Below are 72,089 nucleotides of genomic sequence, written 5' to 3'. Positions count from 1 at the left end.
AGGTATGTGTTTCTTCAGGTAATGCTCACACGAACTTACCATGGCTTCGTGATTACTTTCCCTACTTAACAGGTGATAAGAAAAAAGTAGATTTCAACCTATGTGTGCCTGATTCAGGTAGGCGTGCTGCCTCTTTATGTCATAAAAACAAACCAGATGAGTGGCTGAGCAAGTTGTGGTCTATATACACAATGGAATACTACTCAGCTCTAAAAAATGGTGACTTCACCGTTTTCAGCCGATCTTGGATGGACCTTGAAAAAATCATGTTGAGTGAAGTAAGTCAGAAACAGAAGGATGAATATGGGATGATCTCACTCTCAGGCAGAAGTTGAAAAACAAGATCAGAAAAGAAAACACAAGTAGAACCTGAAATGGAATTGGCGTATTGCACCAAAGTAAAAGACTCTGGGGTGGGTGGGTGGGGAGAATTCCGATCCATGATGGATGATAAATGACATAGTGGGGGTTGTATTGTTAAATGGGAAACTGGGGAATGTTATGCATGTACCAACTATTGTATTTACTGTTGAATGTAAAACATTAATTCCCCAACAAATAAATAAATTAAAAAAAAAAACAAAACAAGAAGCGTACATTTCAGTGCTTTATGACTATGTCCTTCAGAAATGTTAATTATTAAAAAAAAAAACAGAGTAGAGAGCTTAAGCTTTTTTTTTAAGTTCTTCAAATAAGAAAGATATGAAGTACAAATGTATATGTTGATGGAGCCAGGCTATGGTGCACCTGGTAGAGAGCACAATGATAGTGTCCCCAAACCGGGGTGCAAGTCCCTGGCCCCCACCTGCAAGAGGGAAAGATTCAAGAGAGGTGAAAGAGTACTGCAGATATCTGTCTCCTTCTCTATCTCCTCCTTCCCCTTTCATTGTCACTATGTCTGTATCCTAAATAAATAAATAAATAAATACAAAAGCAAATTAAAAGATACACTGAGATATCAAAACTTAGCACAACAATAAAATGAACATTTTTTTTTAACATATCCTTTTTGGAATTTCAGGAAAAAACAACAATTTGCTAGGCTGCTTTCAGAGTAGAAAACCTTTTTGTGGGATGTCATTTTTGCCAGGCTGGCTTCGCAGGCGGGAGACAGAGACAACCAGAGACTCATGGCTGAGCTGAGAATGCAGTTCAATCTTTATTCACAAGCGGGGATGTGGTTCAACAAACTAATCTAATCTAATCACAACCCAATTCTGTCTTGCATCTCTCTCCTCCAGTGGAAGTCAGGAACAAGGGAAAGAGTCAGGAACAAGGGAAATACGTAAGATAGGGGGTGGGGAGAAGGAAGAAGCGCAAACCAATGATGACTAAACCAAATGTCCCAGAGGTGGGGTGGTGGGGAGACCAAACCAGTGTCCCGGAAGCAGAGGGGTGCCCAGCCAACAGTGGACCTGCAAACAGAACACATAGCAAGCAACACAAGTGAACCCAATGTGATGATAAAAACAGAAGGCTTCACAAGCAGAATCCAGAAGCATACCAATAGTGGGACTTCAGAATTGTGAAGGCAAATCTGCTTCTAGTCATTCCTTCCTTCACCCCTAAAGTCCAACAGCTTTTTGAGTGCTTCCAAGCTTAGTTCACTGTGTCACCAAAATTGTCTGCCTAACCAAACTGAAAACTTTCTGGGAATGCTGAGAAAAAGAACGGATCTGTTGGCAATAAGGATGTTTAATGTGGCCTATTGGGCATGTGGTGAAAAACAAAGAAACACAAACACTATGATAGCATCCCCACTGCCCAGACTCACCTCTCTGCTGGGACATGGGCTTTCCAGTTCCGCCTTTCTGTGTTGACTGAGTTCTCCCCCAGATTGTCCTCTCCATGGTACCTTGGGCAAAGGAGTATTGCACTTAAATCTTACATTTCTTAGTTAACTTCACCAGTTCCTTATTTATATAATATTTTTTATATAGGACAATATAGGAATTATTTCTATAAAATAGTAAAAAAAAAAAAAAACCAACCAATAAAGATATAATAGACATATATTGGGCTGTGGGAAAAGCCATAACATATTTTCTATGCAAAAATATGTCATGACTTTTCCAACACCCTGATATCATCTATCATCAGAAATGCCAGCTGCCCAATTCTTTCACATTGGTCCCCATTTCTAGGATTTTATCACTTTCTACAACAGCAGATTTGTTCTTATAAACTGGTGTCAAACATTGTCAAATCCCCTCAGTTAGTTTAAAGGAGTCTAATCTAATTAATATGAACTTTGTCCCTCTTGTACGAGCAGATTCTTTTGCCAAAATGATGTGTTCATTTGGAATTAACTGATCGAATTCTTCCCAACAAATAACAAAAAATTACTTCTTTTTAAAAAATTTTTTTTTTCCTTTGCCTCCAGGGTTATTGCTGGGCTGGGTGCCTGTACCACGAATCTACTGCTCCTGGAGGCCATTATTTTCCCTTTTGTAGCCCTTGTTTTTTTTATCGTTGTTGTGGTTATTATTGTTGTTATTATTGCTATCGTTGTCGTTGGATAGGACAGAGAGAAATGGAGCTAGGAGGGGAAGGCAGAGAGGGGGAGAGAAAGACACCTGCAGACCTGCCTCACTGCTAGTAAAACACCCCCCCTCCCCCGCAGGTGGAGAACCCGGGGCTAAAAGCGGGATCCATATGCTGGTCCTTGAGCTTTGCACCTTGTGAACTTAGAGCTTAACCCGCTGCGCCACTGCCCGGCCCCCTAAATCTTATTTTTAATGGGGTGGGGGGCAGAGAGAGGAGAAAAAAGAGATCAGAGCATGGCACAGCTCTGGTTTATGGTGATGTTGGGGACTGAACTAGGGTCTCAAGCAGGTAAATCTGGTACACTAATAGATGTATTATTTCCCCAGACTCAGACATTTCTTTTTATTACTCAAACATTAGATCGAATTTGATGGAATGTGTGAAATAATTTAATTAAGAAAATATGTCTGTCATAGAATTGAAAGTATTGTCATTTGAAATCCACTTTTTACTAATACTTTGGGCATATTAGGCAGCATTACAGTAAAATTTTGTATATTCCACCTAGTAGTGAATACCTCCTCAAAATTCTGCCACTTGGTTTTGCTCATTGAAAATGTTATGCCAGCTAAAAACAGTTTAAAATCTTGACTAAAACTCATTGAAAGGCAGCTGTTTCCAGTCTAATTGTCAATGACATTAGGATCTGGGCACAATGACCTTGACATTCCTCATTTAGATACATGTAGTGCCCACTAAGATACTAAAAAACATAAATTCTTGAAGATTTGAAGCGTTTTTTACTAAGCAAGTTCAGAACATTTCTAGTGCACTGAAATGCTTCTGTTCTCAAAGCATGCAGCTTCTAGGATTCCTTCTCATGTGAAAACTTGATATTTGATTGAGGATGATTAGGATCCATTCAAGGACAGGAATCAGATCAGAAAGGTGACCTTTGGGGTCCCCAACTTTTGGAAAAATGTGTTTCCTTTCCTCTTAGATAGATGACTTTGGTTGTATTACATGTGGTGTTATGTGAGTCCCACTCTATGGAGTTTTGTAGGAACTTATGTGACAATTTGCAATTCACAATCTTTCAGATACACTTGGTCACCTGCAAATTTTACCTTCATGGCCCTTAATCCGGGGCCTACTGGCTCTTAGTCCTAGGGCTCACCCAACCCAGATGGGCTAAAATCTGTGGAATGTTCTGAAAGCTATCAGTTCCCAGGCACACAACACTGGTAAGACTTAAGCAAAAGGGGCCAGGTGGTGGTGTACCTGGTTGAGAGCGCATGTTACAGAGCACAAGGACCCAGGTTTGAGCCCCCAGTCCCCACCTGCAGGGGGAAAGCTTTGTGAGTGATGAAGCAGGATTGCAGGTGTCTTTCTCCCTCTCTATCTCCCTCTCTATCTTTATTTATCAAATAAGTAAAGATAATTTTTAAAAAAGTGTTTAAAAAAAGACTTAAGCAAAAGACTGATGTTTCAACTACTACACTAAAATTATCTAATTAAATGTTAAGAAACTTGTGTGTTTCCTGTTTTTTTTCCCCATCTGAAAATTGCCATCAACTTCCTGCTTTCATTGACAGAGGGTGGTATTCTGAAGATTCTCTTTCCTTGAAGCTCTAGAAAATGGAAGCTATTTTTATTCTACCCTCCTCAAACCACAAGCCCTAGAGGTGCAGTTGTTGTCCCTGGTCCCCTTGCTGACTTCCTCATTCCTTCTTCAAAATCTTATTTGAAATACAAACCACTGGCCTGCACCCCCATTGTTCATTCTTTTTTTTCAACCTACTTGCCTCTCAGTTCATCTCAGTTATTCAAACATCACTCTGACACCTTTCTCATTAACTCCCTTTACTACTGTTATCATCATCATTCATAATGACTTTGTCCTCCATAATGGTGATGCAGCTAAAATCCTGGTCTCTTAGGGTTTTTATTTCTCTCTCTTCAAAGACGATTTCTTCTCAGAATCAGCTACACACACACACACACACACACACACACACACACACACACTTTCATGGTCATAATCTAGACCTTTTCATTAGCAACTGTATGACATAGACCACCATTCCAACCCTTCCTACTAATGTTTGATCATCCCCCTCCAATGAAACATGATAGGAGTGTGACAGTATCATGCTTGACAGCCCACTAATCCCCCTCCACTTTTATTTTATTTTTTTTATTATCTTTTTATTTATTTATTGGATAGAGATAGCTAGAAATCGAGAGGGAAGGGGAGCTAGAGAGGAAGAGAGACAGAGAGATGCCTGCAACACTGCTTCACCGCTCGTGAAGTTTTCCCCTGCAGGTGGAGACTGGGGGACTTGAACCTGAGTCCTTTTGCATTGTAACATGTGCGCTCAACCAGGTGCACCACCACCTGCCCCCCCTCCACTTTTTAACTAGTCATCATCACCACCCACCCACCTGCATATGCATATGTATTCTCACTTCCTTTCTTAGCTTAGATACTTGGCCTAGCAATACAAACACTCCTTTACAAATGGCCCTAACAATAGTGTCTCTTTCTTCTGTAATTAGATATGCTTATTAAAATCCCAACTCATTCAACCCACTTATCAAGCTGTTCTTTGCTGAAACTCAAGAATTATAGGTGCTAAACTAAAATCACTTCATCCTTTTGAAATGGAAGTAAACTGACTTTTTTTTTTTTACCAGAGCACTGCTCAGCTCTGGTTTATGGTGGTGCGGGGGATTGAACCTGGGGCTCTGGAGCCTCAGGCACAAGAGTCTCTTTGCATAACCATTACACTATCTACCCTCTGCCCATAAACTGACTTCTTTCAATAATGAATTCCTCCATGTATTATCACTTGAATCTAATCTCTTGAGTCTACTCAAGGACTTTGCCTCTGCAATTATTTCCTCTCTTTCTTCCTTCACTTCAATCTTTTTCTCACATTTATCTCCATCATAAAACAAACAATAGTCAATAGCATTCATGGTTTTGTTTTTTTTAAGTTTTCTGACAACTTTTCATATTCTAAGTTCAGTCTCACTTCTGTGCTTCCCTAAATAGGAAGCTCTTTGAAATAATTGTTATGACTCACTCACTGTTCCATGCCCTCACCTCCCAACCTCTCCTCAAATCTGTCCAATCAAACATTTGTCCCCTCCATTGTACTGGAATGACTTTGATCAAGATTATCAGTGCCAAATTAACTGTCTGTCCTCATCTTTCTAAATGTCTCAGCAGCATCTGGAATGCAAATGCTTTCTCTATATAGAAATACATTCTCCCTGGGCTTCTAGAATACCACATTAGCCTGCTTGTTCTCCTACCATTTGGGCTCTGATGGTTCCCCCTCTCCAAGTCTAAGTGTTGGGGAATCTCTAGCCCAACCGTGGTCTCCCCTTTCTATTGATAGTGTATGGCATTACTGTTTACTCAATTTCTCTGTCTAAAAACTTGGAGTCATTACTGACTATTCTTCTGTCATGCTCAACATTGAACTCACAAGTCAGTCCATTGATGCTACTTCTAAAAAAAAACCCCAAGCCATTTCAGCTGTTACAATCTCAGTCCAAAGAACCATTATCTTTCCTGTGAACTGTTTTCTTGTCTCCCTGTCTGTCCCATCTTGTCCATCTGATACAAGGCAAATAGAATATTTTTATTAGTGATATAATGTTGATTTACAAAACCATGAGGTAACAGGGGATTCCTATCATCAGAATTCTGTGTCCCCATTCCCTCCTTTGGAAACTGCACTAGTTCTCCCAAGGCCACAGATGTGGGTTGACTATTATTTCCATGACTATTTGTCTATATTTATATCTATTTGCCCGTTTTTTCTATGTTCATGTCTTCTCCCTTTTTTGGTCTTTATTGGGGGGATTAATGATTTACAGTCAACAGTAATGCAGTACTTTGTACATTTCTCAGCTTTCCACATAACACTCTAACCCCCCCCAACACACACTCATCAAACCCCACTTCCAGGGCCTCCTCTGCTATCATGTTCGAGGGCCTGAACACTCCTCCCTCCCCAACCTTAGAGTCTTTCTCTTTGGTGCAATACACCACCAACAAGTTCTTCTTTGTGTTTTCCCTTCTGTTGTTATTTTTCAACTTCTTTTTTTTTTAATTTAAGAAAGGATTAATTAACAAAACCATAAGTTAGGAGGGGTACAACTCCACACAATTCACACCACCCAATCTCCATAACCCAGCCCCTGCCCTGATAGCTTTCCCATTCTCTATCCCTCTGGGAGCATGGACCCAGGGTCATTGAGGGTTGCAGAAGGTAGAAGGTCTGGCTTCTGTAATTGCTTCCCCACTGAACATGTGCATTGACTGGTGAATCCATACTCCCAGCATGCCTCTCTCTTTCCCTAGTAGGGTGTGTCTCTGGGGAAGCTGAGCTCCAGGACACATTGGTGGGGTCTTCAATCTAGGGAAGCCTGGCCTGCATCCTGGTGGTATCTGGAACCTGGTGATTGAAAAGAGAGTTAACATACAAAGCCAAACAAATTGTTGAGCAATCATGGACCCAAAGCTTGGAATAGTGGAGAGGAAGTGTTAGGGGGGTACTCACTGCAAACTCTAGTGTACTTCTGCTTTCAGGTATATATTTTGCAGTAGTTTATGGATATGTGTGAACATAAGCTGTCTCTCACAGAAACTGGTGTATATCTAGGTTATGGGACTTTGTTAGAAAGTGAACCACCTGAGATGAAATTAGAGTGTACTATAAAAGGAAAGGTCTCACCCGAGTAATGAAGCTGAAGGGTTGTTATTCCACTCGTGAAGTCTCTGGACACAGTCTGAGGTGAAGCATGTTGAGGTGGCAATCTTTGTGTTGGTTAGGTTGTGATGGGCGGATGCAATATTATTTGGTTTGGATTGGGAGATGCATACGGGAAAGTGGGCCCTATCCAAGGGTTCCAGGACTGGGGGAAGTAGGGGCTCTATAGTGGAGATGTGAGGTTCCTGCTGTCTTAGGGTTCAAAAAGACAATCGATAGTTAATGTTATCACCACATTATTTGTTAATTGGGTTAACTTTGAAAAGTCCTTTTGTTATGGTTTGCTGTACAGTATCCAGTATCTTGTATATAGCTGTGCTATTGGATGCTTCTAATCTACTTGGTCTAGGCTTTTGAGAGAGTCTGCATATCAAATACACAGCCTATATATTGAAAAGATTCAGTTTGTGTTTTGAAAAACTTTGAGACATACAATTGATTTCCCCCTCTCATATTAATCAACTGCTGATTTATATGTCTACATTTTGCTAGGAGTGTACATAAACATCATTCCCACCACCAAAAGACTGTGACCCATCCCTCCCACCCACTCCCACCCTCCACTGTCCCAGGAAGCTGCATGTATACCCCTCACCACTGGGTTTTTACTTTGGTGCCCTACTTACAATTTGATCAGGTCCTGCTTTTAGTTTCCCTTTCAGATCTTCTTACTCAACTTCTGTTGAAGAGTGGGATCATCCCATACTCATCTTTATCTTTCTGACTTAGCTCACTTAACATAATTCCTTCTAGCTCTGTCCAAGATGGGTCAGAGAAGGTGGGTTCATTGTTCTTGATAGCTGCATAGTATTCCATTGTGTATATATACCACAGCTTTCTCAGCCACTCATCTGTTGTTGGGCACCTGGGTTGCTTCCAGGTTTTAGCTATTATGAATTGTGCTGCTATGAACATAGGAGTACACACCTCTTTTTGGTTGGGTGTTATAGAGTCCTTGGGGTATAACCCCAGGAGAGGAATTACTGGATCATATGGAAGGTCCATGTCTAGCCTTCTGAGAGTTTCCCAGACTGTTCTCCACAGAGGCTGGACCAATTTACATTCCCACCAGCAATGTAGAAGGGTTCCTCTGTCCCCACAACCTCTCCAGCATTTGTTGCTGCTGTCCTTTTTGATGTATGCCATTCTTACAGGAGTGAGGTGGTATCTTAGTGTTGTCTTAATTGGCATTTCTCTGACAATCAGTGACCTAGACCAGTTTTTCATATGTTTGTTAGCCTTTTGGATCTCCTCTGTAGTGAATGTTTTGTTCATATCCTCTGCCCATTTTTGGATGGGGTCATTTGCTTTTTTGGTGCTAAGTTTGCTGAGCTCTTTATATATTTTGGTGATTAGTTTCTTGTCTGATGTCTGGCATGTGAAAATCTTCTCCCATTCTGTGAGGGGTCTCTCTGTTTGTTTAATAGTTTCTTTGGATGTGCAGAAGCTTTTCAATTTGATGTAGTCTCATTGGTTTGTTTCTGCTTTAGGTCCTTGCAATTGGGTTTGATTCATCAAAGATGTCCTTGAGGTGTAGGTGGGAAAGTGTTTTACCATTGTTTTCCTCTAAGTATTTGATTGTTTCTGGTCTGAAATCTAGGTATTTGATCCATTTGGAGTTGATTTTTGTTTCTGGTGCGATAAAGTGGTTCAATTTCATTCTTCTGCATGTTACAACCCAGTTTTTCCAGCACCATTTATTGAAGAGAGCCTCCTTTTTCCATTTAATCCTTTGGGACCCCGTATCAAAAATTAGATGCCCATAGGTGTTGGAATTTATTTCTGGGCTTTCAATTCTGTTCCACTGGTCTGTGTGCCTATTTTTGTTCCAGTACCATGCTGTTTTGATGATGATGGCTTTATAATATAGTTTAAGGTCTGGGAGTGTGATGCCTCGATTTCTGTTTCTTTTCCTCAAGATGGTTTTGGCAATTCTAGGTGTTTTCAGGTTCCAGATAAATGATTGTAGTGTTTGTTCTATTCTCTTAAAGAAGCTTGGTGGAACTTTGATGGGTATTGCATTAAATTTGTATATGGCTCTGTGGAGAATATTCATTTTGATGATATTTATTCTTCCAATCCATGAGCATGGGATTTCTTTCCATTTCTTGGTATCAGTTTCTATTTCCTTGAGTAGCGACTCATAGTTTTCAGCATACAAGTCTTTCACTTTGGTCAACTTTATTCCTAGGTATTTGATTGATTTTGCTGAAACAGTAAATGGGAGTGATGTCTGGATGTCTTTTTCTTCAGATTTAGTGTTTGCATAAAGAAATGCCACTGATTTTTGTACATAGATTTTGTAGCCTGATACCTTGCTATATTGCCTAATAATTCCAGTAATTTTCTGCTGGATTCTTTAGGTCTTTCTATGTATACTATTATATCATCTGCAAATAGTGAGAGCTTGACTTCCTCCCTTCCAATCTGTATTCCTTTGATTTCTTTCTCTTGCCTGATTGCTATGGCAAGAACTTCCAATACTATGTTGAAGAGTAACGGTGACAGTGGACAGCCCTGTCTAGTCCCCGATCTGAGGGGGAATGCTTTCAGCTTCTGTCCATTGAGTATGATGTTGGCTGTAGGTTTGCTATATATAGACTCCACTATCTTGAGGAATTTCCCATCTATTCCCATTTTTTGTAGAGTTTTGAGCATGAATGGGTGTTGGATTTTGTCAAAGGCTTTCTCTGAATCTATTGAGATAATCATGTGGTTTTTGGCTTTGCTTTTATTGATGTGGTGAATGACATTGATTGATTTACGGATGTTGAACCAACCTTGCATTCCTGGGATGAATCCCACTTGGTCATGATGAACAATCTTTTTGATATGTTGCTGTATCCGGTTGGCCAAGATCTTGTTTAATATTTTGGCATCTATGTTCATCAGAGATATTGGTCTGTAGTTTTCCTTTTTTGTTCTGTCCCTATCAGCTTTTGGTATCAGGGTGATGTTGGCTTCATAGAAGGTAGAAGGGAGTATTCCTGTTTCTTCACTCTTATGGAAAAGCTTAAGAAGTATGGGTACTAACTGTTTCCTGAAAGTTTTGTAGAATTCGTTTGTGAAGCCATCTGGTCCAGGACTTTTGTTGTTGGGAAGATTCTTAATAACTGTTTCAATTTCTTTGTCTGTGATTGGTGCATTTAGATTTTGTAGTTCTTCTTGGTTCAGTTTTTGAAGGGCATATGTTTCTAGGAATTGTTCCATTTCTTCCAGATTCTCTAGCTTGGTGGCATATAGTTCTTTATAGAAGTTTCACAAGATTCTCTGGATTTCTGTGGTGTCAGTTGTGATATCTCCTCCATCGTTTACAATTCTATTAATTTGAGTCTTCTCTCTTTTTTGTTTGGTGAGTCTGGCTAGGGGTTTGTCAATTTTGTTTAATCTTTCAAAGAACCAACATTTGGCTTCATTGATCTTTTGTATGGTTCTTTTATTTTCAATGTTGTTAATTTCTGCTCTAACTTTAGTTGATTTCTGTCCTTCTGGTTGCTTTAGGGTTCCTTTGTTCCTCTTCATCTAAGTTCTTGAGGTGTGCAGTAAGGTCATTCATTTGAGCTTCTTCTTGGTGTTTAATATGTGATTGTATGGCTATAAGTTTCCCTCTCAGTACTACTTTAGCTGTGTCCCAAATATTTTGATAGGTTGTGTCTTCATTTTCATTAGTTTCCAGGAACATTTGAATTTCCTGCTTGAGTGAGTCTCTGACCCAGTGGTTTTTAAGGAGCATGTTGTTTAGTTTCCAAATTCTGTGTCTTTTAATAATTTTCTTTGTTGTTAAATGTTAGTTTTACTCCACTGTGGTCTGTTTATTATTGTTTGCATACTTTTCTTATCTATGGTTACTTCTGGCTGATTTGTAGTTTCTTCTGGGCTCTTGTCCATTCATTGGAGTAGCAGTTTTATTTGTTTTTGATCTACCCATTTTTTTGATTTATGTGTTTCGTGTTTTTTTTTATGCTCTGTTGTTCCTCAGTTGTTGTGTCTTGAGTACAAGTAACACTATACTAAATACCTTTATGACAATTTCACTCACCAACCTCAGGAATTACAGTAGCAACTGAAGCAAGTATTGAAGTAGTTTAATCATTACCAGTTAGCCAAACAATTTCTCCAATCTGTGAAAAAATAGTAACCAAATCCCAGTGAAGAAAGAGAAAAGAAAGAAAGGATAGCAAGAATAGATGGTTATGCAAATCTACTATCCACTGTATATTCTAGGGGTAACAAGAAGGGAAAGGGAACTAGAGCAGAGACACACACATAGAGAGTCCGCTCTGAGTCAGATTTCTTCCCCAAAATAATTCAAAGATTCAGAAAGGCAAAGAAGAAGGAAGAAGTGTATGACAAGATTAAAAAAAAAAAGAGAGAGAGAGACGAGAGAGAGAAAAGGGAAAAGATAAGAAAAAGAGCTGTAATTAAAGAGCAGTGAAAGAAAATTCCCAAATGTATATCAGTGAATTCAAAAAAGCACACTGTGGTGTGGGTGCTGGGGGCTATGACTTTGGAAGCTGTAGGATTAAGGAAGAAGGGATGACAAGAATGAGAAAAAAAAAAGAAAGAGAGAGAAAAAAAGAAAAAGATAAGAAAAAGAACAGTCATAAAAGGACAGTGAAAGGAAAGGGGTTTTTTGTATTTATTTTTAATTATTTAATTAGCTATGCGGGGTGAGGTGGGGGGGTTGGCTACTTAGAAAGAAAAATGCCAGAGGTTTCAGAAAGGTATAGACTTAGAATTAATGATACTCCCTGGTGGGGCAGGAATTTGGTAAAGGAAAGGAGCTCCCCTCCCCTGCTAGGAGCTGGTCCCTAGGGACAGGTTATGGGGGGGGGGGGGCTGGGAAGGAGGTATGCTTGAAAATTAAAAGGAAGAAAAAAAAATTTTCCCCTTTTTTCCCTACTCTAATTCTTAACCCAAATTAAGTTATAGTCACCTCCTTGGTGTCACCGCTAGGACCCCTTATTGGCTGGCCTGCTAAAGGCAGAAAATCCTACCGTTTCCAGGAGATGTGGTCAGAGCTCAGCCACTAGCAGCTTCTCAGTCCACCATCTTCCGGGAAACCATTTTTCAACTTCTGTCTATGAGTGAGATCATCCCATATTTCTCTTTCTTTCTAAGTCACACCTATACCTATTACTACTTTTGGATGTTCTTCTTTTTTTTTTCTTTTCCCAATGGGGTAGAAATGATAGGGGGAAGATAACCAGAGGGCTCTGAACCCCAGTTCCCATCATGAAGAGAGAGAGGAGGGAAAAAAAGGGGGTCTCATTTGACATAAGACCTCCCTCCAAAAGGTCAACATATACAGATATAGACAGATGATGGTAGAAATAATGGTAGACCCATATCTGAAACATTGGGAGAACATCAGTAGCTTACAATGGAGGGTGGAGCATCCTGAACTTGGATGGTGGGAACAGTGCAGAGTTGTAGCCCTATTATCTTGTAATTTTGTAAACCAACATTAAATCACTAATTAAAAAATAAATTGATTTTAAAAATGTAAAAGTAAACACACACAACTTCCCAGTGGTCACTATGAACTATATCCTGCCATGTCCTCTCTTGAGCCATTCTTCCTATGCCCCTCCTGCCTGTTCTTTCAGTCACATATGTTTCCATCTCACAGCTAGTCCACTGTCTCTACAGTACTCTACGCCTTGTGGTTGTGTGCTGGTCTCCCCATTCCATGGGTCTCAGTCCCTATGACATGCCCCCTATCCACCCCAAAGTGTACTACCTCCTTGATCTCCAAGAAGTCTCTCTCATAATGACTGATTTTATGTCAGGGATTTGAGAAAAAAACTGAAATGATCTTATTTGCTTGTTTCCTGTCTTCAATTAAAATACAAGATGATAATGATGTCCGATACACTAGAAGCTGAGATTATGTTTCTTCTCATCTTCTACAAAAAAAAAAGATGTTAGAAGGTTTAATAAAATCAGTGTACTTTTTTCAATGTGATTGTACTGATCAGCAATTCTCACACTAATGAAAATGTCAAAAACCACCCAGCGTACTACAATACAGTGCTCATGGTGAGATATGAATAGCTCATAGGCATATATTTAAGCATGTTTAATGGATACCTTTTGTATTTCATGATGATTAATGAGTTAAGAGCAGGTGTTTGGAAAGCAGCAACCACCCTTTGACAAGCTTTTATAAGGTCTACAAGTTAGCACAGAATCCATTCTGTGAAAATACTTAAAACTATATGACTACAAGGGAGAAATCCTTGTCAATTATTCTGTGAGTGGTTTGATTACTTTCCCAAGTGTAGCCTAACTTAAACAGAAGATATCATAGAAAACCTCTGAAGTTTTCACTGTCATTCAGATTGCTCCAGGCTTGTTCATTCTAGGAAGTGGAGGCAAGGACTAGAGGGAGCATGAGTTCAGATGATGATGCTTCCTTAAGCATGAAACAATCCTTATCCACCTTATCCAGTGGAGTGTAATTCAAGTGCTGGGTGGCTAATCCTCAGGGACTACTGCCCCAAGAGGCTGGCTTGGATAATGCCCAAAACTATGAAGATGGTGTCACATGCTAGAAACACCTTCAGCAAGGCCTGAGAATATTAAGCAGTACAAACTAGAGACAAAGTGGTAATGGCAGAGGCATTCAAAGAATCCCTTTGCACTGGGAGTACACACAGGAGGAAATCCTATGGGGGGGGGGAGTGAATAGGGGGTAGGAAGTGAGTCAGAGCTTGCTTACAACCCTGGAGAAAGAGGACAATCACATTTCAGAAGTAGATTTAAGAGTTTATGTCTTTGGATTAAAAAAAAAAAATTCTCTGACTTTTTGTGTTCTGCTGTTGGATTCTAGAAGAAAAAAAAAAGTCACCAGAAGGGCCTTGAAGGAGCAGTCATCTGTGGATGGGGAGGGGGAAGGAGGAACAGGCCTGGGGCCAGAGACTGAAGGACAGCAGCTCTGGGTGGGGCCCCTTGGAGGCATTTCCTGCATACCCAGGACATTTCTGGGGGAATTGGCAGAAGTTCAAGAACTATGCCTTCTCCTGTCTTGATAGGATATAGAAGTAAAGCTGGTTACTGCACATTTGGGGAAGTGAGCTGCAGTTTGCATCTTGCATCGTACTTAAAATTCCTGAAGCCACCTACAGTAAATCTTGAAATAAATTGTGGGAAACAGTCTTGAATAATCTTGCAAATAACCCTCTCTTGCTTAGACAAAGGCCACCTAGAGAGGACGGCAGGCTGCCAGGAACCTTGCAGAGTTTACCTGAGAAGCCTTGGGGACCAGTGTGAGGAACACAGAGGGAGGACTCTCCCATATGGGCTCTAAGCAGATAAGTAACCTCTATTTATTCTAGCATTTTCCAAGAACATTGTATCCAACCTCATCTCAAACTCACTCTCTGAAACTGAGCTAGAACACTTCTTTTTTCAAAGAGTGACCAATTAATACACCTCCACAAACAGTGTGGAATTCTATTTAAGAGACAAATGGAATATTCCATTTCCTCCTCATCAGGAGGTTCTTGTGACTAATTCTGCCATTTATATGAAATTCTCATGTGAAACATTGACGGTCACAGAAGAGAGAAAGATCCTGATGCCACCATTTCTTGGACAGAGAAATGACAGACCAGCTATAAAAATTAGCAAACAAACCATTATGTGCCTAGGCACATAGCTCCTGGGGATGAGAGGCAATAAAGGACCCACTGCCTTCTGTTAAGAATTTCAGATGTCCCTCATACTGATGGACATCGGTATGGGTCCACACTCATGGACATCAATATGGGCTCACTGATGGGTTCAGACTCAATAGATATTACCATCTTGAATGATACTTTTCCCCCCTTTATTGGGGGGGGGGTTAATGGTTTACAGTGAATAGTAAAATACAGTAGTTGGTACATGTGTAATATTTTTCAGTTTTCCACATAACACTCTAACTCCCCACCTAGATCTTCCATCACCCTCATGTTCCAGGACCCAAACACCCCTCCCCCAACCTAGAGTCATTTACTTTGGTGCAATACACCAACTCCAGTCCAAGTCCTGCTTTGTGTTTTCCCTTCTGTTCTTATTTTTCAACTTCTGTCTATGAGTGGTATTATCCCATGTTCATGCTTCTCTTTCTGACTTATCTCACTTAGCATGATTCCTTCTTGAAATCTTATTTCAAGTGTGACTTAACTGTATTTATTTACTATGTATTTAACAACCACATGCCCATTTTCTATGGATCATCTTTGGAATCTAGTCTAAAGAAAGACAAGATATAATTGCTGTTCTCAGTGGTCAGTGACAAACAAACCAACAAATCAACAATCATTAACCAACTCAATGATTTTTTTCCTCTTGGTCAATGTTGGGCCAAAATACAAAACAAGGTAGGAATAGGTAAGAAAGAAAAAAAGAAAGAATGAAAGGAAGAAAGAAAGAAGGAAAGAAAGGCATTTACTTTCAACAAGTAATGGAAACAAGGGAATAAGTGTTTCAAAGTACCCTTGCCCCAACTTGCAGATTGAAGATGATTTATGGACTTTGGGGTTTCAAGTACTCTGGAATAGTTTACTGCTGGAAAGTATTTGTTCTGGGTAGCATTTGCTCTGTGATTGCATGAGGGTTTGACCATGCAGCCACATGTTTAGAAAACATCCATGTCCACAAGCTCCTCCTTGTCACCAAGGTCATGGGATCTGCATGGATTCTGTGGATGCAACAGATGTGGAGCTTGGACTATATACTGAAACATCTGACCATGAACTGCTAATTCTAGTTCTGGTTCTAGAAGAAAGTTTGAGGAAGCTCTAAAACAAGACTAGCTGAGCATACCCATTATTCTACAATCACAAGGGTAGTGTTACAATGGCAGGCCCAAGACTCAAGAGGGGGTAAAGACTGTACTTTGCTGACACAATGACATCGGAGGACATTGATGACTGTCAGATATGAAGACTCTTTCATGTAGGGCCACATCAGACTGAAGGTATGAGGTATGAGTTTAACTTTTCAAGCAGAAATAGAAGCTAGCCAAGAGAAGAGGAAAAGAAAAGATTTCCCCAGCCCAGGAAGATGTTGGACTAAGATGTGTGAATGAACAAGGTCCTTTCATAGATCAAGCTGAAGGGCAGAGTAAGGGTGGGCAACAGAAAATGGGAAAGTGAAAGAAGGCAGGGGCAAGGTAATATTGATCTTTCTTGGCTATGTTAGGGATACTGACATTTACTCTGAAGGTTATGGAGAACCTGGCATGATCAAGCTAATATTTCAGAAAATCTGAAAATAGCAGGAGGAAAGGATCAGGGTGTAGGATTACAGGTACTTCATCAAGGAAATTGATCAGAATCATTGACTCACTGTATGAAGAGAAGAAAAAGACTTGGATCTCATGCCCAGGTTTCTGATTTAAGCAAACCCACTTTTTGTTGATAAATATAACCCTTGAAGAGAGAACTTTTTTAAAAGGTGGCAAAATTTCAAAAGTCTCCAAAGTAAACATTTTTAAATTTCCAAGGCAAATTCAAATATCTTAAGTCAACAAGCTTCTTCTAGGTTACATTTTGACTCTGAATCAAGAGGCAGAAAGCTTTAAGCACCCAACAGGAATCTGGATTGTGGAGCTGAGTTATGATGCTTTGACGTTCTCAGGGTATATTATAATTCCCACGTCAATGTGGTGTGACCTTGAATGCAAAAAGGATAAGGATCTCAAGCATAGAGATTCTGCTGCCATGCAAACAAGATATATTAATATGAGTGTCAAGCCACTCCAATGCATGAAAGACTTTGGAAAATGCCTGAGAGTTCCACAGCACACTGGGCCTCACAGAAGCACAATGAAATGATAATGAAGACAACCAGTAGTGGGGACCACCCACCAGCGGTTTTATTGCTGTAACTAGGAATGAAGGGTCTCCCTGGAACTATTGACACTGGATGGCATTGTCATTTTTAGCACATGCTAGAGCTGTGATTGTGAAAGGAACTGTGTCTGTCAGGCGGGAGCCAGACTATTTATGCACAGCCCTGCTCCCACCACATTCTTCTGCCATGGCCATAGGTGAGGAAAAATGGAAAAATGGCTATTTGTTGCCACACATTTTCCCATAAACCCCCTGTCTATGCTTAATTAAGTGAAGAAGAAACATGTCTCAGAAACTTTTTTTTTTTAGAGGACTTTATCTCAAGTTGGACACAGGCCCCTATCTTCCTCTTGGGTATTTTGCTTTCAGTTCCTGCTGGCCCACCCACAATGCTAAAGGTCAAAGGGGGACCTTTAACCTTGATTTAATTTTCTCTCCCCAATGCTAAGAAGAGACAACATCATTTGCTTTAGTAGATGGGGTGTAAATATCCAATAGTACTTTCTTCATTATCCCAGATTTAGAAGGATTCACCCAAGGGTGTGAGCACACACACACAAGTTACACTCTAGGCAATAAACACAGGAGGGAAAATTTTTGTGTTGTTTTGTGGTTTCATGGTTAAGAACGCTGAATGCATGGAGTGTGATGATACTTTAATGGTTTTCAAGTCCTTCCACTAGTTTCCCCAAAATGCAAATAGGTAGACAGCAAGGAGGATTATTGAGTAGTAAGAGTTAAGTGGTCAGATTTTCTTTCAGAACAGACTTGGGGGGAAGGCCAAGGCAAAGGACTTTGGGGTCAAGTAAGCTTATGAGTTTTCTTCTCCTCTAAGAAGTATGGCTTCTCTCATTTCAAGTGCTCCAGACAGTTACATGTTCATCCCACTTCCCCCCACTACCCCAGCAACTTCTAGAACCAAAATGATGGGTGGAGGTACACCCAGTAGACTGTACACATGATTATGTATGAAGACATGGGTTCAAGCTCCTGGTCTCCACCTGCAGGGGAGAAGTTTCACAAGTAATGGAGCATGATGCAGGTGTCTCCCTTTCTATCTCTATCAAGAAAAGAAAGAAAATAACATGGCCACCAGGAATGGTAGAGTCATGATACAGACACCAAGCCCTAGTGATAACCCTGGTCACACACACAAAAAGAATAATTTTTGTGCTAGGCATGGTAGTGAGTGCTGGGTGACACATTCCCAGAGTGTAAAATCCTTTCCTAGCACCTGGAGTTCTGTACAAAGCAGAAATTCTGACACACGAAGTACTGTAAAATAGTCTCTAGAACACCATAGCTCATTAGTGGCAGTGATGAGTACCTCACTATGCAGAGTCAAAGTCAGAGCATGGGTCAGCCCCAAATCTGGGCAGAGTAGAGTGTCATCTTCTGTTTCTGAATTCTGACCAGACTTGTGACTTCAAAATTAGACACAACTTCACAATAAGATGTTTGCCTTTGACCACCCTCCCTACTCCCCACTCTCACTACTGGAAGTCCACCTCACAAGAAGATGTCAGACCATTGTCACTTTCAGTGAGAAAATCTGTAATGTTTGTCTTCAGTTTCCTAAACTAAGAGTAAATGGTAGATACCTTAGACCACGCACTATCCTTATTTCACCATGTTCAGTGGCACACATTTTGCTGCATTCCGCCAATAATTACATAACTTGCTAAGAAAATGCTTTATTTTGCTGTTAAGGGGAACTTTTCTTTGATTGGAATCCAACAAAAAAAACTGCTAGATTATGGTTTTAAATTTGAGTGAGTTTCAGATATGTCTGTTTCTCTTGGACAAGGTGAGTTGCCAGTAGGTAAGAAAGTCCCTATGACACATGTAGCTTCCTACTTGCTAGGAATGCATAATGAAAGAAGGAAGAAGAAATATGGAATGTGGAACATGGAGTGGAGAGGGAGAAGGAGGTAGGAAAAGAAAGAGATAAGAGTTGGACAAAATTACCCATGTATTCACTACAGGTAGAATCTGAACATGACTTTAGAGAAGAAGGTTCCTGAATTGAGAAATATATACCCTTGCTAGCTAAGGAGTGCAATGGGAAGAGTAATGATTTGTATAGGTATATCTGGCTATTGTTGACACCTGTAATTTTATTTTATTTTTTAATTTCTTTATTGGGTGATTAATGTATTACAGTTGGCAACAAATTCCAATAGTTTGTACATGCAAACATTTCCCAGTTTTCCATATAACAATACAACCCCCACTAAGTCCTCCTCTGCCGTCAAGTTTCAGGATCTGAACCCTCTCCTCCACCTCAAGAGTCTTTTACTTTGGTGTAATACACCAACTTTAGTCCAAGTTCTGATTAGTGTTTTCCCTTCTGGTCTTGTTTTTCAACTTCAGTCTATGGGTGAGATCATCCCATATTCGTCCTTTTGTTTCTGACTTATCTCACTTAACATGATTTCTTCAAGCTTGACACCTATAATATTTATATTTATTCACTTTTTTTTGTCATTGTTTCATAGCTCTGGGTTAGATTTGAGAGAGAGAGAGAAATTCCAAAACTTTCTCCAGTGCAGTGGAGGCTGGGCTCGAATGTGGGTCACATGAATGACAAAGCAGTCATGTGTTTCAGGTGAGCTGTCTCATCAGCTCTAAAACTGTATTTTCTTTTTAATTTTTTTATATTTATTTTCCCTTTTGTTGCCCTTGTTGTTTTTTATTGTTGTTATAGCTATTGTTGTTGTTGTTATTGATGCCATTGTTGTTAGGACAGAGAGAAATGGAGAGAGGAGGGGAAGACAGAGAGGGGGAGAGAAAAGCAGACACCTGCAGACCTGCTTCACCGCCTGTGAAATAACTCCCCTGCAGGTGGGGAGCCAGGGGCTCCAACCGGGATCCTTAAGTTGGTCCTTGCACTTTGTGCCACCTGTGCTACCTGCTGTGCTACCGTGCTACTCCCTAAAACTGTATTTTCTAAAGATGAATGTGTATCTTATACCCGATGTACCATAAAACCTATCACAGAATGAAAAATTGAGAATACAATATGACATCATAATTCCATAATTACCCTTTATCGTATAAAACACCCTGAGCTGATATGTAGTATCCAGATAATATTTGTTACAATATCAGGTGCATCTAAAAGCTGTGGCATTGTGAAATCTTAAATAATAATTCTAGGTCCAAATTCTATGATCTTCTCTGATTTTCTTTACTGTCTTTTAAAATGTAAGTTTGTATAGACAGAAGTTAATATACACTTGCTTACACCCAAAAACAATGAATAATTTTGAGTAAGGCTAAACATATCCCAGAAAATCCTCAGTATCCTAAGCAGACTTTTTTTTTAAAATCTATCTCCTGTTAGCTCAAAATTTTTTATCCTCGAAAAAAGCAGCCAGATACAGCATCATTCTTCAAGATAGCCAAAAGTTGAAAGCAACCAAAGATAAATAAAAGGTGTCATGTGCACATACCTGGGACCATTATATGATCATAAGAAGAGATGAAATGCTGAAACATGTTATGATATGGATGAAACTTGAAAACATTACACTTGACGAAATAAGCAAATTGCTTAGACAATATTGAGTAATTTCACTTATGAGGTATCTAGAACAATCTGATTCATAGAGACAGAGATTCATAGAAAATAGAAATTACTACAGATGGGGTAGGGGAGAAATTATTATTCAGTGGTAATACAATTTCTGTTTCAAGTGATAAAAAAATTTCTAGATACAGATATTAGTGGCTGAGTAAAAAGGCTGGAAGATGGGAGGAGTGTTTAAAAAACAGAAAAAAGAAAAAGTAGAGATTTTAAAGTGAACAGGGAAGCAGTGAGAAACACAGCAACTAAAAACAGGACTAAGGAACCTAGTGGAGGAATAATGTTAGAAGCTCTATATGTAGTACTGGAAACCTCCTGCTCAGACATTTTTTTTCTTAATCCCTGGGGGAAGAAATTGAGATTTTTTTCCCCTTTTCAGACATCTAGTGTTACTTTTTAAATACCACTATGCACTTAGTATATTAGCCTTTCCCAAACACTCACTCTTAGAGATTAAATTTATATATACAAGGAAGCCAACCCAATTTCTCTTGCAAATTCATCATGGAGGAGGCCTCCAAACTTGAGAGCAATTCCCTCAGAGCTGTTCAAGGTCACCAACTCACTCAAACAGAACTGAAATTATTTAGTAACAGAATTTTTCAGTCTTAAGAAACATGCCCCAGGCCAGAGTTGGTGGCACTGTTAGAGATGACATCAGGGAAGAACACAGAAATTCTAGAATGTTTTCTAATTTTTTAATGAACTTTTGAAATGTAAGGCTGTGCAAAAAGGAGTTAATATACACTTGCTTACACCTAAGAACTGAGAGAAATTTGCCTGATGTGGATTCAGGATAACAGCAAATATTCTCGTTAATAGCAGACAGGTCAATTTCAGGGGACAGGGTGTGAAGAGTTACTATATAGATCAAATGGCAGGCAACAACCAATATACAGGACAAGTACTCATTTAGAGATACTAATAAAATCCTATCAAGTTCCCTCCCCCCCCAACCCCCCAATGGGCTATGTGCCTTTTCCCTAACACCTTCCTCCAACCCTCTACATTACAAACAGGGGCAGCAAACAAGAATGAAGGCCAGTTTTCCTGGAGGTGTAAGCTCTGGAGAAAGAACCATAAAGAAGGGGAGCAGAGTTACCCAGTGGGAGAGCTCTAGAAGGGCCTATAATTAGCCTGTTTGCAAGTGCACAAAGACCACAGCTAGAGGCCTAGCATGATTGTTAACAGTGAAACCAGGCCATAGAGATTTGAAAACATTTTATAGCATGAGGAGAAAAAGGACACAGAAGATATCTTCCCATGGGATTTTGAGGTGTCCCTTATACTAATTGAGCTGGGAAAGCACTTCCATGTGACCAGAAGCCCCTGCCCAAAATGATTCCCATGGAGAGAGGACTGCTGGCTGGCAGTTGCAGCTGCTGTTGACAGAGCTTTCTGAGATTCTCCCTTCTGGCCTGTTTTGCACAATAGGGAGTCAGTCATTCTGTCCCTCTCCAACCAGGCCTGGGTCAGGCAGTCTGTTTATTGCTACTGCTGCTGCTGCTGCTGCTGCTGTTGCTGCTGCTGCTGTTTCTGTTTCTCAGCTGTCCGCAGCAAGGCCATGTGTTTGAAGTTGGGCACAGTGTGCCTTTGAGGTGGCTCTTTGGCCCATCCAATGCAGCTGTCCCACCTGTGCTGGCACGGAGCAGCTGCCGGGTCTCCACACACAGCCTGCCCACAAAGCCCAGCTTGGGCCTGATGCCCTCTGATTATGAGAGGCTGCCAAAGCCATGCCCTGCTGTCTGCTATGACCCCATCTTACAGCCGGCTCTGGCAGCTACCTTCCTGTCAGTTGCTTGGTGTCACCTGGGTCCTAGTCACAAGAATCATAGCCACATTGGTTAGCTAGTTGCAGTTGTTTTGTCATCCCAGAAGGTTTAATTAAATGGGGTCATCCTACTATGAGCCTCTGATCACAGGAGTGGGCAGGAAAGCGTGGTTGAGCTGATGAGAGAGGAATTTTCTTGCTGCAAAGACAATTCAGAGTTTATCTCCCTGTGGACAGTGGACTGGTAAGAACCCTACACAGCATGTTGGCCTCATCACCCCATTTCTGAGCTTCAGTGGTGTCTGTGAATGACAGACGACAATGTACAGCACATGCTTTCTAACCTTAACTAAAATCTCTGCCAGGCCGGTGAAATAGCTTCCTTGGATGGTGCACTGCTTTGCCATCCCTGTGCATGACCCTCAGCTGAGCCTGGCCACCACAGCAGCTTTTGTGCAGTGGTCTCTTTCCCCTTCTCTGCCTCTATCTAAAATAAAATTAATCAACTAGTTAGTCAATACATTCGTTAACTAATTAATAGTGTAAAAAGAGCTCTCTCAAAAAAGCTCTGCCTTGTCATCAGCACTGTTTTGACTCTGCACAACAATCTCCACTGACTACTTTAAATCTGTATAAGTTATGGTCATATGGGGGCATCTCTGGGAAGAGGGCTGAAAGCCAGTGTCAGGGCCTGCCCAATTTAGTACACTGGACTGAGTTTACAAATTAGATTAAAATAATGTCAGACTCTAGGATGAATGCTGATCATGTAAGAGATTCTTGAGGACTAAGAATAGTATTTAGAACATGCTGGATCAAAAATACTTCCCCTAAAGGAAGTGACGTTAGCAAGATGACAACATAGGTCATTCCTGATTTCAGTTCCCAACTATCCACTTACCATATATAGGGCACCCTTGTGAAAATTCCAGAACCTGGGGTATGACTAAGGCATCCCCTGCTAACACACACACACACACACACACACACACACACGCACGCACGCACGCACGCACACACATGCACATGCACACTCACACACTGAACCACACTACAGAAAAGAATCGATTTATAATGGTAAGAGGAATGGCATATTATGATTAGGAAGACCCTCTTCCTGGTCAGCACAGTGATGCACCAAGCATGGTCCCCTGGCCCTGTGGTTTTTCTAAAGAAAGAGAGAGAGGCCAAGGCTGGTGTCCAGCTTCTCCAGTATTGCTGGCCACTTGTCTGTGACCCACTCAGACCTTGCCTTTTGTGCATTACCAGAGGATTCTGCAGAGTTCAACCACTGGGGCTCTGATAGAGATGGAAAACACTAATACAGATTCCACAGATGGTGGAGAGATGCCTTGTCTTTCTCCCTCTCTCTCTCTCTTTCTCTTTCTCTCACTGTCTCTCTCTCTCTCTCCCTCTCCCTGTCCTTGTCTCTCTCCCTCTCTTTCTATGTGTGTGTGTGTGTGTGTGTGTGTCTTTAGCTTTCTCACTGTATTTCTGTCTCATTCTAAAATGGAAAAAAAAAAACTGGGAAAGGGAGGAGGTTGCTCATTGGTAATGTTCATGCATATGTCCCTAAGTTCAGACTCCATAAAAGGGGGAAAATGTATTTTTAGAAGAAAATGTAAAAAAAAAAAGTTCCTTAATATGTAAAGAGATGAAAGACCATTGGATGGTTTCACTTCGTATGTAGAATCTAAGGAACTAATACACATGAACTTGTAAGCAAACAAGAAACGAAACAGAAGCAAACTGTTTCTAAGACTTGGGAGAACAATGGTGGTTATCTTTGGGAAGTGGGAGCGCTGGGACACAGAACTCCGGTGGTGGATGTTGTGTGGAACTATACACAGTAATCTTGCAGTCATGTAACTCACTATTAATAACAAAATATTTTCTTTAAAATTTTTTTATTATGTGTATTTGTTAGATAGAAAAAGTCAGAAAGTGAGAGGGAAGGGGGAGATAGAGAAGAAGAGAGACAGACCTGCAGCACTACTTCACTGCTCACAAAGCTTTCTCCCTACAGGTGGGGACGGGAGGCTTGAATCCTGGTCATTGCACATTCTAACATGTGCCTTTAACCAGGAGCGCCATGACCCAGACCATAGTCACAAAATCTTTTCTAAAAGTTTCACTATTTGGTTCTTGGCAATAATTTTATGGTTATGACATTCAAAAACCAAACAAAGCAAAAATAAATAAACAAGTGGAACTACAACAAATTAAAATGCTTCTAAATAGCAAAAGAAATTATCACCAAATGAAAATTCAATCTACAAAATGGGAAAAAAGATTTCAAGACACATATCTGGTAAAGGGTTAACAATATACAAATGTATAAGGGGCTTGTGCGGGTAAAAAATTAAAAAAACACAGGGACGCCCATAATAAAAAAAAAAAAATCAGGGAAACAAAGTATGTGTGGATATAGAGAGAAGGAAATCCTTGTGCATTCACTATTGGTGAGAATGTAAATTAGCACTGTCAACCTGAAAAACACTGTGGAGCATCCTCAAGAATATCAACAATTTAACTTTCATATGATCCAACTGATAGCCTTCTGGGAATAGCAAAAGAAAATAAATCACCATCTAGAAGAGATATCTGCACAATCTAGCTCATTATACCATTGCTTATAGTAGCCAAGACACAGAAACAACCAGAGTGTCCACTGATAAATGAACAAATGAAGAAAATGTAGCATAAGTCTACATAATAAAATATTTATTATTTAATCATAAAAAGATGTCCTTCCATTTACAACAAAATAGATGAAACTTAGGAACATTGTGCTAACTAAAATAAGCTGAGCAGAAGACAAGTACTGTGTAATCTCATTTATAGGTGGAATCTATTAATAATAATAATTTTGTAAAACATCAAACTTACAGAAACAAAGATCAGGTTGAAGGTTGCCAGAGGTGGACAGATAAAGACAGGCAGAGTTCAAGTAGCTACAATAGGACAAGTAATTTCTGGGGTCATAATGTTTAACATCATGGCTGTAGTTAGTGATTCTGTGTTAGATATATGAAAACTTCTGAGTGTAGATTTATTTATTTGTTTATTTATTTTACTTAACTATTATGCTGTCTCTTTTCCTCTCTCAGTACAGATATTTAAAATTCTCACCACATAATTCCCACCACCCAATCTCCATAGCCCCCCCCCTCCCATGATAGCTTTCCCATTCTCTAGCCCTCTGGGAGCATGGACCCAGGGTCGTTGAGGGTTGCAGAAGGAAGAAGGTCTGGCTTCTGTAATTGCTTCCCCGCTGAACATGGGTGTTGACTGGTCGGTCCATACTCCCAGTCTGCCTCTCTCTTTCCCTAGTAAGATGTGTCTCTAGGGAAGCTGAGCTCCAGGACACGTTGGTGGGGTCTGCAATCCAGGGAAGCCTGGCCAGCATCCTGGTGGCATCTGGAACCTGGTGATTGAAAAGAGAGTTAACATACGAAGCCAAACAATTTGTTGAGCAATCATGGATCCCAAGCTTGGAATAGTGGAGAGGAAGTGTTAGGGGGGTACTCACTGCAAACTCTAGTGTACTACTGCTTTCAGGTATATATTTTGCAGTAGTTTATGGATACGTGTGCACATAAGCTCTCTCTCACAGAAATTGGTGTATATCTAGGTTATGGGACTTTGTTAGAAAGTGAACTACCTGAGATGAAATTAGAGTGTACTATAAAAGGAAAGGTCTCACCCGAGTAATGAAGCTGAAGGGTTGTCATTCCACACGTGAAGTCTCTGGACACAGTCTGAGGTGAAGCATGTTGAGGTGGCAATCGTTGCATTGGTTAGGTTGTGATTGGCGGATGCAATATTATTTGGTTTGGATTGGGAGATGCATACAGGAAAGTGGGCCCTATCCAAGGGTTCCAGGACTGGGGGAAGTAAGGGCTCTATAGTGGAGATGTGAGGTTCCTGCTGTCTTAGGGTTCAAAAAGACAATCGATAGTTAATGTTATCATCACATTATTTGTTAATTGGGTTAACTTTGAAAAGTCCTTTTGTTATGGTTTGCTGTACAGTATCCAGTATCTAGTATATAGCTGTGCTATTGGATGCTTCTAATCTACTTGGTCTAGGCTTTTGAGAGAGTCCGCGTATCAAATACACAGCCTATATATTAAAAGGATTCAGTTTGTCTTTTGAGAAACTTTGAGACATACAATTGATTTTCCCCCTCTCATATTAATTAACTACTGATTTATATGTCTACATTTTGCTAGGAGTGTACCCCTCCTACCTTATGTTTTTGTTTATTAATCCTTTCTTAAATAAAAAATTTAAAAAAATTCTCACCACATACAAAAAATTGAACTACTGAGGTGATGGATAACTATGTTATTTATTATAGCCATTTCACAGTATATACACATTAGTTTTATTTCGTTTTTTAAAAGATTTTATTTATTTATTAATAAGAAAGATAAGAAGAGAGAGAGAGAGAGAAAAAGAGAGAGAGAGAGAGAGAGAGGGGACCAGATATCTCTCTAGTACATGTGCTAGTAGGGATTGAATTAGGGACCTCATGCTTGAAAATCCGATGCTTTACCCACTGTGCCACCTCCCGGACCACCACGCTAGTTTTATAACTTATACTTGCAGGATTCTATATGTCGCACTTCAGTAAAACTGAGAAAAGTAAAAGTATTTTCCCAAAGTATTTTGCTGGGCCAAATTGTTTTTTGTTAATATTTTTTGTTGATTTAATGCTGTGTTGCTACATTATAGAAGTGTAAGGTGTTCATCATGAAAAAATCAACACGTCTATACTATACTATGCCCATCACTGAAGCTCCAATTCTATCCTTCACTATACAATTTATTCCTTTTAGTCAATTTACCCACCTATTTGCTCCCTTTCCCTTCTAGTGATCACTAATTCATCTTATAGATTTTGTTTCTCTCTATGCCACATGTGAGTGAACTAATAGTATTTGTTTAACTTCATTTTAATTTGTTCATTAGACACAATAAATTCAAGATCCACCTACATGGTTGTAAATGTCAGGATTTCAGGACCTCTATCTTCTTTTATTTACCTCAAAAATTTCTTCTTTTTTCTTATTCCTCCTCCTCTTCTCATTCTCCTCCTCCTGCTCCTCCTCCTCATACTTCTTCTTTTGAAATAACTTTTTGAATTATTTTATTTGAAATAAATTATCTATATTGTACATCTACCGTGTCTTCGTTATCCCCTTCATCTGTCAATGGACGATTAGATTATTTCCAGGTCTTAGCTATTGTAAACAATGCTGATCCCATTTTTTTTAAAGAAGTTAGCCTGAAGACCATTTGTCTTAAAGTCTGCCTGCATAAAATTAGAAAACTACTATTAACTTAATATGCAGTCCAATTCTATATGAATTGAAACAGGAGTTCACCAGGTTGAGAAAAATATGAAACAGCCAAAGGGAAAAATATGTTAATCAAAAAAAATATCACTTCAGTGAGATTTGACCCTTGTCTTCAAGAGAAAGAGAAAAAGATTGGTAGACTGATAAATCACTAATAATTGCAATTCTCTATTTGAATTTTTCTGGTCCTTGAAGAGACCTGAGGGGAACTTAATAATTAATAATTGATTCATTCAAATGAAAATTTCACAAGTTCAAAGCCTAATTTTGAGAACAAACCTTAAGCTTTGAAGATTCAACTTTCAACACTTACTATTCTAAAATATTTATATATGTAATACATTTGTACAACCACTTTTAAAGAAATAGTTCACTACTTAGATGAATCCTCTAAATATTTTAAACTGTATTTCTAAGCATAATACACCCAACTTCTTTTCTAATGTTCCCATAGTCTCATTAATAAACAAAAATTTCACAAATACCTAAATGGTTTATTTTAACCTTAATGCATATGAAAAGCCAAAGCTTTTGTACTGATGTCACATGGTTTACAACCTTATATCATTTCCCTCTGCTTTTTAACTTAGAATCATAAATCAAATGAATTAATTCAGTTTTACATTTTAAACTGAAATATTAAATTAGGATGACAATCTGTTACACATTGAAATGTGCATATTTCTGTTTCTTTTTCTTTTTCTAGAAGGTGAGAGAGAGTGTGGAGGAGAAGGATATAAGCAAGACACCTGAGCACTACTTCACCACTCTTTTTTTTAAAAAAAATTATTCAGTTCTTTTTATTTTATTTTATTTAAAGATTTTATTTACTTATTCATGAGAAATGATAGGAGAGGGAGAAAGAACCATACATCACTCTGGTACACGTGCTGCCAGGGATTGAACTCGGGACCTCATACGTGAGAGTCCAAAGCCTTAACCACTGCACCACCTCCCAGACCACTACTTCACCACTCTTAAAGCTTCCACTTAAAAGCAGGGTCTGGGACCTTGAACCCTGGTCCTAACACATAATATCTGCACTCTACTAGTCAAACCCCAAACACACCTATATCTTTTAAACATTTTTTTTCTTTTCTTATTCCCCTTCTTGTTCTCTCCCTCTTTTTATGTATGGACAGAGAGGAGAGATAGAGAGTGAGAGATAGAGATAGGGAGAGGGAGAGAGAGAGAGGGAGAGGGAGAGGGAGAGGGAGAGGGAGAGGGAGAGGGAGAGGGAGAGGGAGAGGGAGAACAGCACTGAAGCTTTCTTTAGTTCTGTGGGCACTAGGCTCAAACTTGGACCTTATTCATGGCATGGGAAAGCAGCACACTATTTTGAGTGTAAGCTATCTCACCACCACACGCACCTACATCTTAGAAACATTACAAATTTTGAGTAGAATGGAGATACAAAGATTTTGTCCAAGTTTAAGCTGAGAATTTAACAATCAGTTTGATTTAATTTTATATTTTAATTACTTATTTTATGGGGCAAAAAATAACCCACTAAAACTTAGCCACTAAAAGCACATTCTCACCCAATCTAGGCAAATATATTGGAGATTGTTTAGCAAAGCACTACTCAACTTTGACTTATGGTGGCGCAGGGGATTGAACCTGGGACTTCAGAACCTCAGGCATGAGAGTCTCCTTGAAGAACCAATATGCTATCTAACCCCACCACTAAATTTTTTCTTTTAAAATATCTCTTTTTAATTTTTATAAATTTAGGATAGAAACATAGAGGTAAAGGGGAGATAGGAAGAAAGAGATGCATGCAACACTGCTTCCCCATTCATGAAGCTTCCTCCTGCAGAGGAGGACTGAGGGCTTGGACTTGGGTTCTTGCACATTGTAACAATTTTGCTACCACCTAAGCCCCATTTTATTATTTTATTTTATATTTTTTTAAATATTTTATTTTATTTATTTATTCCCTTTTGTTGCCCTTGTTGTTTTATTGTTGTAGTTATTATTGTTGTTGTCGTCGTTGTTGGATAGGAGAGAAATGGAGAGAGGAGGGGAAGACAGAGAGGGGGAGAGAAAGATAGACACCTGCAGACCTGCTTCACCGCCTGTGAAGCGACTCCCCTGCAGGTGGGGAGCGGGGGTTCAAACCGGGATCCTTATGCCAGTCCTTGTGCTTTGCGCCACCTGTGCTTAACCCGCTGCGCTACAGCCCGACTCCCCTTTATTTTATTTTTTTGCCTCTAGGGTTATTGCTGGGGCTCGGTGCCTGCACTATGAATCCACTGCTCCTAGAGGCCATTTTCCCTATTTTTGTTGCCCTTGTTGTTGTTATTGTTGTTGGATAGGAAAGAGAGAAATCCAGAAAGAAGGGGAAGACAGATCAGGAGAGAGAAAGACACTTACAGACCTGCTTCACCACTTGTGAAGTGAACCCCCTGCAGGTGGGGAGCTGCGGGCTCAGACTGGGATCCTTATGCCCTTCCTTGTGCTTTGCGCCATGTGTACTTAACCCACTGTGCTACCGCCCGGTCCCTTGTTTTCCTTGTTTTTGTGTTTAAGATTTCTTTACTAATGAGAGAGTGAGGAGAACCAGATCATTACTCTGACATTTGCAATGCCAGGGATCAAAACTTAGCATTTCTTTCTCTTTCTTTTCTCTTTCTCTTTCTCTTTCCTTCCTTCCTTCCTTCCTTCCTTCCTTCCTTCCTTCCTTCCTTTCAGTCTCTCTTTTCATTCTTTTTAAAATTAACTTTTATTATTGAATAGAGACAGAGAGAAACTGAGAGGGGAAGGGGAGATAGAGAGGGAAAGATAGAGAGAGACATGCAGCCCTGCTTCACCACTTGTGAAGCTTTCTCCCTACAAATGGGGACCAGGGGCTTCATGTGAGCATTTAACCAGGTGTGCCACCACCTGGCACCCCAATTCAACATTTTATGCTTGACAGTTCAAAGCTTTATTCACTGCACTACTTTCCAGGCCACTATAATGATGTGAGGTCACAGTACATGATTCATGCCATAGTTGTGAACTACAATGAGGCCTCTGTTGCCTCTATAGCAGATACTCTGGAACTTCATAAATAAATTGATCTCTGGTCTATGTCCCAAACCTTAAATTCTATCAGCACTTAATTTTTTTGTCCACTTTCTGAAATCATCCGTGCCCATCAGAATGAAGCTAGCTTCCTTCACTGCCTCAGTTGGATTTGTTTTTCTTGACTCTTTGAGATACGCGAATATTATCATAATGAATTCTAAATACCTCCTAGATCCTTGCCTGTTATTGTTGTTGCCAAGGATTCAGTGGCATCAGACTTCCTTTGATGTCATGAGACCAGAGCTGCACATGGCAAAGCAAATGCACTGTCCAGATGAGCCATTCTGCCAACCCCCTTGACTGCTATTAACTCATGTTTTGTCAAGAATACTCTGGCAGTCATGGAGACAATTCACTTGACAAAGCTGAAGATGGGGAAATAGGTGTAAAAATTCTGGTGAAATCATGTTAGACAGGATGCAAATGAGAGGAACAAATGCAGACATGTTTAAGAACCGAACAAGCAAGATGGTACCATCATTGATTGTAGGGTAGAGTCTGTTTTTTAAAAATTTCAATGTCTTAAGTAAGTTTCCAATGTAGTTGTATTTTGCTTGAATCTTTTAATTAGTATCTGTAGGTAGATGGTCCATGTTGTTGCTTGAAGTGAGAACAGAAAGTTCTAAATGACAGCTGTATTAGGGCTGGGTAGGAGGACAAAGCTGTCATTCTGTTATGAACATTCAAGAACCAGACTTGTACTCTCACTTCTTCTGAAGGTCATCTCCTTTAGCTTCAAGGCCTCTTTTTTTGAGAAGAACTTTTCTATTCTCTCAAAAAGAGTGCTCTTTCATACTTTATACATTTCTGCAAATCATATATCCAACTTTTCTGTTAAATAATTAAACCTGTGGCAATTTAAATGACTTTCTTTCAGACTCTGTAAGAGCATATTTTCATCGTCTTACTTACCAATAAACCCCCAGCACCAACTAGTCTCCAGTTTAAAAGTTGCTGATTAACTATGTATACAATAGATGGATTTATGACTACAGAAATAACTGAATGATTTAGTAAGGTTCTTGCAAGTACAGACAACCTGTATGTTCCTTATAATGGTGATCTGGAGATAAATTTTTTTCTCCCCAAACATGTAGAGTTTGGGAAAGATGGTGAAAGTTCTGGCTAAAAAGCATTGAATTTATTTATTTATTTATTATTTATTTATTTATTTATTTATTATTACCACCAGAGCACTGCTCAGCTCTGGCTTATGGGGTGCAGGTGATTGAACCTTGGATTTCAGAGCCTCAAACATAAACAGTTTTTACATGACTAGTAGGCTATCTCCTTTATTTATTTATTTATTTATTTTTAATAGTTATTTATATTTATGGGGGAAAGCAGAGCTTTCTGTTGGACATCAAATCTAGGACTTCATGAATGTTGAGGCATATACTCTACTGCTGAGCAATAGTCATGATCCAATTGGTTTAGTATCAAACAAATTAAGCATTCAGCCATCTTTTTAAAAAAACATTTTTAATTTATTTATAAAATGGAAATATTGACAAGACCATAGGATAAGAGGGGTACAATTCCACACAATTCCCACCACCAGAAGTCCCTATTCCATCCCCTCCCTTGAAAACCTTCTTATTCTTTATCCCTCTGGGAGTGTGGGCCCAGGATGTTTATGGGGTGCAGAAGGTGGAAGGTCTGGCTTCTGTAATTGTTTCCCCACTGAACATGGGCATTAGCAGGTTGTTCGGAGTGCATTGGATCGACCTTCCCATGGTGCATCTCGTGAGTACCCATTCATTGGGGAAACTGACAATCCTTCCTAGCCAACTGAATCCACATGGATCCCAGTCACTTTCAAAGCCAGCAACAAGCAGCTCCTGACAGCTTTCAAGCTGTTGGTTCTGCTCTTCGAGTCCTCCAACTTAATGTTGAGGGGCTGTCCTTTGCCAAACGCGTTCTTATTGGTCAATTGGCGATACAGCATCAGGCAGATGTTATCTGCCTACAAGAAACACATATAGCAGTCGATGAAGCTGCTCGATTCACCATCAGTGGATTCAATTTAATATGCTATAATCTCCATCCTAAACACGGCCGAGCCATCTACGCCAAATCGTGTCTTGCGGACGTTTACCATACGGCCTCTTCAACCTTCTACGACTCCATTACTATTGGAACTATTCAGGTCGTCAACATATATAAGCCTCCCAGTGCCTCATGGGATAATGAGGTCCTGCCTAGCCCGAATCACCCAGCCGTTTACGTTGGAGACTTTAATAGTCATCACCAAGACTGGGGATATTCCTCCACTCGTGCTGACAGCTCTATCTTAGCCGACTGGGCTTCAGCGAATGACCTCTCCCTATTATACGATCCCAAACAGCCAGGCTCTTTTCACAGTGCTAGATGGAATAAAGACTCGTCACCCGACCTGTGCTGGATTAGCACAGTCAACGGCCAAGCCTTTCCCGCTACGAGACACATTCTCAAGATCTTCCCGCACAGTCATCACCGCCCAGCTATCGTCCACATTGGTCTCCAGCTCCCACTGATTCTGTGCTCGAAGAAACTAAGATGGAACTTTTGGAAAGCAAACTGGCGTCTGTTCAGTGATCTTACCAACAAATCTATTCCTGCAATTCCAATTAACTCTATCCCCTCTGAAGATTCCTACAGGCGCTTCTGCCAAGTCATCTTCAAAGCAGCTTCCCAAGCCATTCCTCGTGGGAGACGTGCTAACTATATGCCTTGTCTTGATGCTGAATGCGAGCAACTACTAAAGCAGTGTGATGAGTCGGGCGACCCAGATGTGGCTGACCATCTCATTGCCTCCCTGGATACAGCATGCCAAGCCCGCTGGCAACAACTCACGGAAAGTCTGAACTTCACCCACTCAAGTAGGAAGGCCTGGAAGCTTCTTCACAGACTGGGTGCTGGTAGCCAACCCCCTCCCGTCTCCCATCCTCCCGTATCTCCAAACTCAGTGGCCAGTCACCTAACTCAAGTTGGACGTGCTAAGATCGACCCAGTCTGGAAAAGAGAAATTTCCCACGAGTGGTCATCCCACTTCCGGTTATCTTGTCCATCTCCAAAACTCTCTCCCTTTACACTGTCTGAACTGGAAGATGCTTTGAAGAGGGTTAAACCGGGAACAGCTGCTGGCTATGATAACATCACCCCAGAACTCATTCTTAACCTGGGTCCCGCAGCAAAGAAGTGGCTCGCTTCATTCCTGTCCCACATCTTGGAATCTGAGTCTATGCCCAAAGTTTGGCATCGTGCAAAGATTATAGCGGTTTTGAAACCAAAGAAAGACCCAACACTGGCCGCCAGCTATAGACCAATTTCTCTCCTCTCCGTGTGTTACAAACTCCTTGAGAGGCTGCTTCTGTCATGTATTTCTCCTCTTACAGAGAAATTCCTATCACCTGCCCAAGCTGGTTTCCGCCCAGGAAGATCTACCTGCGAACAAGCCCTGGCCCTCTCAACTTACATTGAAAATGGATTCCAGAAGAATTTAAAGACAGGTGCTGTCTTTGTTGATCTCACAGCAGCCTATGACACGGTCTGGCACCGTGGTCTCCTAGTCAAGATCTCAAGATGCCTGCCTCCATGGGTGGCCAACACTATATCGTTTCTTCTCCAAAACAGAAGATTCCGGGTACATCTGGGTGACAAGTCTAGTAGATGGAGACTTGTCTCAAGTGGCCTCCCCCAGGGCTCTGTTCTGGCTCCTACGCTATTTAATATTTACATCAATGACCTCCCAGAAACTTCTTCAAGGAAGTTCATCTATGCCGATGACATCTGCTGTGCAACTCAGGCATCAAAGTTCGACATCCTTGAGGAAACACTCACGAAAGACATGTCTCTGATATCTGATTACTGTAAAAAATGGCGACTAATCCCTAGCACTGCAAAAACGGTATCATCTGTTTTCCATCTACACCATGCCTCAGCCTCGAGTGAGCTTAATGTGCAGCTTGGCGATATGAGAATCCGGCATGAAGCCCAGCCAGTCTATCTTGGCGTTACTCTTGATCGCACTCTGTCATTTCACGAACATCTCATAAAAACTGCAGCAAAGGTGGGCGCGAGGAATAACATCATTGCAAGACTCGCCAGCTCCTCATGGGGCGCGAGCGCTTCCACACTACGATCATCCTCTCTGGCATTATGCTCTTCCACTGCAGAATACTGTGCCCCAGTATGGTTCCGTAGCCCCCATGTCCACTTGGTCGATTCCAAATTATATTCCTCCATGAGGATAATTTCTGGTACTATCTGTTCCACCCCGGTTCCATGGCTGCCAGTTCTTAGCAACATCGCCCCACCAGATATTTGTCGGGATGCGGCATCATCTAAGTTCATTTCACACGTCTATGCTCGACCGGACCTGCCAATATACGCGGATATCTTCGCCCACCCTGTCCAACGATTGACGTCTCATCACCCAATCTGGTCCCCTACGCCTACACTGAACTTCTCTGTTCCAGACTCTTGGAAACAGAGTTGGCAGTCAGCTGAGGTAAAGAACAAACACCTCATCACAGACCCCTGTAAGCGTCAACCCGGCTTTGACCTAGCACGATATGATTGGGCCCTCCTCAATCGGTATCGAACAGGCCATGGCCGGTTCGCCGCTATGTTCCATCGCTGGGGAGCCAGAGACGACCCGAACTGCCCCTGCGGCTACAGACAGACTATGACCTGTCGTATGCTTTACATTGGTTTGTCCTAGCCCTCCCCCCGCCAAGAGAATTGGATCAGGCCTGCTAATTTCGCTGGCCCGCTTGGCCCCGCCCCAGAGGAACCCCGGGAGAGGGTTCCTGAGTTCGAGAGTGACAGAGTTCCTGAGTTCCGGAGTTCGAGAGTTTCAGAGTTACAGAGTAAGAGAGAGTGCCAGAGTGACAGAGTTCCGGAGTTCCTGAGTTCGAGAGTTTCAGAGTTGCAGAGCAAGAGAGAGTTCCGCAGTGGAAGAGTTTCAGGGGGTTCCCCAGTACGAGAGTTCCTGAGTTCCAGAGTAAGAGAGGGAGTGCTTGTGCCGCCGCAGAGACAGCAGAGTTTTGTTTGGTGATTAGTTTGTCTTAGTTTGTGAATCGTTGTTCCTGAATAAAGAAATACAGCTGCCCTGCCCAGCCGTTGTCTCCGCGTCTCTGTTACCCGCCCGCGAAGCCAACCCGGCCGGCAAGAGTCCGAAATTTTAACAACAATGACCCACATAGTCAATGACTGCCACCTCTCCAGATTCAAAGGAGGTCTCGAAACTTTACATCAGGCTCAACCTGATGCTGTTGACTGGCTACGGAAGAAGGGCAAACGCTAGAAGAAGAAGCAGGTTGTTCCATGCTCCCAGCCTGTCTTTTTTTCTTTCCTTAGTGGGACAGGGCTCTGATGACACATGGTAGGGTCATCTGCCCAGGGAAGTTATGCTGGCATCATAGTAGCATCTGGAACCTGGTGGCTAAAAAAGACTTAAGGTATAAAGCAGAACAAGTTGTTGACTAATCATGAACCTAAAGGCAATAATATTTCATATGAAGATTTGGGGGTCTCTGTTTTGGAAAATGCTAGTAAGTAGGTACATTTCAAGGGGCCCATAGCCTTATTAGGTTTTGCCTGAATCTGACAGCTAACATGCAGATAGACCCAAGGTAGTGTCTGGGGAGATGATGTCATAGTTGGGAATAGGACTAGAAAGTTGGATCAGGGAAGAGAGTAGCTCCCAAATATGGGAAAAGTATATAAATAGTGTTAATTGCAAACCCCACTAATTTGATCTGAGGCCCGTATTCAGCACAGGAGCCTATATAACCTGTGCATCCTTGTAGGTCTGAGCTCACATTCTGTGGTCATGGCTAGGAACATTCCAGGATGCACTAATTTCAGGACCCATCTTCCTTGAGTGGTAGAATATGTTCAACCTCCCTTTGGAGAATGGAACAGTCCCTACCATTGTTGATCCACATTGAGGGCAAGGTCTTATAGGGGCCCACCAATGGGTCCATTATGTTCTTCCTGATGGAGATGACCAGTGACAGCAGAGAGAGGGATCTGTTAGAGGTCTAGGCCCATTATGTCTGTGTGGGAATCTCAGAACTCCCTGATTAGGGCCCCAGGTGATGTGGTGGCCTGGTAGTAACCAAAGAGTAATCATTAAAGTATGCCGGTCTCTTGCCCTTATCCAGCTTTTCTAATCCTTACTTTGTCTGACAAAGGCTAGTTTTGGAGTGATTGAAGGAAGCTAATTAGGAAGTAGGTGAGGAGGGTGTCTATGTCTAAATAGAACTTATTTGATTAGGCACTTGATGGTGTCTTTTTTAGATCTTTCTACTTGCTTGCTGCATTTATTGACCCACTGCAAACTATTGTATGCTATTGCTTTTAGGTATATATTTCCCCTCAACTTTTGGATACATGTGTACATAAGCCCTATTTTAAGGGCCCTGGGCTATATCTAGGTTCTGAGGCTTTATTAGGAAGTACACTGCCTGAAATGGTATTAAAGAGTCCAATGAGCTAGGACATTTGTCCATCTTTTACCCTATAAACTGGATCATCTTAAACAATCCATGTAGCCCTTAAGATTGTAAGTCTTCTCATTTACAAAATGGAAAAAAAACTACTGTTTGGTGTGTTTGTATTCAGTTTTATTTCAGAAAGTACAGGACTATATATGTAAAGCAAAGTAACTGCCTCAGTAATCAGCCACTCAGTAGTTTCATTTTATTTGTCATGTATAAAGGTGTAGAACCTTATGTAATTTCAGCAAGGGTATCAGTTTAAAAGCCACATATAGGAGGAAAGAAAAGGGGGAGGGTGACCTTTAAAACCTGAGGTCCTAGGCAGCCTTTAGAATACTGTGTGAAGTTCTCAAAACAATCAGAAGAAAAAATAATTCCTTAGTGAACGGCAATCACAAATTAATGAAAAGTTATGCTAAGTTATAAATATTTTATAATAAAGGACCTATGAGTAATTTTACCCCAACACTTCATATAAACAGTTGTCATGTACATTCAACATAATTACTTTGGACACTACATTTAAAAACAACAATTTGTAGGACATTTTCTTTTAATCACAAGGGAATACTGACTTCAAGGTTTATATGAAAAGTGCCTTCCCAAGTTTTTTGTTTCATTTATCGTTTATAGAAACATTTTTTTTTAGTGTAGGTATGTTTGCTATTACAAGGGACATCTGATTCTTAACCTGAGACTGAATGTGGCCTTGAAAGTTTATTGTCAGACTTAGAATTTTTATAATGCTCTGATTTATGATTAGTGGAAAAATTGCTGGTTTTTATCATAATTATCTTTGGATGTTTATTTATGATCACCACAATATTATGCCTTGGTATTGTTGTGCTTCTGAGGATTTTATGGCCTATAAGAATAAAAAAAATTCACAGAACATCTGCTCTACAAATAATCCCTGACCTTCTAAAACTACTGATTTCATCAGAATTGACTGAAATGGTATGGTTATATTATATAAGGCAATAATAAGGGGCTATTTCTTTGCAACTAACTAGATAGAAGCAAATGATTAATTCCCTAAAACATTTAGACTCTATTAAAAATATTCAGATTAAATCAGAATCGGACATCAATGTCCACATGTGATCATCTACAGTTTATATTTTGGGCCTCCTGGTATTTTATTCCTGTTAGTAGCAGAAGGCAAAGAAGTTACTAAATGAGGTCAGGGTGCACAGTTTCACCCTCAATTGGGTGCTTATTGACTGTTGATGACATTCTACCTATGATTGTTCATTCTGGAAGGATTTCTGGGGTCCTGAGGGGGACCTGACCAGAGAAAGCACCTCCCAAATGTAAAAGTACTGCTTTGCTACTCACTCTGCATGGACGACCTATTTATTCAGGTCATGATATATTAAAACTTATGACTCAGAGACTCAGAGGCTGGACAGTGACTCGTTTAATAGAGTCCACATGTTATTATGCACATGGACCCAGGTTCACGTCACTGGTATTACAAGGGGGAAGTTTCAAGAGTGATGAAACACTGTTGCAGGAGTCTCTCCTTCTTTCTAGCTCTCTGTCTCTCTGTGTCTAACCTACTATAAAAAAAAAATGGTCACCAGGTATGGTAGAACAGTGTTGGAACTAAACCCTGGTAGCAGAAAGGAAGAAAGAAAGAAAGAAAGAAAGAAAGAAAGAAAGAAAGAAAGAAAGAAAGAAGAAAGAAAGAATTAAAGAAGTAAGGAAGGAAAGAAGGAAAGAAGAAAGAAAGGAAGGAAGGAAAGAAGAAAGAAAGGAAGGAAGAGAAAGCTCACAACTGTGCCCACTTGATTGTGCCCACTTGTCTTGTAGAAAAGCTAACAGAAGTCAGCATTTGTGATGTTGCCTCACCCTTTGCTTTCACAGTCATAGGATAAAGGAAGCCCATTTGCCATTTTCTTAGCAGTGTGGGCTTTCCAAAGATGTTGCCCTCAATTCGCTGGCACACAGGCATCTTTCTTGAGTCATGCTAAAGAGGAGTTGAGTTCTGAAATGTCAGAACATCAGCCTCAATGGAGTGTAGTTTCCATGTGCCTGGCACAGTATTTCATTAAAAAAGGGTTGTTTCTGAGATGAATATTCAGTTGCAATACCTGTCTGTGGTCTCCAACTCTCCTGAAGTCGGTGTATCCACAGATACTCTGAGTAGGAAACAAAGCCCAGAAAACTCACAGAGCCCACAAAATCTTTCAGAGACATGTGTGGCTCTCCTCCCCCTATGCTTTGAAGTAAATACACTGTCCGAGCTCTCACCATTGTTGCACAAATGGTGAATCAGAAGCATATTAAATGGATTCTTTCTCCATCGAAAGAGGTCCCTAGCTGTCCATTCATGTCAGCATGGAGGGGAGATTGACAGGCTAAAAATAGGCTAGAAATTCAAAGTCTGTGGGTTTTAATCCCTGCTGTTCTGTTTGTGACCTGAGGTCAGTCTCTTCCCATTCATTCTGTCTCAGTGTCTGCATCTGCAAAAGAGGAGGCTGGGCTGCACAGCTGGGAAATATTAGTAGCATGTTGCTGTTGAACTGATGGATGGGAGGCCCTCAGAACTCTGTCACCTTCTCCTTCGAGATGGGGAAGGTTCCAGGACATGAACTCTACTAGAGTTTTCTTAGATCACATCAAAAAAATGCCTTCTTCCACTTCTGGGTCAAACCTAATCTTACTCTTCCATCCTTGGTTATCTTTGACCTGGCAGTGCCCTTTGTTACAATTGTCATAGTATGGCAGTGTTAGGCTGAAGTTAGCAGACAGAGGTTGACAAGGTGGAGAAAACAGGAAGGTAAGGACAGAGAGGCAGATGATAAACATGTACCCATCTAGAAAAGTCAACAAGTCTTAAGGAGACTAAGTCTTACAGTGAGAAACACCAAGATTCAAACCCTCCATGCAGACCTGACTTAAATGCCCTTGCCTTCTTCGTCATAAAATGAAAATGACACTAGCACTTATATCCCAGCACTGCTGTGAAGAAGACCCCCTTAGTGCCTTCACTGGCTTTAAAATTATTTCTGTGATGGAGCAAAACAGATCACCTGAGAATGCAACAAGGTTTGACTAGGATCACTCCAGGAACCCACTAAGCCACAGGTGAGTGTAAACATGTGTAGCTCATGGACAGAGGAACTTAAGGAGCGATTAATGGGGCTAAAAGCCTGTACCTACTCAGGAGTGGCTGTAACCAGTCTGGCAGTTTGCCAGTCTAAGTTTTATCAACAAAGACTACTGAAGGGAGAATAACTTAAGTCTCACCAAGTTACAATTATGGTCTCTACTGCTTTTGCCCCTTAGGAGATTGAACAGAAGCAAAGAAGCCCTATGGGGGGGGGGCAGAGAATTGGCCAGGTGACTCAGGAGATAATCTATACTCCCAACAGTCAGTAGGTATGGCCATAAAGTAGAAGCCTTGTTACATCATTCTCTTGATAAATTAGAAAAAAGGATGAATAATTCCCTGAGGTATCATGATTTATTCAGAGCCACAGAGTGTAACTTGATACAGATCCACTTGGGGGTCAGGGGTAAGAGGCTGGGATTAGACCAAGGAATTTGGACCCTTGGGTCATAGGAATTGTATTGCATAACCACTGTACTATTTATCCCCCACCCTGTTTTATCTCTTGGTCATAAGTGATTAAAATAAACAATCTATTTATAGATAAAATGGCCTCAGGCTTCCATATCCTGCAGAGAAAACAAAGAAGATAAGAGGGCTAAACAGCCACTGTGCTTCAACTCAGGGATTGAGATAATATTAAAATAACTGTTAATTTCTAAAACTGTGAACTCTTACTATCTTACTTAGGCACAAGTCAATCCAGGAAAGCGAGATTAGTAGATTGAAAAGTACTGAGAGAGGGACCTCATATCATACCAAATACAATGGTGAAACTAAGATAAAACATTGGACAAATGAACTAGGACCAAAGTCCACAAAAAAGACCTCAAAACATACAAGCACATGAAGTGAAGACAATATCCAGACACTAATTGATGCAGTAGTTACAAGGGTGAGGAAAGGTTTTCAAAGTGATGTCAACAGAAATGTGGAAATAGCAAATGAGACTCCAAAAGAAAACACTAATTATCTCGAAGTAATTAGAGAGATGAAAAGCTGAAATAGCTGAGCTAAGAGCACAACTAGTTGAACAAGCTAATACAGTATCAGAACAGGGTAACAAAATAGTTGAGCTACAGAAAACAACAGAGAGAAGAGAGAACAGAATAAGTGAGGCAGACAACAGAATTAGCAAGATCAAGGATGAATTAGAGATAACTAAGAAAGAAGTAAGAGATCTCAAAAAAGAGATTAAGAGATGCTGAAAACAACAACAGAGACATGTGGGATGACTTCAAAAGAAATAATATATGCATTATTGGCTTACCAGAGGAAGAAAGAGAGAGAAGGGAAGAAAGCATTCTACAGGACATAATAGCTGAGAACGTCCCTACTTTAAACAACATAAAAGACATAAAGGTTCAAGAATCCCAGAGGATCCAAAACAGAATTAACTCAGACTTAAAGACACCAAGACACATCATATTTAGAATGAAAAAGAATAGGGATAAAGGATCCTGAAGGCTGCAAGAGAAAAACAAAGAGTCACCTACAGAGGAAAATCCATAAGATCAGCAGCAGATTTCTCTACACAAGCACTACAGGCCAGAAGAGAATGGCAAGATATTAACATCTATGCACCCAGTAAGAAGGCATCTAAATACATCAAACATCTACTGTAAGAGTTACAGCAATATATTAACAGCAACACAGTAATAGCAAGGGATTTCAACACCCCACTCTCTCAACTTGACAGGTCATCTAGGCAGAAAATTAATAAAGGAACAAGGGGACTAAGTGAAGAGACAGATAAACTAGAACTATTGTACATTTTCAGAGTCATTCACTCCATGAAATGGGAATGCACATTCTATTCACGTCCACATGGGTCATTCTCAAGGATAGACTACATGCTGGGCCACAAATCCAGTGTCAACAACTTCAAGAGTATTGAAATCATCCCAAGCACCTTCTCAGTCCACAGTGGAATTAAATTAATACTATATAGGAAATAAAAAATTAGTAGAAGTCTCAAAATATGGAAACCCAAAAGTACACTACTTAACAACTACTGGGTCAAAGATGAAGTTAAGGAAGAAATCAAAATGTTTCAAGAATTGAATGAAAATGAAGACATGAACTATCAAAATATTGGGGACACAGCTAAGACAGTACTGAGAAGAAAGTTCATAGCCATACAAGCACACATTAGGAAACAAGAAAAAGCTCAAATAAACAACCTGATTGCGCTTCTTAAAGATTTAGAAGAAGAACAAAAGAACCCTAGAGCAACCAGAAGGATTTAAATACCTAAAATTAGGGCAGAAATAAAAAACATTGAAAATAGGAGAACCATACAAAAGATCAATGAAGTTAAATGTTGGTTCTTCAAAAGGGCAATAAAATCGACAAACCCTTAGCCAGACTCACAAAAAAAGGGCGGGGGGAGAGAAGACTCAAATAAGCAAGATTGTTAGTGAAAGAGGAGATATCACAACAGAAGTCCAATGTATCATGCAAGGCTTTTATGAATAACTATATGCCACCAAGCTAGAGAACCTGGAAGAAATGGATGAGATCCTAGATACCTACAAACTGCCAAAGTTAAATGAAGAGGAATTAGAAAATATGAACAGGCCAATAATAGTCAAAGAAATAGAAACAGTTATCAAAAACCTTTTCAAGAATAAAAGTCCCAAGCCAGACAGTTTTACAAATGAATTCTATAAAACCTTCATTGAAGAATTAATACCTATACTATTAAAACTCTTCCAAAATATTAAAGACACTGGAATACTCCCTGCCAGCTCCTATGAAGCCAACATCACCCTGATACCAAAAGCAAACAGGGATACAACAAATAAAGAAAACTACAGACCAATATCTGATAAAGATTGATGCTAAAATATTGAACAAAATTCTAGCCAGCCACATACAGAAGTATGTTAAAAATATTTTTCATCATGACCAAGTGGGGTTTATCCCAGGCATGCAAGGTTGGTTTAATATCTATAAATCAATCAGTGTAATCCACCACATCAATAAAAGCAAGACCAAAAACCACACAGTGATATCAATAGATGCAGAGAAAGTCTTCGACAAAATCCAACAAAACGTTACAAAAAATGGGAATAGGTGGAAAATTCCTCAAGATAGTGGAGTCCATATACAGCAAACCTACAGCCATCATCATACTCAATGGTGAAAAACTGGAAGTATTTCCCCTCAGATCAGGTACTAGACAGGCTGCCCACTATTACTATTACTACTCAACATAGTGTTGGGAGTTCTTGCCATGACAATCAGACAGAAGCAAGGAATTAAAGGCATACAGATTATAAGAGAAGTTAAACTCTTTATTTGCAGATGATATGATAGTATATATTTAAAAATATAAAGAATCCAGCAGGAAGCTTTTAGAAATCATCCGGCGATATAGTAAGGTGTCAGGCTATAAAATTAACATGCAAAAGTCAGTGGCATTCCTCTATGCAAACACTAAGTTAGAAGAAGAAATTCAGAAATCAATCACTTTTACTATAGCAACAAAAACAATAAACTAGCTAGGAATAAACCTAACAGAAGTGAATGACTTACATACTGAAAATTATGAAACACTATTCAAGGAAATAGAAAAAGACACAAAGAAGTGGAAAGATATTCCATGTTTCTGGGTTGGAAGAATTAACTATCAAGAATTAATAATCAAAATGCATATACTACCCAGAGCCATTTACAAATTTAATGCAATCCCTATCAAGATCCCAACCAATTTATTTAGGAGTATAGAACAAATGCTACAACTGTTTATCTAGAACCAGAAAAAAACTAGAGTTGTCAAAACTATCTTGAGAAGAAAGAACAGAACTGGAGGCATCACACTCTCAGATCTCAAATTGTATTATAAGGCCATTGTAATCAAAACTGCTTGGTACTAGTACATAGATAGACATGCTGGCCAGTGGAACAGAATTGAGAGCCCAAAAGTAAGCCCCCACACCTATGGACATCTAATCTTTGACAATGGTGCTCAGACTATTAAATGGGGAAAGGGAAATATCTTCAGTAAATGGTGTTGGAAAAAAAATGAGCTGAGAAGTGCAAAAGAATGAAACTGAACAACTATTTCACCAAATACAAAAGTAAATCCCAAGTGAATCAAGGACCTGGGTGTTAGACCAGAAACTCTCAGATACTTAGAGGAAAATACTGGCAGAACTCTTTTCCATCTAAATTTTAAAGGCATCTTCAATTATATGAATCCAATTATGAAGAAGACTAAAACAAAAATAAACCAATGGGACTACAACAAATTTAAATGCTTCTGCACAGCAAAAGAAACTACAAAGAGAACTCTCACAGAATGGGAGAAGATCTTTACATGCCATACATCAGACAAGAGACTAATAACCAAAATATATAAAGAGCTTGCCAAACTCAACAACAAGAAAACAAATGACCCCATTCAAAAATGGGGAGTGGATATGAACAAAATATTCACCATAGAAGAGATCTGAAAGGCCGAAAAACTTTTGAAAAATTGCTCCAAGTAATTGATTGTCAGAAAAATGCAAATAAAGACAACAATGAGATACCACTTCACACCTGTGAGAATGTCATACACCAGAAGAGGAAGCAGCAACAAATGCTGGAGAGGTTGTGGGGACAAAGGAACCCTCCTGCATTGCTGGTGGGAATGTAAATTGGTCCCAACCCTGTGGAGAGAAGGGTAAACTGGTAGAAGTTGACCTACCCTTTGACCCTGCAATTCCTCTCCTGGGGATATATCCTAAGAAAGCAAACACACCCATACAAAAAGATTTGTGTATATCTACATTCATAGCAGCACAATTTGTAATAGCCAAAATCTGGAAGCAACCAAGTTGTCCAACAACAGATGAGTAGCTGAACAAGTTGTGGTTTATATACACAATGGAATACTACTCAGCTATTAAAAATGGTAGTTTTACTTTTTACAGCCCATCTTGGATGGAGCTTGGAGGACTCATGTTAAGTGAGATAAGTTAGAAACAGAAGCATGAATATAGGATGTTCTCACTCATAGGCAGATGTTGAAAAACAAGATCAGAAGAGAAAACACTTAGCAGAACTTGGACTGTGGTTGGTATATTGCACCAAAGTAAAAGACTGTGTTCCTGGAACACAAGCAGAGGAGGATCTAGTGGGGGTTGTATTGTTATGTGGAGAAGTGGGTAATTTTATGTATGTAAAAACTATTGTATTTAAATGTAAACCATTAATAACACAATAAAAAAATTAAAAGAAGAAAAAATAAATAAAAGTCACAATTGTAATATATATGATGACAACTAAGATGTGAGGGGGTGGGGGAGAGTAGGGTGTTAAACAGTCAGTAGAGCACACAGGTTACCATGTATAAGGACCTGGGTTCTAGCCCTGGTCTCCAGCAGGGGGGGGAAGCTTCACGAGTAGTGGAGCAGTGCTATAGCTCTCTCCCTCGCTCTCTGTAGCCATCAGGAATGGTGGACTCATCTTGCAGGCAGTAAGCCTCAGCTATAGCCCCAGTGACAATAAACAAACAAAGTATGCTACTGTGTCTATCCAATTTAGTTTCTTATTTACTGTCCTATCTTTCTCTTTAGACATTTTGTGACCTAAATTAGTAGGGGTCAATATCCATCCAGGAAGTGGCAATTTAAATGTATTACATGTACTTTACACTCTGGGAATTCCCTGTCCTCTCAGTGTTTCCATGTGGCTTTGTTCATGGTGAAGCATCAGTTGTTGCTCTTCTGGGGGAGCTGATTTCCTTTGGAGAAGGAGCACAGAGTGTGGCCAGAACAGACATGCACAAGTTGAGAAGCACTGAGGAGAGAGAGTACCAGGAAAGAACCTGACAAGGAGACAGACTATCTGGTGCTATTAGAGTCATATGCCTGGCTTCCTTCCTGAGGGACAGAAATCCTGCTTTTCAAAGAGGGGTGTGTGTGTGTGTGTGTGTGTGTGTGTGTGTATGTAAAGTACTTAGCAGGACAACAATTAGCTCAAATTAGTCCAAATGTTGTTGACCATATTTATGCTGACAGCTCCAGAGTTTAACTCTGAGTGGGTATTTAATAAAATACTTGCTAAACTTTTTTTTTCTATTTGTTATGATCATTTGAAGAGTCTATTCTCTATTACCTAGGGGATTTGACATGCTTGAGTCTACAAAATAAAGAATAATGGCAGCTAGGGAGATAACATAATGGTTTTATAAAAGTCTTTCATGGCTGAGGCTCTGAGGTCCCAGGTTCAATCCCCATATCCACCATAAATCAGAGCTGAGCAGTGCTCTGGTGTTTCTCTCATTAAAATAAAATAAATAATACATTGAAAAGAATGGAACTTCTATTTTTCCTGAGATCCCAGGAAATAGTGTGATTTTTAAAAAATATTTTTATTTATTCTGTTTTAATGAGAAATAAACATAGTAAGATACAAAGACAGACCAGAGCATAGTTTATGGTGGTGCTAGGAATTGATCCTGGGCTATAGAACCTTAAGCATGGGAAGTCTTTTGCATAACCATTATGTTATTTCTCCAGTCCTAAAATTATGTATATGAACAGCTTCTTTTTTGCTTGAAATCCCAGGAAATCATGCAGTTACAATCAAGGGGGCTGGCCTCTCATCATTCAAGACAGAAAGGCAAACACAGAAGAAAATTGTCTCGATTTCCCCTTAGTGTTGAAAACATCTAAAGGCAGTAAGTCTTAGAAAAATGGAGGTTTAAGTGTTGTTTTAATTTCCAGTGAAATTTCTTTCATATCTATTATGTTACACTGAGCCATTTCAACATTCTTCTTTGTCTAAGGTCAAATATGGTAAAATCACAATAATCTTCTTCTACCGTTTGCCCTTCTTCCGTAGCCAGTCAACAGCATCAGGTTGAGCCTGATGTAAAGTTTCAAGACCTCCTTTGAATCTGGAGAGGTGGCAGTCATTGACTATGTGGGTCATAGTCTGTCTGTAGCCGCAGGGGCAGTTCGGGTCGTCTCTGGCTCCCCAGCGATGGAACATAGCAGTGCACCGGCCATGGCCTGTTCGATAGCGATTGAGGAGGGCCCAATCATAACGTGCTAGGTCAAAGCCGGGTTGACGTTCACAGGGGTCTGTGGTGAGGTGTTTGTTCTTTACCTCAGCTGACTGCCAACTCTGTTTCCAAGAGACTGGAACAGAGAAGTTCAGTGTAGGCATAGGGGACCAGATTGGGTGACGAGACGTCAAGTGTTGGACGGGGTGGGCGAAGATATCCACATATATTGGCAGGTCCGGTCGAGCATAGACGTGTGAAATGAACTTAGATGATGCCGCATCCCGACGAATATCTGGTGGGGTGATGTTGCTAAGAACTGGCAGCCATGGAACCGGGGTGGAACGGATGGTTCCAGAAATTATCCTCATGGAGGAATATAATTTGGAATCGACCAAGTGGACATGGGGGCTACGGAACCATACTGGGGCACAGTATTCTGCAGTGGAAGAGCATAATTCCAGAGATGATGATCGTAGTGTGGAAGCGCGCACGCCCCATGAGGAGCTGGCCAGTCTTGCAATGATGTTATTCCTCGCGCCCACCTTTGCTGCAGTTTTTATGAGATGTTCGTGAAATGACAGAGTGCGATCGAGAGTAACGCCAAGATAGACTGGGATGCATTGGATCGACCTTCCGTGGTGCATCTCGTGAGTACCCATTCATTGGGGAAACTGACAATCCTTCCTAGCCAACTGAATCCACATGGATCCCAGTCACTTTCAAAGCCAGCAACAAGCAGCTCCTGACAGCTTTCAAGCTGCTGGTCCTGCTCTTCGAGTCCTCCAACTTTATGTTGAGGGGCTGTCCTTCGCCAAACGCGTTCTTATTGGTCAATTGGCGATACAGCATCAGGCAGATGTTATCTGCCTACAAGAAACACATATAGCAGTCGATGAAGCTGCTCGATTCACCATCAGTGGATTCGATTTAATATGCTATAATCTCCATCCTAAACACGGCCGAGCCCTATATGCCAAATCGTGTCTTGCGGACGTTTACCATACGGCCTCTTCAACCTTCTACGACTCCATTACTATTGGAACTATTCAGGTCGTCAACATATATAAGCCTCCCAGTGCCTCATGGGATAATGAGGTCCTGCCTAGCCCGAATCACCCAGCTGTTTACGTTGGAGACTTTAATAGTCATCACCAAGACTGGGGATATTCCTCCACTCGTGCTGACGGCTCTATCTTAGCCGACTGGGCTTCAGCGAATGACCTCTCCCTATTATACGATCCCAAACAGCCAGGCTCTTTTCACAGTGCTAGATGGAATAAAGACTCGTCACCCGACCTGTGCTGGATTAGCACAGTCAACGGCCAAGCCTTTCCCGCTACGAGACACATTCTCAAGATCTTCCCGCACAGTCATCACCGCCCAGCTATCATCCACATTGGTCTCCAGCTCCCACTGATTCTGTGCTCGAAGAAACTAAGATGGAACTTTTGGAAAGCAAACTAGCGTCTGTTCAGTGATCTTACCAACAAATCTATTCCTGCAATTCCAATTAACTCTATCCCCTCTGAAGATTCCTACAGGCGCTTCTGCCAAGTCATCTTCAAAGCAGCTTCCCAAGCCATTCCTCGTGGGAGACGTGCTAACTATATGCCTTGTCTTGATGCTGAATGCGAGCAACTACTAAAGCAGTATGATGAGTCAGGCGACCCAGATGTGGCTGACCATCTCATTGCCTCCCTGGATGCAGCATGCCAAGCCCGCTGGCAACAACTCACGGAAAGTCTGAACTTCACCCACTCAAGTAGGAAGGCCTGGAAGCTTCTTCACAGACTGGGTGCTGGTAGCCAACCCCCTCCCGTCTCCCATCCTCCCGTATCTCCAAACTCAGTGGCCAGTCACCTAACTCAAGTTGGATGTGCTAAGATCGACCCAGTCTGGAAAAGAGAAATTTCCCACGAGTGGTCATCCCACTTCCGGTTATCTTGTCCATCTCCAAAACTCTCTCCCTTTACACTGTCTGAACTGGAAGACGCTTTGAAGAGGGTTAAACCGGGAACAGCTGCTGGCTATGATAACATCACCCCAGAACTCATTCTTAACCTGGGTCCCGCGGCAAAGAAGTGGCTCGCTTCATTCCTGTCCCACATCTTGGAATCTGAGTCTATGCCCAAAGTTTGGCGTCGTGCGAAGATTATAGCGGTTTTGAAACCAAAGAAAGACCCAACACTGGCCGCCAGCTATAGACCAATTTCTCTCCTCTCCGTGTGTTACAAACTCCTTGAGAGGCTGCTTCTGTCACGTATTTCTCCTCTTACAGAGAAATTCCTATCACCCGCCCAAGCTGGTTTCCGCCCAGGAAGATCTACCTGCGAACAAGCCCTGGCCCTCTCAACTTACATTGAAAATGGATTCCAGAAGAATTTAAAGACGGGTGCTGTCTTTGTTGATCTCACAGAAGCCTATGACACGGTCTGGCACCGTGGTCTCCTAGTCAAGATCTCAAGATGCCTGCCTCCATGGGTGGCCAACACTATATCGTTTCTTCTCCAAAACAGAAGATTCCGGGTGCATCTGGGTGACAAGTCTAGCAGATGGAGACCTGTCTCAAGTGGCCTCCCCCAGGGCTCTGTTCTGGCTCCTACGCTATTTAATATTTACATCAATGACCTCCCAGAAACTTCTTCAAGGAAGTTCATCTACGCCAATGACATCTGCTGTGCAACTCAGGCATCAAAGTTCGACATCCTTGAGGAAACACTCACGAAAGACATGTCTCTGATATCTGATTACTGTAAAAAATGGCGACTAATCCCTAGCACTGCAAAAACGGTATCATCTGTTTTCCATCTACACCATGCCTCGGCCTCGCGTGAGCTTAATGTGCAGCTTGGCGATATGAGAATCCGGCATGAAGCCCAGCCAGTCTATCTTGGCGTTACTCTCGATCGCACTCTGTCATTTCACGAACATCTCATAAAAACTGCAGCAAAGGTGGGCGCGAGGAATCACATCATTGCAAGACTGGCCAGCTCCTCATGGGGCACGTGCGCTTCCACACTACGATCATCACAATAATAGATGTAACTTTCACAAACATTTATTGCATTGAAAGAAAAGAAGGAATTGATTACTGAAAGTATTAAAAAATTAAGAGAGACACAAAATTTACTATGTATTAGGCACTATTCTAAGCACTTTATACATACTAGCTTGTTAATTTCTTTAGTAATTCTATGAGATAGGTACTATTAATATTCATTTTTATAAAGAAGAAAATTGAGGCAGAAAGAGATCACACACCACTACTAAATAATAGTCCAAACTATATTTGTTACTGTTATCCTGTTTCTTCCTGCCAAAGATAGGAACTTAAATAATGGCTGAAGTCAAAGTTTAGTTTATTTAGAGAATATAAGCCTTACCATGCATGTGGCATGGGTTCAAACCCTGGCACCACATGGATGTGTCCTAGAACTGTGAAAAGTTCAAGTGCTTTGGTATCTTTTTCTCTTTCCATCTCTATTTGAAGTAGAATGAAAATAATTTCCCTAGGGAATTGAAATTGAACATGAATGAGACTCCAGTGCCATAATAAAATAGTAACTAATAAAATACAAAGACAGACTATGACTGAATATATATGTCAGTTCTAGACCTTTATATATATGTCAGTTCTAGACTTTTTCTAGATGGTAGAGTGAATTGTAATGACTCTCCAGAATATTAAATATATATAATATGTATATCAGTATATTAAGGTAAAGGTGTAAGGAAAAGATTCATGTATCAAATAGTTGTTGGCATGTGTGCCCATCTCGATGTGATGTGCATGTTAAAGAAGATTTCAGATATCTCCAGGGAAATTTAGTAAAGGAGAAAAGAACAGTTGAATTCTACTCGACTACTGTTGAGTAACAGTTGTAAGAACATAGGAATTGTATCCACTGAATTAAAATTGTGAGACAGCCATGAAGGAGACCAGAAAGCAAAGAAGTGAAGTTTAGGAGTTTAAAACAAAGATATGTCACTTCACAAGTGGAGAAGCAGGTCTGCAGGTGTCTATCTTTCTCTCCCTTTCTCTGTCTTCCCCTCCTCTCTCGATTTCTCTCTGTCCTATCCAACAACAATGACATCAATAACAATAACAACAACAATAAAAATGATAACAAGGGCAACAAAAGGAAAAAAAAAGCCTTCAGGATTCGTAGTGCAGGCATGGCCCCAGAGATAACCTTGGAAGCAAAAAAAGATACAAGAGTTGAATCTTAGGAAAGAAAGGCAGCTAAGGGAAAGGAAACTATGTGTGAGACCTTCATATATTGAAAATGAGAGAGTTGAACTGTCTTTGAACTTATGAGACTTTTAACAACATTGTTATGACCCCCTAACCAGTTGTATTATGGGAAATATGAAACTTTCTCAAGCCAATAATTCAAATTCCTGTAATCAAATATGGGAATAGAATTTTAAAATATTTTACTATTTTCCTATATTTTATTTATTTATCTTGAATAGAGACATACTGAGAAGGGAGGGTAGTTAGAAAAGGAGAGAGGGAGAGAGGGGGAGAGAGAGAGAGAGGGAGAAGGAGGGAGAAAGAGAGAGAGGAGAGAGAGAGAGAGACCTATAACAATGTTTTACCACTCGTGAAACATACCCCCTGCAGCTGAGGACTGGGGGCTTGAACCCCAGCCCTGAGCATTTAACATATGCTCTCAACCAGCTGCACTATCACCCAGCCCCCCAAAATATTTGGGTATATGAGTATAGGATTGAATATAAAATTAGTATCACTACTATTTGCAAGAAGCTCTGACTATTGACCCAACTGATTAAAATGTTGGAAAATCTTAGCAAACAATGTGTCATATATTAAAAAAAAAAAAAACCACAAGTTTATAGTATTGATATTTATCATTACTAGTTTGAGCAATGCGAAGAATCACTAATGTTTATCACAACCACTGTCCCCCAAATTTCATTTTTTTCTTATAAGACTAAGTTCTCCAACTATGGGCTTTGTGTTTTTTCTTTATTTTTTTTTTTTATAAATATTTATTTATTCCCTTTTGTTGCCCTTGTTGGTTTATTGTTGTAGCTATTGTTGTTGTTGTTGTTATTGATGTCGTCACTGTTGGATAGGACAGAGAGAAATGGAGAGAGGAGGGGAAGACAGGGGGGAGAGAAAGACAGACACCTGCAGACCTGCTTCACCGCCTGTGAAGTGAGTCCCCTGCAAGTGGGGAGCCGGGGGCTCGAACCAGGATCCTTATGCCGGTCCTTGCGCTTTGCACCGCCTGCGCTTAACCTGCTGCGCCACCGCCCGACTCCCAATGTTTTTTCTTTCTTGATGGAGAGAAAGAGAAAGAGAGAGAGAGAGAGAGGAGAAACCTGTAGCACTACTCCACTGTTCATGAAGCTTCCCCTTGCAGGTAGGGACTGGAAACCTGAACCTGGGTTCAAGTCCCCAGTGAGCCACCTCCCAGTCCTAGAGTTTGTATTTTTAGAGCAGAAAACTAGTTGATCTTTCAAGGCTGGGGAAATTCTTACCCATCTGAGTAACCACTAAACATTACACGGTATTATCGATGTATTTCAGCTGCTTTAAAGAGATGCTCGTGATATTTTGATTTATACATCTGATAGAAGTTCTAAATTTCTTTTTTTTTTTTTTTTTTTTACCAGAGAGTACTGCTCAGCTCTGGCTTCTGGTGGTGTGGGGGATTGAACCTGGAGTCTCTTTGCATAACCATTATGATATCAACCCTCACCCAGAAGCAATAAAATTCTATGACAGTAAACAAGGACACTTTGAATAACTTCACAAGTTTGGGACACTCAATAAATATTTGGAGAAGGCTGTGATACTTTTGCTACTTTCCTGAAATGGAGGCACCTGGAATCACTCACTGTTAAAGTGATCATTATGTCGCGCCTGCCAGCAAACTCAGTTGGCTTCTGCTTCATTGGTAGAGCTTCTCTTGTCAGGCTTTTTAGAGCTAATTCTCCCCTACTTCTTGACTATTATTAAGGAGTTTTCTCCATTAATTTATTTTTTGCCTCCAGCATCATTGGTGGGGCTCCATTCCTATACTACAAATCTTCTGCTTCCGGAGGCCATTTTTCCCATTTTGTTGTCTTGTTGTTGTCATTTCCATTAATATTGTTGTTGTTGTTGTTGGATAGGACAGAGAGTAATGGAGAGAGAAGGAGAAGACAAAAAGGGGGAGAGAAAACTGAAGACCTGCTTCACCACTTGTGAAGCGACCCCCCTGCAGGTGGGAATCCTTACTCTGGTCCTTGCACTTTGCGCCATGTGCGCTTAAGATGCTGTGCTATGGCCCAGCCCCCTTTCTTTTAATTTTTTATTAATGGTTTGGGGCATTATCATACCTAAACTTATACTAAATGTTATCCTCGCTGTTAAGTGCTATATACATAATTAAATAGTGATTTCATAATACACTAATGAGTCTAGAAGGCAATGTATATATAGTCCAAATCCTTTTTTAAATTTTTTATTTATAAAATGGAAATATTGACAAGACTATAGCATAAGAGGGGGACATTTCCACACAGTGCCCAACCCCAGAGCTCCATTTCCAGTCTCTTCCCTTGATAGCTTTCCTATTCTTTATCCCTCTGGGAGTATGCACCCAGGATCATTATGGGGTACATAAGGTGCAAGGTCTGGCTTCTGTAATTGCTTCCCCACTGAACATGGGCATTGGCAGGTCGATCCATACTCGTAGCCTGTCTCTCTCTTTCCCTAGTGAGACAGGGATCTGGGGAGGCAGGGTTCCAAGACATATGGTGGGGTTGTCTGCCTAGGGAAGTTATGCTGGCATCTTGGTATTATCTGGAACCTGGTGGCTGAAGAAGATATAAAGCAAAACAAGTTGTTGACTAATCATGAACCTAAGGGCAAGAATATTACAGATGAAGATTTGCGGGGGTTGGGGGATCTCCGTTTTGGAAAAAGCTAGCAGTTCTGTTTTAGATATATTCCAACAGGCCCATGACTTTACTAGTTTTTGCCTGCACCTGTTAGCTAACATGCAGGTGGACCCAGGTGTCCAGGTCCTTCTTATTTATCCCCTCATTTTCTTTTTCTTTTCTTTTTTTTCCATTCAGGGTTATTGCTGGGCTTGGTGCCTGCACCATGAATCCACCGCTCCTGGAAGCCATTTTTCCCCCTTTTTGTTGCCCTTGTTGTTGTAGCCTTGTTGTGGTTATTATTATTGCCACTGTTGATGTTGTTCGTTGTTGGATAGGACAGAGAGAAATGGAGAGAGGAGGGGAAGACAGAGAAGGGGAGAGAAAGATAGAACCTGCAGACCTGCTTCACCACCTGTGAAGCGACTCCTCTGCAGGTGGGGAGCCAGGGGCTCGAACCGGGATCCTTACGCCTGTCCCTGCGCTTTGTGCCACATTCACTTAACCCACTGCGCCACCGCCTGACCCCCCTCATTTTCTTTCTTTGGAAGTGTTGAAGTTCAGGATTCCTACACAGCACATGTTTAGCTGCACAATAGATTTTGCCTGCATTTGTAGACAAGATTTTCTTTTTTTACTAGTTTTATTGAATATTCCATTTGACTGTCCCACTCAACTTACCTATTTTCTCTGAATGCATTTAAATCTGTGTATTTGGACTTTTTTTTTTTATTTTTGCTGCATCTACTTCTCACCCCTGCATGATTCCACTGTTCCTAGTAGACTTTTTAAAAATTCTTTTCAATAATAGAGAGAGGTGGAGAGAGATAGAGACTGAGAGAGGAGAGACACCTTAGAGCCACTCTACAGCTTGCCTCTGTACATTGCGCCTCCATGTGGCTCAAGTATGATAAAGTGTGCACTCTGTAAGCTCAACAATTTCCCAAACCCCCAAAGAGAGGCTACAAATCATTATTCAGAAGATTGTGTTTTGGTCTACAGTGACTTATAGACTCACAGTAGTAGTCTACAAGAATAACTTCCAAATTTCAATTTATGTACAGGTAGCAATAAATGGCATCATAACTCCAAATACAAGAGGAGACCCAAACTCTTCTTTTGCTCTTAGCCAAACATCCTGACTTATCTCAGAGTTAAGGGTATAATTAATCAAGTCATGAAGCTTCCTAGAGAACCAGCCCCTGCATCTAGCAAGACACCAATTTCTAAACAGCTTAATTGAATTAACGAGAAGATTATTCACTTGGCAGGATGTTATGTGTGTGGTGGGGGTGGGAGTTGTTGATCAGAGAGCAGCCAGAATCAGGCACAATTGGCTACTGCTGTCAGTTTAATTAGTAGTATAGATCCTGTCTCAAATAGTTCTGCATTCCAGTATCTGGTGTTAAAAGAAGTATCAATCATCCTGGGTCTGTTGGTTGAGTAAGTTACTTCTCCTTTTTGTAAAGACCCCTTATCTAATTCATTCATTTACTCAACCTTGAGCCCTGACTATGCTACCAGGAACTGAGGCTGTAAGAGCATATAGAATCGTAAAAGGTAGACATGGAAAACTGTCTCAATGACTTCATTATTTTCCTCCAGAAGAAGTCCCAGTATGACTTCACTTGTAATTTCCAGTTTCTGTATCTATATATTCTGAAGATGCATAGAGAACTACTAATTAAAATGTCAATGTCAGAATCCTAGGATTTTAAAAAGATCCATTTTTTCCACTCTCTTGCCCTTACTCATAGCATTGAAAATTGTACTTCCTGAAATGGGTTGAGTCAACATTCTCCTATATTGTCTCTTAAATTTTTTTCTTTTGCTTTATTTTATTTTTCTCATATTTGATAGGACAGAGAGAAATTGAGAGGGGGAAGAGAAACACCGGCAGCACTGCTTCACTGCTAGTGAAGCTTCCCCCTAGCAAGTGGGAACCAGGGGCTTAAACCCAGGTCCTTGCACATAGTAATGTGTGCAGTCAACCAAGTGTGTCACTTCTCAGGCCCTCTGAAACTGTCTCCTAATGGTAGAGATATTACTAGGATTTCTCTTAGAAGCAGTGCTACAGAAGAAATTTGCCTCATGGCGTGCTGATGACCAGCAATCTGGTCTGAAGGGGCTCTAGGCATAGCCCCCCTAGTCCCCAAAGGGACTAAGGGAGACAGCAAAATGGCTCTGCAAATGACTTTTATGCCTGAGGCTCTGAGGTCCCAAATTCAATTCCCAGTACCACCATATGCCAGAGCAGAACAACTCTCTAGAGGGGAGGGAGAGGGCGTGTGGCACATCTAGTTAAGCGCACATATTACAATGCACAAGAATCCAGGCTCAATTCCCCAGTCCCCACTTGTGGGGATGGGGGTGGTGGTGGGGCAAAACTTCACAAGTGGTGAAGCAGGTCTGCAGTTATCTCTTTGTCTCTCTATGTCCCCCTTTCTCTCGATTTCTCGCTGTCTCTATTCAGTCAATAAAAGAAAAAGACTGGGGAGTCAGGCGGTAGCGCAGTGGGTTAAGCGCAGGTGGCGCAAAGTGCAATGATGGGCGTAAGGATCCCCAGCTCCCCACCTGCAGGGGAGTCACTTCACAGGCGATGAAGCAGGTCTGCAGGTGTCTATCTTTCTCTCCACCTCTCTGTCTTCCCCTCCTCTCTCCATTTCTCTCTGTCTTATCCAACAATGACAACATCAATAGCAATAATTACAACAATAAAAACAAGGGCAACAAAAAGGAAATAAGTAAATATTTAAAAAAAGACTTTAAAAACAAGGACAGTGCTCTGGTAAGAAATAAAATATAATAAGTACAGCATTACACTTTCATCTCTCAGATGCTGAGGTGACATCAACAGTTTCCTTTTAAATAAGAACTCTGAGACAGCAAGAGAGAAGCAGAGGCTGCTGAGTAGTGGGTGGGGGAGACCAAGGCAGGAGAAGGGGGACCAGGATCTGGCTCTGCTGAATCCACACCTTGTCTACAATAAATCCCTTCTGGAGGAGAGGACAAAAGGCAAGCATGTGGCTTTTCCCTCCCCTTTGTGTAAGGCGGGTATCCTTTCTGATTCAGGCAGGGCATTTAGTGATTGCTAGCAACTCTTGAGTGAAACCCCCTGATGACGGGCTCATTCATAAGGACTGCACATCAGCTCAACGACTGAATCTTCTTGGATAATGAGTTGAGCTGTTTGGTGTCCAGAACCAGACCTCCAAGCTGACACTGGATGAACTGAAAGCAGTAACGGACTGCTGAATGAACACCAAACCACAAAGACTGCTTTGTATAAGTGATAAGTTTAGCCTCATGAACCTCACAGCAAGCCCAGGTACACTTTGCACCCTTCTGCTGCTCTCCCAAGGGTGCAACAGTAAGCTCACATGTTCCTAGAAATAACACTCTGTAGGTAGAAGCATAATCAAAGCATTTGCTCTGTTTTTTAGTGTCTTCAAAGTAGGCATGTTCTTCTGTTCAGTGGTATTTAGCAGAAATGAACGCTGTTAAATTGTATGTCTTACATATATTAGTTACTGATGAGAGTAATTTGCTTCAAAATAGAAGTTGAGTGCTATCACAATCTATGTGCTTAGAAATTCTTGAAATATAATATTTATGCTTTAAAAAATAATTGTGTGGAAGAATGCTTCATATGTAAGAATGCATAACATAAGCCATGTGAGTAGAATTCTTTTACATGTCTAAAACTTAAGCAACAGCATCTGGAAGTGATTTGTGCAATTTTCTCCATTCCTTCAGTGGGAGGTGTCTTGGTTATCTACTGCTGCATTATAAACCCCCCAGTCGTGGCATAAAACATCAACAGCAATCCTCATCTACTGTTGTTGTTTTCTCTCATGGCTTTGGGGTGGGGTTGACTGGGCCCAGGTAGACAGTCTCACACAAGGTTCCTCATGCTATTGTAATCAGTCCACAGATCCTGGAGTTGAAGCTCTCTGGTGGAGGCTGGGCTAGAAACTGGATCGAGTGCTTGGCAAAGCAGCACACTAACCAACTGAACTATTTCACCTGTCCTCAACTGGTGTTTTGAACTGATTTTTTATTGTTCCTTCAACATCAGGACCTTACTGGTGCTGGAATACTTGCTCCTCACAGAACTCTTAAGAGGTAGGAGACAGTTATCATAGCTAAGTCAAGGCTACATCCTTTATTGCTCTCCCACACTGTGTATGGGACAACCAAAGATATTTCCAACATCCAAGAACCCAACAAAACTTCTTCAAACTAGCCAATCCCAAACTTGCTGATCCTGCTTCATCTGGTGCTTCCTGTGGAAGCTATGACCAAAGCCTCTGCTCAGGTTTCCCCTTCATTTTCTCTGCTTCCTGACTGACACTGGTGCTTCCCCCATATGTATTCTCACATGGCAGGCCACATCTCCTCTTTCTAGAGACCGTGACAGGAAAAATGTCTTCATTTATTACCTACCATACTTGATTAAGCTACAGATACATTTGAAAACAGCTGGGACCTCCATGTCAGATCAGATCCCTTTGGCTTCACTGCCAAATCTTGGGCTCTCTCACACTATGGCAGCCATCTTAAAGATGAATGTCCCAGGAAAGAGAAAACTAGACAGAAGCAGTATCACCCTCCTAACTGATCTTCATAAGTCTCTAGGCATTTCTCCTGTCACACTCTGTCACAAGTGAGTCAGGAAGGCCAGACCACATTCTGCAGGAAGAATTCAGACTTCGCCTCTCAATGGGAGGAGTGCCAGAGAATTCACAGTCATGTCTTAAAACCACCACAGATGGGTTTTATTCGTGACCTATTCACGGGTCCTTAAGTAACTAATGAGCTTGGTCTAAGGAGGGTTCTGCTCAGTTCCGATGTCTCCACATGTGGCAGTCAGGTTCAATTTTCTAAGTGCTGCTTTTGTCATCTGCCTCTTGCTATTTCTTTGTGGCCATGTATATCAAGAAAGCATCTTCCCCTTAAGATTTTTATGAGTGCTTACATTGTGATCTTTAATGCCTTAAATAGTGCTAAATTATTTAAAATAATTCAACATTATTTTAAGTTCAAATTTGACATTTTATTTTTGTCCTCCTGTCAAGCCCGCTTCCTTAGCACAGTTTAGAGGAAAGTATTCATTTTAGAGAACTGATTGTGGACCAAAATGAAAACAAAAATAAACATTTAAAAAAACAATTTGAATGAGTCCGTATGGAAGGTGAAAAGTAGGATCTTAGCTATAGTGTTACCTGACTTAGAAGAATTTATTTATTTATTTATTTATTTGTCATCAAGGTTGTTGGTAGTGCTCTTTGCCTGAACTTCGAATCCTCTGCCTTTGTGGTCATTCTTTTTTTTTTTTTTTTTTGTCTTTCTTTCTTTTCTCCCTCTCCCTCTCTCTTTTTTACTATTGATATATAGGGCAGAGAGAAATTGAGAGGAGATGGGAAGATAGAAAGGAAAAGAGAAAGAGAGACACCCACAGTCCTGTTTCCCCCTGAATGTGAGAACAGAGGGCTCAAACACAAATCAGCTGGGTGCACCTATCTTTCTAATCGAATCGTCTGGTCCCTATTTTTCTAATCTAATCATTGATTTTCTTTTCTTTTCTTTTTAAATGTACTTTTCTATTTTTTTCTTGCCACCAGGGTTATCACTGGGGTTCAGTGTCTGCATAGTTCCACCATTCCCAGCAATCATTTATTCCAGAAAATAAGAAACAGAGTCATAGAAATAGAGGCACCTACAGTACTGGTCTACCACTCATGAATTTCCTCCCCTTTAAGTGGAGACTGAAGGCTTGAACTCAGGTCTTGAAGCATGATAATGTGTCCACTCTAGTGGGTGAGCCTACACTCCGTCCTTGCCTTTATTTACTTTTTAATTAGTGACTTAGTAATGAATTTATTTAAAGAAGGAAAGCAAATAGTTGCAAGAGTATTCATTCCTCTCACTGATACTTCAGTTATGAATTAAGCATTTTTTTCTGATTTTTTAAGTTGACAGTAGACAGGCTTCAAAGTTCCAGGCTCAGTCCCCCACATCACCATAAGCCAGAGTTAGACAGTGCTCTGGTTAAATTAAAAAAAAAAAAAAAAAAGTAGATGGGAAGAGAATATTTCTACTACATAGTGGTTTTGGGGTTTCACTGGCAAATAGAATCAGAGTAGCCTAATCTTCTTCAAGACAGTCTAATGACGGCATTAGGAATATTGAAGTCAGCACAAGGAGAAGAAAAGACCTGGCTCTCTAGAGACATCCTCAACTGAAAAATTAAATGAGTGTTGGGGTTTGGCGTGAAGGAGGCATAAAATCATACAGATATTAAATACATCAGTAAAACCAAAGCTCAGTGTATTACACTAAAGTAAAGGACTCTGGGGCAGGGGCGGGGGTGGGGGGGAGGAGTGTTCAGGTCCTGGAACATGATGGTGGAGGAGGACCTAGGTGGGGGGGGGGTTAGAATCTTATGTAGAAAACTTGAGAAATATTACACATGTACCAAATACTGCATTTTATTGTCAACTGTAAACCATTAATCCCCCCAATAGATTAAAAACACATAAAGCTCAGCAGGGGTGGGGGTGAGTCAGTGAGGGAACAGTACATTCTTCAAGGAAACACAGATGAGAAAAATATAGAGGAAAACCCCTTTCCTATTTTAGATGGACATTATGGGCAAGAAACATTAAGATGGCAGGTTGTTGGGGACCAACTGGTGGTCCACCCAGTACAGCACATATTTTTCCATGCATGTGAGCCCACCCAGGTTCAAGACCCCAGTCCCCATCTGCAGTGGTACAGGAAAGGGGAGGGGGAGTCCAGGTGGAATCTGGGCCAGTGAAGCAGGGCTGCAGGTCTCTCTCTCTCTCTCTCTCTCTCTCTCTCAATCTCTCTCCCTTCCTTCCTCCCCTCTCAATTTCTCTCTGTCTCTATCCAAAATTTTTAAAGAGGGAGAGGCATGTGGTGAGAGCTGTTTTTGGTGACAGGTTGGCATTCAGTGAAACAAAATGGTAATTCTTAAATCTGCAGGTTCTGGAAGGTTTAAAAGTTGTTAAGAATGCACCGGTATTTACTTAGTACAATGCTGTGTTACTTTAGCCTGTCTTTATTTGGAAAGCTTTCTTTACTGTCATTTGTGAAATGGAATATATCAATTTTTTCCAAATTTCTCTTACGTCAGGAAGATGAATCAAGAAGACCAATACCAGTATAGAAAAAAAAAGTTTTCTCGTGATTTGTATTTGCTGAGCTCTCTTTGTTTAGGCATCCAAACAGCAACTTCTTTGTTTGAGTTGTGGAACTCCTTGCTGATTAATATCTGTAACCCTTGAGGCACTCTGACCTCAAGATCTTTTTCTAGTCTATTCAACATAACAACCATTTCTACATCTTTTCTTGCATTTGTGCAGGGTGTTTCTATTCCTAACTTACTTAATTCTGTAAATCACATTAATTCAGAGTACATCAAACTGCATTTTACTTTCCTCTAAAGATTTTTGTGTGTGTCTTCTTGTTCCTGTTAATTAGAACTCTTAATGGGTAGTGATTATTTATTACTTAGTATTGTAACTTTTATAGCATTCAATTAGAGATGTTGCGAACACTTCTGTAAACAGCACTTATGGTAATGTATGTGTGTGTATTTGTGTATCATATCATAATGTATTCATTATTTATTTATACTTTCCCATCCTCCTTGCTAGGCTGTGTTTCATGTGGCTTTATATACCCTATAACTGGCACTTAGAACACATGCCAGATAATGGTTTTCTATTTTATTATTTTTAAAGACTGAGACAAAGAGGCAGAGAGGGTGGGAGAGAACACCCAAAGCTTCTTTCAGTGCAATAGGGGTCAGGTTTGAACCTGGGTCTTCCACATGACAAAATAGCACACTATCTATGGGAGCTATTTTGCTGGTCCCCAAGTCACATTGTTAATTAATTAAGTGTTGGTTGAGTAAACTTTTGTCAGAGAGGTGAATGGTGGATGGACTGATGGATGGGAAACAGGAGCATCCCCTTGTCAACTTAGACAGAACCAAAATAAACCTGAGTTTCCACAGGCGTACTCTTTCTATGCTCCTTTAAGGATGTTTACAATCTGGTTAAGCGACAATTCACTTTATTAATTAAATATCAGTCCATTATAGCTAGCTGATTTGATAAATGAACCATGTTAGTAGTTATGAATTGTGAACCTCTTCAGAAAGTTTTTCATTCAGGAACAATAAAACAGAGCAAGAAGAGGTTGACCAAGGCTTGACTGTATCCCCAGCGTTGTAGGGAGCAGAACCAGCGTTGTAGGGAGCGGAACCTCGCACACCAAATGCCAGTGTGCTAGCGGCCATGTTACTAATGCGCTGAGCGTCTGTGGGCACCAAAATAGCCACACAAGCACACGGCTTCTTTCTGTCTTGCTTGTTTTCAACATGACAGCAGCAGAGTGCTTTGGGAAGAGGTCGTGAAGTGCATAGAAGAGGAAATGGATTTGAAACGCCTGGGAAGTGGAGAAGAGAAAAGAGAGAGCTGAAGATTTTGAGAGGCCCAAAGGTGTCAGAAATAAGAACCTGGCTGGCAGCCCTTCAGTTTCTTCATTAAGAAAGGACACTTGGTGGTGGTGGGGTGTTGAACTGCTTTTTTTTTTTTTTTTTTTTACTTTTATTATTTATTTATTTACTTATTGCACCATTCAGCTCTGTTATTTGGTGGTGGTGCTAGGGTTTGAACCTGGGACTTTGGAGCCCTAGGCATGAAAGTCTTTTTACATGACCACTATACTATCTTCCTAGTCCATGCAATACTTCATTTTTGAAGTTCCTTCCAGCTCTAAATTACTGGTTCTATGTGAAATCAAATCAAATCAATGAAAATCCTATCTCCTTCTGCCTATTTTCTTCTAAAAACACAGTGGGCAAGTGTGACTTTTATGTTTCCAGCTCACTGCTTTAGGGAAAGCAATTCGTAAACTCATAAACTTATCTTTTAATTTCAAGGGCATTGTTTGACTACCTTGTAAAAATCAGCCTGAGACATGTATGGGCTAGGCTGTGTATGGGTGAGAAGAACAGAAAGGAAAACGTGATGGGTAGGTGGGCATGTAGGCTGCATCCACTGTTTGGCTATTGTGAGTAATGCACATCCAAATGTAAGGATGCATATGTACCTTCGAATTAGTGTTTTCATGTCATCTGGATAAATGCCCAAGAGTGATATTATTGGTGTTTTCATTTCATTTGCTTAAGGATTCTCTATGCTGTTTTCCATAATGGCTACTCCAGTTTACATTCTCACCAGCAGTGCAAGAATTGGGAAGAGAGGAGTCGGGTGGTAGCACAACGGGTTAAATGCATGTGGTGCAAAGCACACCACCTGCAGGGGAGTCTCTTCACAGGTGGTGAAACAGGTCTACAGGTGTCTATCTTTCACTCCCTCTCTCTGTCTTCCCCTCCTCTCTCCATTTCTCTCTGTCCTGTCCAACAACGACAACATCAAGAATAACAATAATAACTACAACAATAAAACAACAAGGGCAACAAAAGGGAAAATAAAATATTTTTTAAAAAACTGGGAAGAGTACAACAGTGTGAGGGGTTGGGGGCACAGAACTTTGGTGGTGGAAAAGGTGTGGAACTACACCCGACTTATCTTGAAGTCTTATAAGTCAGTATTAAATCACTAAAAATTGGGCAAAAAATATCCAAGATCACCATACTTAAGTCTATTCCATCCCAAGATCTGGCCATCTCTGTCATTTGCAGAGCTCCACAGTGTTTTAGATGTGAATATCTCCAAGACATTGCCTCCCCCAATTGTTTTTCCAAAAAGTAAGGAAGAATTATCTCTACCCATGTAAGCTTTCATCCTGTAGGACCCTTCATCTCTTTTCTATGTGTCAGAGCTGTATATGTATGTTGTTATCCTCTTTGTTTTCAAGACATAAAGTACTCATAAATGAAAAGTGACCAATGATTTAAAATGAGAAGGATTTATGGGTCAAACTGTAACTACTTCTGGTGGAAGCATTTGCAAGTCTAAAAATGAGAACCTTGGCAAAGGTATAAAGTTATACCACCACCCTCTGAAATGGTATAGTATTATGAACCCATGTTAGATTAATTTTTAAAAATGGAATTGTTAAGGGGCTGAGAGGTGGTTCACATTGTAGAGCATACATATTACCATGCTTAGAGATCCAGGTTCAAGCCCCTAGTCTCCACCTGCAGGAAGGAAAGCTTCACAAGCAGTGGAATAGTGCTACAGGTGCCTCTCTTTATCTTTGCCTTTCCCTCCCCACACCTCCTGCCTCTCACACCCTTTAATATAAAAATTAATTAATTCATTAATTAAAAGGGAAAATATTGTGGCCAGAAATGGTGGTAGAGTTGCAAATGGTCCTAGCCCCAATGATAACCCTCATGGCAGAAAATTAATTAATTAATTAATTTGAAAGTTGAGATGTAGAGACCTGTATTTGTTTTTTTTTAATTGATGCAGATTAAAGTCAGAAGCAGGTTGTCAACAACTTGTTTGACTTTATATGTTAACTCTCTTTTCGGCCACCAGGTTCCAGATGCCAGCATGATGCCAAACAGACATCACTGGACAGACGACCCCACCAATGTGTCCTGGAGCTCTGATTCCCCAGAACCCCAACCCACTAAGGAAAGAGAGAGGCAGGCTGGGAGTATGGATTGACCTGTCAACACCCATGTTCAGCAGGGAAGCAATTACAGAAGCCAGACCTTCCATCTTCTTGTGCACCCCACTATGACCTTGGGTCCATACTCCCAGAGGGTTAAAGAATAGGAAAGCTATCAAGGGAGGGGATGGGATATGGAGATCTGGTGGTGGGAATTGTGTGGTTTTGTACCCCTCTTATCCTACCGTTTTGTCAGTGTTTCCTTTTTATAAATAAATAAGTAAAAATTCAGAAGCAGGCACAAAATAGGAATAAAATCATGTGAGACTTTTAAATGTCACTTGCCTGGAAAAGAGAGTAGCAGGAGACAGATGTTTCTGTTATTATTTTTATTTGAAGACACCACTGCTGTCATCATTGAAATGGTTAGTGCAGAGCAGGGCAGCTTTGGCTTGCTCCAGGACCCAGGAAAGGAAATTGTAGTTTACACTTTTAATGTAGATGGCATGTTTTTCCACCTCAGGGTGGGGGGTGGGGTGGGGGGTGGGGAGAAGATGGAGATTATTTATGATATGTGAGACAGACCTGTCTTCTCTCTTTTTCCAACTTGTATCTTATCCTGGTGCGTTTGATGGGTAGAAACTTTATAAAAAGCCAAAAGCTATGTTGCGAAGTGGACAGTATCACAGATAAATATTTGTTTCTCTCTTATTTTAGCCTTTTAGAAACATACATTTGTTTTTATTTTTAATCACAAAAGCCCAATTCATTTATGCTGGGGTTTTGATGTGCATTAGCACCTTTGGAACTTGGTAATGACTTTCAGGTTTTCTCATTCAATGAGAATGTATGTGTACATCATTTTTGAAAATCACTGAACCCACCCTTGAGTGTTAGACCTGAGCAACCAATGGACCGGGAAATGCTGCATTCTTGTGTGTGTTAGGCAGGATTTCCTGAAAAGGGTCAAGAAAACATATTTTCCCATTGTCTTTGTCTAAACTGCAGAAGGTTCTTGTGTCCAACTGGAGACCCTGTTAGTTATTACTATGGCAACCAAGGAACATGGGAGGTCTCTGGCATTGATGGTCACCTTTACAACAAAAGCAAATGAGAAGACAAGGTGTTTGTGAATCTTCAGGTTCCACTACCCTCCCAGTCATTTCACAGTTAAAATGAGAAGAGTCCAATTGGAACCAAGTAATGTAATCAAGACTCATTACTACAATGGAGGTGCAGTTAGATTTACTAGAGCTCTTGCATAATTGTTGCACAAATTTGTCTATTGTGTCAGTATCAGAGTCTTGGTTTTTCTATTAACTACATATTATGAAGAAGAGGTCCTATTCAAGAAACTTTACTAGGGAAGTAGAAAAAAATATCACATTCTTTTTGAATCCACTTAAATTTAGTGACTTCATAAATGGTGAATCTTGAGGTATTCAGTTGAACCTCAGGCAGAAGGTGTTTTGCATTTTTGCTTCCTTGCTTAAGAAAAGTTTCTCTTTCAGAACATAAAGCTTCTTTATAGATTTTAATAACTTTGTGGGTAATATTTTCATTTTATTTTTTATTGGATAGAGACAGGGAAATCAAAAGGGAAGGGGGAAGGTAGAGAGGGAGAGAGAGACACCTGTAGCACTGTTTCACCACTTGTAAATCTTCTTCCCTGCAGGTGAGGACTAGGGGCTTGAACTTGGGTCCTTGCACACTGTGTGTATTCACCAGATGAGCCACAGCCTTGTCCCAATTTTTCCTATTTTCTTTTCTTTCTTCCTTTCTCTTCTTTTCTTTCTTTCTTTTTCTTTCCTTCTTCTTCTTCTTCTTCTTTTTTTTTTTTTTTTGCTAGTTTTATTTACTTATGTTGGATGGAGACTAAGAGTGACTGAGAGGGATGGAGGAGATAGATGGATGGATAGATAGGTAGATAGACCTGCATCACTCTTTTATTGTTTGTGAAACTTTCCTCTTGCAGGTAGGGACTGGTGGCTTGAACCTGTGTCCTTATGCATTGTAATGTATGTGCTTAACTAGGTGTACCTATCTAGTCCACCCATGGATAAATTTTTCCATGATGATATCAGTATTCCCATTCAAGCCCCTACAGTCACTATATGTGCTGCCAATCTGGAAGAAGACAATAAGGGTAGACAACTGTGTGAAATTTCTAAATCTATTATTATTATTATTATTAAATTTCTCTTTATTTGATTGGACAGAGAGAAGTTGAAAGGGTAGGGAGAGACAGAGAAACAACTACAGTACATCTTTACCATTAGTGAAGCTTCCCCCAGCATGTAAGGACAAAAGGTTTGAATCCAGGTCCTTGTGCATGATAACATGTGTGCTTAACTAGGTAAGCCACAACTTGGCCCCAAACTTTCTAATTCTAAGCTAGTGCTTCTGTAGATTGATATCAGAGGACCAAACCTAAGTGTTGAAAGGTATATAACTCTAGTTACTAGCCTCCAAAATGGCTTTCTGTGATTCTCTCTTCTTAGTAGCATAGAATACTAGAGTAGCATTGGTCAGAGTAAGCAGTAGGATTATTACTAACAGGCTATTACAGAAATGATTGTGTATAATTTCTGAGGTTAAGTTACAAAAGATATTCAACTTGCATACGTATTTTTTGTGATTCTTCTGAGTTTTTATTTCCTTGTTTTTTAAAATATTTACTTATTTTTGTTGTCACCAGGATCATCAACTGGGATCCAGTGCCTACATGACAAGTTCACTGCTCTCAGGATCTCCTTTATTTCCCCCATTCTTTTATTTGATAGGACTGAGAGAAATTGAGAGGGTGTGGGAGAGTGAGAGGGAGCAAGAAAGAAAGACACCTCCAGCATTACTTTACTACTTGTGAAGATTCTCCCCTGCAGGTGTCCTCTTGCTCATGGTAACATAGGATCTCTACTCAGTGTGCCACCTCCTGGCTCTTCTGAACTTTCATTACTAAGCATACTATGTAAAAATTCTTGTTCCATTCAAGAAGTGCTAGTTTTCTGAGGCTCATAGTTCTCACAGTCCTCTAGAAGAAAATCAAGAGTATCCAGGAGAGATGTTTGGAAAAGACAAAGAAGCAGCTTCCATGACTAGCCACACTTGGGAATGTTGTCTTATATAGTGACACAGCATCATGGGAATCTTCTCTGTCTGCTGTGACATGGCCGAATTCTGCCTATCTCTCAGTTTGAGGGGGAAGGAACTGTTTTAAACACAAGGGACTGTTTTAAAAGAGCTGAAATGAAGACTGAGTGTAAGGACTTTACTTTCTTGTGTGTAGAACATGAACACACTTTGTCTAGGTATGAGGAAAAGAATTCTTAATCTTTCTCCCTGATTGAAAGGTATGTAGAATAGTCAAGCTTCACATTTTAGTTTTCTTTTTTTTTATTAGTATATTTATTTATTTATAAAATGGAAACACTGACAAGACCATAGGATAAGAGGGGTACAATTCCCACCACCAGAGCTCCATATCCCATCCCCTCCCCTGTTAGCTTTCCTATTCTTTAACCCTTTGGGAGTATGGACCCAGGGTCATTATGGGGTGCAGAAGGTGGGAGGTCTGGCTTCTTTAATTGCTTCCCCACTAAACATGGGATTTAACAGATCAATCCATACTCCCAGCCTCTCTCTGTCTTTCCCTAGTGGAGCAGGGCTCTGGGGAAGCGGAGTTCCAGGACACATTAGTGGGTCGTCTTCTCAGTGAAGTCTGGTTGGCATCATGCTAGCATCTGCAACCTGGTGGCTGAAAAAGAGTTAACATATAAAGCCATACAAATTGTTGATTAATCATTAGCCTAAAGGTTGGAATATTTCAGATGAAGCTTTGGGGTCTCCATTTTGGAAATAGCTAGTAGGTCTATTTTAGGTATATTCCAAAGGGCCCATGACTTTATTAGTTTTTGCTTGAGCCTTACATCTGATATGCAGGTGGACCCAAAATATTGTCTGGGGAGATGATGTCATGGCTGGAAAAAGGACTAGAAAGCTGGATAAGGGAAGAAAGTAGCTTCCAAATATGGGACAAGTATATAAGTATTGTTGACTGTAAACCCCATCAATTTTATCTGGGGCCCATATTCAGCATAGAAGCCTATGTAACCTCTTCATCTCTGTAGGTTCAAACTCGCATTCTGCGGACATCAGTAGGAATATTCCGAGTTACACCAATTTCAGGTCCCATCTTCTTCAGGTGGTAGATAGAGTATGTTATCCTTCAGAGGATGGAACGTTCTCTACCATTGTTGTTCCACATTGAGGGCAAGGTCCTATAGGGGCTCCCAAAGGTGTCCATTACATTGTTCCTGATGGAGATGACTAGTGACAATGGAGAGAGGGATCTATTCGAGGTTTACTTTTCTGTATTAATTAACAGGGAAGTTTTATTAAACAGGATCATTAACTTATGATCTAGTTTTTATTTCTTTTTCTTTCTTTTCTCTTTTTTTTTTTTTTTTTCTCTTTTTTGGTTAGCTAGGACAGAGAAAAATTGAGAGTGGGCAGGGAGATAGACAGAGGGAGAGAAAAAGACACCTGAAGACCTGCTTCACTGCTTGTGAAGGAGACTCCCTGTAGGTGAATGTAGCAGTGTGTAGCAGTGCAGGTGAAGCATAGCAACAGGTGAGGAGTGGGGCTTGAACCCATGTCCTTAGACATGGTAATATGCATGCTTAACTGAGTGTGCAACTGGTCAGCCCCATGATGTAATGAATCTTTTCCACCTCTATTTTCTCTGATGAAAAAGAATAATACTAAATGGAACTGTTTTATCAAGATTTCTCCCACAATGTGGGGGAGATAGCAGTGCAAGATTTTTTCCCACTGGTTTAAAGACTTTTGACTAATATCAAAGATATTTATTTGGTGTTGTTTATTGAGTTTATTGTGAAATATTTATTTAAATATCTAATAAATATTTATTTATATATGATAAATATTTATTTATATATAATAAATATTTATTTATATATTTAAAATAGAGGCATTAAAGTCCACATTTTATATTACTGCCTCTGTACCATTAACATAAAAATATATTGTTAAGAGCACGGGTCTTATAGACAGAAGGTCCCAGATTGGTCCTAGGCTCTGGTCAAAAAATTTAAAAAAAAAGCGCATATCATCATTCTCTTTAAATTCTAAATAATATAGAATATCCAAGGTGTACCATTTCTTAAAACTAAAAGCTTCTTCTGAAGGGTTCTCAGAAAATGTAATTGAAATGATAAGTAGTTTCATTACGCTTGCTCATTTAGGTCAGATCTTCATCCTTCTATAACTACTTTTTAAAAATTATTTATTTATTATTGAATAGAGACAGAAAGAAACTGATAGGGGTAGAGAGAGAAAGAGATAGAGAGACACCTGCAGCCCTGTTTCGCCACTTGTGAAGCTTTTCCCCTGCAGATGGGGACCAGAAACTTGAACCTGGGTCCTTGAACAGTGTAATATGTGTGCTTAACCAGGTGCACCATAGCCTGGCCTCTCTTCCATAACTACTTTACCCTCTGTCTTGGTTCTTGATGAGTTTTTCTGATATAGTTAGTGTCACTAATTCCAAACAGAATCCTTCGGAAACAAGAAATAGCATGATTCTATAAGCATATCCATTTCCTACTACTATTGTAACAAGTAAAGACAAACTCAATTGGAAACAAAACAAAACACTTCAAATGCATTGTCTTACTTTCTGGGGAGCTGAAGTCTGGCCCAGGTCTGAGTGGGGTAAGTAGTGTCCACAAGACTGTGTTCCTTTCTAGAGAAATTAATGGACAATCTTTTGCCTTGCCTTTTCCCTGATTCTAGAGACTCTCTGCACTTCTTGCTTTGTTATTTCTTTTCCATTTTCAAAACCAGCAAGTGGGAGTTCAGTTCTTCTCAAGTAGCATTGCTTTGACTTTTCCATAGCACCTCTCCCTCTGACAGCATCTGCCTCCTTCCTCCATTGCAAATGTTCTTATAATTACAATGGGCCACCTGGCTAATCTGGGCTAATGATTTTTAATTTAGTCATATCTACAAAATCTCTTTGCCCTAGAAAGTAATATCCATGAGGTCATGGATTAGAAAATGAACACTGGTGTGTGTGTGTGTGTGTGTGTGTGTGTGTTGTGTTTGGAGTATTAATTCTGCTTACCACAATAATTTTTAGAATGGCATAAAATAACCTTTGCGGGGAAAAACAGAATCATGAACAAAAGTTATTATAAAATATCTTAAATCTTATAAAAAATCAAATGTCATCTAGAAAATTTCCAAAAGATAAACTTTCTAGGGGTCCAGGTTACTAATGTCCTTTCAGCATTCCAAAATCTATCACAAGCAAAACACACTTGCTCAGTTTTTCATAAAATAACATATTTTAGGATGTTCTGCATTCTTTCTTCTTCTTTTTAAAATGTGTTTTGTAAGTCATAAAAAGCAAATGAATCTTCCAGGTCTTCGCCCACTAAAGTATCATGTAGACAGGCCATAGCAACCAACAGCACGGGGTATCTGCTTCCTTTACCATAAATGTCCCTCAGATCTGACCCCACGAAGAGAAAGGGATGTACAATCCACTGAATAGCCCTGACAGCATTGTTAGTGTTGAGCAGTATTCCTAAAAGTGTCACAGTTATTTTTAGAAATGTTTCCTTTAAAAATATTTGATCCATAGGGGGAAAAATATATGCCTTAATTTGTTATGCATGAAATACATTGGAGAGGGCAGCCAAGATTTCTTTTCATTTGGCTCTATTCTAGTTTCTACCCAAGAGACAGGCACATCACAGATTCACAGTGTGGATTATATTATGTTAACCATTTCCTTCCCAAAAGTTATTATGTATGGATCTTAGTAAACAAATACTTTTTTCTTTTTTTTTTCCTTTTCTCTTTTCTTTCTTTCTTTCTTTCTTTCTTTCTTTCTTTTTTATCAGAGTGCTGCTCAGATCAACTCTGGTTTAGAGTAGTACAGGGAACTGAACCTGACATTTTGTAGCCTGAGGCATAAAAGCCATAACCATTATGCTATCCCCTTAGACCCAAAAATATAT

This window comes from Erinaceus europaeus, chromosome 6 (genome assembly GCF_950295315.1).
Source record: "Erinaceus europaeus chromosome 6, mEriEur2.1, whole genome shotgun sequence".
Classification (NCBI taxonomy): domain Eukaryota; kingdom Metazoa; phylum Chordata; class Mammalia; order Eulipotyphla; family Erinaceidae; genus Erinaceus; species Erinaceus europaeus.
This window is presented reverse-complemented; position numbering follows the sequence as displayed.